Below are 60,948 nucleotides of genomic sequence, written 5' to 3' on the forward strand. Positions count from 1 at the left end.
GTTCTTCCAAAGGTCCTGAGTTCAATTCCCAGCAACCACATAGTGGCTCACAATCATCTACAATGAGATCTTGTGCCCTCTTCTGGCATGCAAGCACACAAACACACAGAATACTGTATAAATAATAAATATAAAAATAAGTGAATAACTCTGTAGAGTTGTGCTCAGGTTAGAAAACACAAATCACTCTAGGTGCTTCGAGAAGAGGCACTTTAGCATCAATATGCTTTTATAAGGAATGGAATTGCTCAGGAGATAGAGAGGAGCCCACATGTGACCCCAGATGAAAACCAGCAGGGAGCCACTATGGAGCTGTGGGACTTGGAAGTTCAAAGAGAGAGGTCAAGCACTGGAGCCAACAGCACCAGGGCAAGATTTGCCCTGTAGAGTTGGGAGCCACGCTGGGATGTTGGGTGCATGTGGCTTCAGGCTATGGGTTGGGTCAATGCACATGTCTCCCCATCCAGGTCTTACAGCTATCCAAGGCAACCTCTCCTCCTGGCAGATGGTGAGCGTGCACAGCAGCAAGCAGAGGCACGCAGGTTTCCAGAGGCCTCAGCTCTGAGCTGGCATATTGTCACTGCCACCCACGGTCCATAGCCCAAAGCTAGCGGCACAGCGAAGGGACGCTAGACCACTGGAGTATGTGGCTCTGGAAGCCTTCTTCCCATATTCCCTCTTCCTTGAAAATTAATTAACTAATTAATTAATTAATTTAGATTACATGTCCTCCTCCTGAAGCTGACTCCCACCACGGTCCAGCTATCAAAGCGCTGAATTCCAGCAATCAAAAGCCCACTTCACTCTTTCCGCCATCTTGGCGCCTGTGGAGGCCTGCTGGGAACAGGACTTCTAAAACGCGACTATGTCTGGAAGGCTGTGGTGCAAAGCCACTTTTGCTGGCTACAAACGAGGTCTCCGGAACCAAAGAGAGCACACAGCTCTTCTTAAAATTGAAGGCGTTTATGCCCGAGATGAAACTGAATTCTACTTAGGCAAGAGATGTGCTTACGTGTATAAAGCAAAAAACAACACAGTGACTCCTGGAGGCAAACCAAACAAAACCAGAGTGATCTGGGGAAAAGTAACTCGGGCCCATGGGAACAGTGGCATGGTTCGTGCCAAATTCCGAAGCAACCTTCCTGCGAAGGCCATTGGACACAGAATCCGTGTGATGCTGTACCCATCTCGGATTTAAACTAATGAAAAGTAAATAATAAAAGTGGGGAAAAAAAGCCCACTTCGGCTCACCCAATTAACGTGACTAATTATGAGCCCCCATTTTCCTATGGCCCACACCTGTCTCCTCCCTATCCAGAGGCAGTCCTCAGAACAAATACCCCTTGCTCCTTTTCCTTGTTCCCTTCTCCCTCTTCCTCTTCCTCTTGTCTTTGTCCCTTATTTCCTGCCCCTCTGTCCCTCTGGGGCAATTAGTGGTCTTGGGGTGTCTTGGTCTGACTTCAAGGTTCCCCTCCCACAAACACACAGACAAGCCCGATTTCAGTGGGAGGCAATAAACAACATCCTTCCTAGTCTTGTATAAGGTTGTTAGTCCTTCCTAGTGTTGTATAAGGTTGTTACTTATTCAGATTCATAGACTCATAGATGAAAGAGTTCACAAACAGGCCAAGACGGAAACCCAAGACTAATTTTATTGGAGTTTAAAACCAGGGCAGGCAGTTGTTTGGAGAGAGATGGCTAAGAGGAAGAAAGTCAGGCTTTGCTTTCTGAGTTCGAGGCCACGAAAGCAGACAGGTGTAGCAATGGAAATCTGCTGGCAGCTGCAGAAGGGGGGGGGGGCGGGGGCTACCCAGAGATAGAGTGAGAATGCTCACGGTCTCAGTAGGCAATTTTTGGACCAGTCTCAGGAAAAAAGTGATAGAAGGGTTAACAAGCAGGGGTAAAACCCGGTGTAGCTCACATCTCTGAGCTAGAACTCAGAAATCGGGTTGGCTTAGCAGTGAGGATCTGCAGCCGCTGCGGTGAAGGAAGGGCTCCCGAGTCACCCACGTACCCATCTCATTAAAGCCCCCAGCATCCCTCTCATCTTTTCAGCATGCCTTCAGATGTGCCTGGGTTCTTGATGTCTCTGCAATGGGTAGTTTTCTAGTCCATATGACTGATAGCTCATTGGGATCTTTTTTAAAGGGAAGATTTGTTTGAGAGAGAGACAGAGACAGAGAGAGAGACACATACACACAGAGAAACAAAGAGAGAGAAAGAGAGAGAGAGAGACAGACAGACAGACAGACACAGAGAGACAGAGAGGGAGAAACATGAATGTATAGGTACAGACAGAGGCAGGAGGAGCACGGCCTTTGATGATAAAATTGCATCCCCATTTCCTACCCCCAGGAAGCCGACAGTTGGAACAGATTTCAACCGTACGGTTGGTCCATCCTGAAGCTATCAAGGGACACAGCAAGAGTCATCTTCATAACATAGCTTAGATGTGGTTAGAGGAAGCTTGCTATGAATATCAAAGGATGTCCCTCTTCCCCCACCACTGAAGGATGCAGAGTTGGTTCAACATACGAAATCAGTGAAAAGACATCATATAAACAGAACGACAAAAATGGCAGGAAAAAGCCTTTGAGAAAATTCTTTCACGGTAAAAATCCGAGGGGGGGGCGGGGAGAGAGAGAGAGAGAGAGAGAGAGAGAGAGAGAGAGAGAGAGAGAGAGAGAAGGAGAGAGAAGAGAGAGAGAGAGAGAAGGACTGGAGGGAGCATACCTCAATATAATAGATGACAAACCCACAGCTAACAGTCTAAATGGAGAAAAAACAAAAAAATTCAAAACAATCCCATTGAAATCAGGACCAGAACAAGGCAGGGCTGCCCACTGCCCCTGAGTTCTGGAGCTCTGCACCTCTCACGGTGTCACGGTTGCTTTTCCACATGGTAAGCATAGCGTTTGCTACTGTGGGCTATGGCCACTTCAGTACATCCAGACCAACAGGATGAAGTTCTGTCTGCAGTGCCCACGAGTTCCCGCTTCCCACCACTTCCCCTGTGTGTTGCCTGCGATCCTGAGACACCAAACCACACTGGGTTCCCCCCAACAGAATCTTCCCTTTCAGTTAACTCAGACATTTATTCAGTCTTATTTCCGTCTCTCTCCTGGTGGCCCTGAACATTTCCACTTACTCTGGTCAATGAAATCCTTCTAATCAATGTTTGTATTTTACATTGGCGTTCTCTACCTCCTTCCTCAAGTTCTGGTCTTTTAGAGAATGTGTTTAGTTCCCACTCTCCTTTGTCTCTGCCTCTTCTGTTGCCGCCTTGAGCTCCCCTGGCCCATAGACTAGGGAGCTAGTCTTTGACTCCCAGGGGAAATTTCCCCTCCACCCTGGGATTTCTCTGGTTTCTGTGTTAGGCCGCCCCACTTCCCACTGTACCCCTTTGCAACCCCCTCCCAGCTGGCTCCTAACCATCTCTATATGCTGCATGGAACTTAGCAGAAGAACTTTACATTAAGGAGGACTTTCCTTGTTGTAGCAAATAGAGTCCAAGCGGCAAGGTTTGGATTCTAGCATTGCTTTGTATTTCTCTATAGAAACTCTGCCTACTAAGCAAGTTCCATTTGGGCTGACTTCAGGAGAAAGGGAGCTATCCAGCCCCTTTCTTACAGAAGGTGTTTGATTGTATTAGGCAAAGGAGAATGGGGAGAAGGCTGCCTCAGTTGAAAAATGGAGGAAGGAAATGAACCAGTTCCTGCTTTGGGGAAGTATATAACAGCTGTGCACCCAGCTGCAGGAGTAAAAACAATGGAGGAAAAAAAAAACAAAACCCCAACCAATGAGCTGTGTGTGCTGAAGCCACAGTGTACATTTCCAAACAGCTAGGAGACTATCACTATAGTTCTTTGCATGCGACTTCAAGACCCAGACTGCTCTGGAGCTGGGGTTGCCTCGGGGAATATCTTTAACTTCCTGAGTGATCAGAAAGCTATCCAAAAGAATACCAACCATGGCTTCTCCAGGAACGGAACCATTTCTTTTCTATTGTAAGAGTTTACTTTCTGGACATTACCCGCCCTCCAACTCAGTAAGATTTCCATCATCACTTAAAGAAATACTTGCCATTTTTTTTCCCAAATGAGAAGTCTGTTGCTATCATGTTCAGTTTATTGTTTCAGTTGAAAACAGCTCTTTAATAAAATATACGGAATATTGTCGGATGAGGCTGTCCTTAGCTCCGCAGACAGAATTGAAGTAACAACTGATTTAACGAGGCCAACAGGGGGCATCGGTGTCCTGAAGCCTTGTAAAATATGGTGTAGAGAAAGCAATTCTACCTAGCCTGTATTTACAAATGTGGGGACTATACAATTGCCGCATAAATATTCGTTGAGATTCTTGTGACAAACCAGGTACAAGTGAAACAAGGAAAAGTCAGATATCAGATGTACGTCCCAAGGAGGACCAGGAACGAGCCCCTCCCTGTGTGCCTCACTGCACATCCCAGATCTCGCAGAGGAGTGGGGTAAACTTGTGGTCATTCACCCTCCAGGACATCAGCATCTCGGCGTGGTGGTGGTTGAATGTCCGCAGCTCCGTCAGGCGGCCCAGGAGACAGGCGAAGTGCTGAGGGTTCTGGGGCTGATGAATCTTGCACAGTTTTTGCAGCACCTCAAGCAGCGGCTCCTGAAGCTTCTCCACTGCCTCTCTATCCTTTATGTATTGCCTGTCTGTTTGAGGGTTTGAGATAACATAGCAAGAGGGAAGAGTGAAGAGCACTGATTTTGAATAATCGCAGTAATGGCTGAGCTTTTTTAAGAAATGTATGTTTATACGGGTTTTTATATTTAAATGTACAAAATTTTCAATGTAATAAAATTACATGTACATACACACACACATATATACCTACATACACACACATATATACACATGTATATATGTATATGTGTGTGTGTGTGTGTGTGTGTGTATATATATATATATATATATATATATATATATATATATATATATATAATGGACTTACATAGAGACCAAGATATGGAACATCAAATGCTCCCAGAAGTTCCCCTAAACTCCCTTCCCAATCAAAGGCCTTGAAAGGAGCCCACTTAGCAAATGTAAGCGTGCTGTCTCAGGGGGACAGTTCCGCCCTTCCTAGGCCGCAGGGGATCTACATTTGTAAGTCTAGGAGGCCCTGCCCAATAGGCTTTTTCCACTCTATCACAATTATTAATACCCTAAGAATAGCAAGTAGCTTCTGCCTGTCTACCACACATAAAAATCATTTAAGACTAGCACAGTACGTTCTACAAACTGTGAACACAAAATTAATTGCAACCAAACTATCAAGGTTACATTTGAAAATGCATTTTATGCAGAGAGATAGTCACTTCTATAATTTTTTTTAAACAGCAAGATAGTTGGAAACATACAACTGGGCAAACATGATGAAGATTCAGTCTTGTCTCTGTATAGTCATATAGTTGAACATAACGCAGCCCTCTTAACAAAAGCCTTCTAAAGGGTAGAATGATCTTTGCTATATGATAACAAATAAACTTTCTTTGATAGCCCTGATCAAGTGTCAGTCTCCCAGAAGGGCCCTCACTAACAACTAATGACATGCCATGTCACCCCAACTCCTTTCCACACATCGATAAATAAATAAATAATATATATATATATATATATATATATATATATATATATATATATATAATTTTAGATGAATTCTCACTGTATAGCCCAGGCTGAGCTCAAATCTGTACTCCTCCTCCATCAGCCACCCAGGTGCAGAGATTACAGGCGAGGTCACTGTGTCTATCTGTCATTATTACATATTTTGTAGGAAGCGTGTTACCTTCCTCACTTTTCTAAAACAACAGCCTCATAGAAGCACTATCCAATTCCCCCTAAGGTCTGGAACCGTATTCACTATGTAGAAGGTGTTCAATGGGCAGGTACTGAAACCAAAGGGTAATATCGTTTTAAATACTAATTGAAAATTGTATTAAAATATTAATAATGCTCTATTTAAATGGTAGAATTATGGGCCATCTTACTCCCTTTTTATGTCTCTCTGTGTTTTCTATATTTTCTTTAATACACACCTGTATGACCATACTGAGAGAGAAGTAAACAGTATGAAGAAAACCCAGGTGTGGTAGTAAAATTACCTGGAGAAAGGATGACGATTGCCGTGAGTAGCGCATACTCTTCCTGGGTCATTTTCAATTCCCCAACACTTTTGTAAAAACTAAACATCGGGGTTATATATTCATCAGAGATGCCTGTGCAAGAAAGTTGAAGAGGCACAGTTACAATTAAGATTCCTCACTTCAGTTACTGTGGTGAACACATGGGCACACACATGTCTTTGTGTGTGTGTGCATATATGTGGGAATATGTGAATGCATGTTGAGGTCAGGGTACAGCGTTGCAGAGGTGTGCCTCTCCCTCACACGGATCACAGTGATCAAGCGCACTCATGTCATCAGACTGTGTAGCAAGCAACCTTTGCCCGCTGAGCCACCTCACAAGTCCAACATAAGTTTTGGCTGACTGAAAAGTGTAAAGCCAGAAACACTCCCACTCACATTTGCTCCCATGCATACACATTCATTTAATTATACTATATTACACATCTCAGCCAAAGGCAGCGTGTTGTAAAGAAGACCAGTAAGCAAGTCTCCAAAGGACAGCCCTGTGTCTGACGCATTCGATACTGCCTTTGGTTGGCCAGCAGTGTGTAACAGCAAATGACAGCGCTCTTGCATTAGAAAAATTCCCATAATTGCACCATGTTCTGGGTGGGACCTGTTATTTTAAGCAATGTCAATAGAAAAACTCAAGATAGAGAGCAACTTAAACAACGAGCAAGGCATAGTTGTGCAATTTCACTGGATACGTTGGCCAGAGTTCCTGTGAGCAGGTTTGGATCCACCTGCAGCACCCATCGCCTGCCCTGCATTTATCAGGATGCAGTCACTTTTTTCAAACTTAGCACATCCAATATGAAAGATGCCAGGCAAAGACCAAACCTCCCAACTTTCTCCAAACCCACATCCGGATCTCTGCATTTTCAGTGATGGATGGACATCCTTGCCATCCGTCCAGTTGCCTGGCCGGACAACTGCCATTCTGGTATGTGGTCCCTACGGGTCCTCACTGCTTCTCCTTGCTCCATGTTGCCTTGCCTCACTATAGCTCTTCGCACTGAGTTTCAACCACCATCTGTCACTATCCGGAGTACAGTGATTGCTTCCTCACTCATCCTTCTGTCTTGTTTGTACCTCTTTAACCTGGGCTCTCCGTCCAGACAACAGAATAGCCTCCGTGAACTTTGCAGGTCGCACTCTTTCTCCTCACTTGTTACACACCCTCAAGGCATTTCTACAGCTTTTGCTGTCCTTTTCTTTTAAAAGTGGACCTCTGCTTCTCTCCCCATCCAGCACTGTAACACACTGCGTATTGACTGGGTCCTCAGTATGCATTACCCTCTGTGATGGGCACTTCTTGGTCTCTCCTTTCAACCTCAGTATGTCAAATACGTCATGTAAAAACCAAACCCTCCCACATTCCTCCAAATCCACTCATCTCCTGCCATTTTTTCTTTTCATTAAGTTTTCTAGAATCCCTAGCTCAGTGGTTCTGAACCTTCCTGATGCTGCTACCCTTGAGTACAGCTCCTTGTGCTGTGCTGTGGTGGAACCCAACAGTACAATTATTTTGTTGCTACTTCATCACTGTAACTTTGCTACTGTTACAGCTGTAAGTGGAGGAACATGCCTCTACTCCTAGTGTTTGGAGACTGAGGTAGGGGGATGTTGAGGTCAATGGGCAGCCCAAGGCACATAGCAAGACCCTGTACAAAGTCAAGAAAGGCTGTCTTCACACACCTTCCATTTTCAGGGTCTGCACCCACTGGGAAGGATTACTTGAAGTCCATGGCTAGGCCACAACTTTACTATTTTGTTTTTAATCTTCTAAAAAAGGAACCTTCGTACATTCTTGAAAGGTTTTAAATTGTCTAACAAATTTATGTGGAACAATTATTTTCTTTTTGAAATGTATTCAAAATACATTTGGATTAATTGGTTTTTGTAAGGGAGGAGGCGGAGTTTCAAGACAGGGTTTCTCTGAGTTACTCTGTAGACCAGGCTGGCCTTGAATTCACAGGGATCCACCTGCCTCTGTCTCTCAAATGCTGGGATTACAAGTGTGCACTGCTATGCCTGGCTCATTTGAATTAATTGATATGACTACCAAAACAATCTGTTTCTAGCCAGAGTATATTCATGTCTTTACCAGTATGCGTGGACAGGAATACACTTTCTACTTCCTACACCTGTGTTTCTAGCATCACCATCTCTATAGATCATTAAATAGACTAAGGACCAAGCAAAGAAATGCCATAGAAGGACACATCATACATTTTTATATTTGTTAAAGAATAACTCATTATGTTTGCCAGTAATCGCACACACTTTTGTTCATTTTGAATAATTCAACTGTGTGGATGAGCGGTTTCGTTTTTTTATTATTTCGAATCGCTGACGTGTTTATGAATGACTGACTCGTTCCAAGAAGTCGCTTTTGAGAGTGCTGATCTGTGAACAGATGTCTCCTGACGCCTGAGCAACTTGTCTCCTTGGGGCATGTAACCAGAAGGCAAACAGCTAGAGTGGGGAGCAGAGTGAATCCTTAGCTGTGAAGTCATAGAAATATTTTTCACACATGTCTGTTTATGTGTGTGTACACACACATGCTACATTACACAGGTAGAGATCAGAGCACAGCTTCTTGGAGTGGGTACCTTCCCTCAACCTTGCAGGTCCCTGGGATCGAACTCAGATGATCGGTCGTTTTGGCAAGCTCCTTCAACTACTGCACCCTCTCACTGGCCCCGGGCCATAACTTTAAATGCCATGGCATTTACAGATACTATCCAAGTCAGCTTATCTAAAAGTGTTCAGTGTTTAGAATCCACCTTTGATCGCCAAATTGCCTGGTCCATCCTTCTAAATCCTCACCTTCTAATGATGTTGCACCAACTAATTATAGTTGATGAGGTTTTGGGGGGGAAAATAAGTTAAAATTCTTTACTACAATTCTTTTATTTTGTAACATGTTGTAGAAGCCGGGGGTGTAGAAAAATGTAAAAAAAAAAGTGATATGTGGGCTTCAAAAGTTAGTTTTCCTACAAGACAAATCAAGCGTAAGTCGTCTCTAGGAATCGCAGTCAGCACCATTACAGAGGACAGTAGCATAAACACCAAGAGTGTTCCAAATAGTTGAAAACCAACACGCTCCTGTATAAAAGCGTAATAACAATATCATCCTGAAGGGGGCAGTCCTTCCCTATTTTCCGGCTTCCCTCTTACTTCTAATAACCTACTTTTGTTTCTTTTTTTCTTTTTCTTTTTCTCCCCCCCCCCCCCACCCCGTGCTTAGGACCAGTTGTCTCAATGTAGGCCACAAGAAGGTGCTATTTTCTTTTTCCTCTGTTTATTTATTCTCTGTATATCCAGATCGCAGCTCCCTCCCTCCTCTTCCTCCCTTAACCCCTGCCAGCCCCCCCACCCCCCCAGCCCCAACTGGGAGGGGGGGGTTTTCCCCCTAACTCAACCGCAGTCTCTGTCTGAAAAAGTTGGAGTTGTAAAAAGAAAAATAGTTTATTTCTGCACCTCCTCTGTTTCTTGTTTTTCCTTTGGCGGGGGGTGGGTGGGGGGGTGGAGGGGTGGGGGGGTGGAGGGGTGGGTGGGGGGGGTGGGGTGGGGTGGGGGCTCTGTGATTGATTAATTGGTTATTCAAGGATCAGGAACACTGATCAGAATACCCATGACAAAATACCACTGTGCCACTGTGCTTTGCTTGTCTTTGTTTTGTGTTCTGGGGGATCAAACCTGGAGGCCTTCCCAGGTGTCAGGCAAGGTCTCTACCACTGTGCTTTTTAAAATAAATCATTTGCTTCCTGATTACCTTCCTAGTATTAATCAGGAATAAAAACACAAGCAGCTTCTTTAGGTATGGGAATATGTATTATATGCAACGGTGCGTATCATGTTAGCCCCATTTTCCGGTACATTAGATGCCTCTGTATGATTTATTATTGGTGATCTCAAGATAGAGTGGACATCTTGTTTAAAGCGATGCTATTTGCTCAAAATCATGTAATTTGGAGTTTTCCTAGAAATGAAGCCATCTTAATAGCATAGAGGTTAAATATAGACCTGAACATAGCATCCAAGCCTACGAATGTTTTCAGGGGTTTTTTTCCCCTCAAACTAAGTTTTCCCCACCCTCGCGGTTCCTGACAAATGCATGACAACTCCTCCAGAATCCTAAAGTTTAGCTTGCTCCAGCCCAAGTTCCAGCCACAGTCGCTCCTGTTCCCATAACTCGGCAGCATCTTTAGATTCTGCAGTTCTGGCCACCAATGTGAAAGGGCGACTCTCCTGACATTCCCCGCAGAGATTTCCTCTCTCCCCACTTCCTTCACCGCAGAGATTTCCTCTCCCCTCACTTCCTTCCCTACAGAGATTTCCTCTCTCCCCACTTTCTTCCCTGAAGAGATTTCCTCTCTCCCCACTTCCATCCCCACAGAGATTTTCTCTCTCCCCACTTCCATCCCTGGTCATTGCCTTGCTTGGACGTGACACTTCAGGCGCTGGCCTGAAGAAGAGCTTGTTTGAGGGCAGGACCAACACACACACACACACACAGAGTGAGAGAGAGAGAGAGAGAGACAGAGACAGAGACAGAGACAGAGAGACAGAGACAGAGAGAGACAGAGACACAGAAACAGAGAGAGATAGACAGAAAGAGACAGAGACAGAAAAACAGAGAGACAGAGACAGAACCAAAAAGAAGAGTTCCTCAGAGTGCGCTGAGCCCCCAAGTTAACGGCTTCTGCTGCTGCCTCTTCCCATTTTTTCCTTTGAGCTAACTCTTTTTCCTAGGGATCCACCTGAGGGGTTCAGCACATGCCTGACAAGAATTCTACCACCGAGCTACATCACCAGTCCTTATTTCCTTGCTTTGAAAAGCAAGTATGAGCCAAGTATGGTGGCCCACGCCTGTAATCCCAGCATTTGGGACGTAGAGGCAGGAGGATCTCTGTAAGTTCAAGGCCAGCCTGGTCTACACAGTGAGTTTCATGGCAGCTAAGGCTGCTATAGAGAGAAACCCTGTCTCAGAAAACATGAACCAAACCAAACAACAACAATGACAAAAGTGAGAGAGAGAGAGAGAGAGAGAGAGAGAGAGAGAGAGAGAGAGAGAAAGTGCACATGTGGGTGCTGCATGAGTGCATGTGCATAGGCCAGAGGGCAACACTGGTTACCTTCCTGCACCACTGAAGCTGCAGCCCACTGATCTGGCAAGATGAGCCTGGCCAACAGGCTCCAGGAAGCCTGTATCTGCCTCCCCAGTACTGGGATCCCAGGCACGTGCACCCAGCTTTGCACATGGATGCTCAGCTCAGGCCTTGATGCTTGCCTGGCAGGCACTTCACTGACAGCCATGTCCACAGCCCCAGCTCCTCATCTCCTCTCCTTTTAGGGCCACTTTCAGATGGATTTTCTGTTACCGTCACCCAAGCTCTTACTGATAATGTGCCTAACAAATGACGCATACAGTTTGTCTTCAGGGTTTCTCCCCCTGACCTATAATGCAAGGCCCCTGCTAAAGTGGGGTGCTGTATCCAAGTTCAAATGTTGCTTTCTTCTCCCTATTCAGTTCTCTCACACTATCCAAACCACAGCTCTGCTTCTCCCCGAAGTATGAACACTATGCACAAATGTGTGAAGGTAGAAGTGTTCAGCCTTGTCCGGGAAGGCTGCTCCGTCCCTGAGTCCCTTAGCCATCTCTGAAATGTAGCTCTAATAACGGAGGCGCAGGCATTCATACATCTTTTGTCCAGTTAGACAGTATTGTGTTTTTCTGGTTCCTTGTGACAAAGACAACAAAGCTAGAAAATGTCATAAAGTAAAGGAGAAAAAAAAATTATGATGCAAAAAAAAAAAAAAGAAAAGAAAAGAAAAGAAAATGTCATAAAGGTGAGAGGTGTCTTTAGGCAACGGAAGGGCCAGAGGGATGGCTCAACAGGTAAAGGCACTTGTGCGGCAGGCCAGACTTCCCGAGTTCGATTCCTAGGACCCACATAAAGGTGGGAGAAGAAAACCAACTCCACAAAACTGTCTTGGACCTCGACGCGTGCACTGTGGCACACATGCAGCCACAAGCACAGCATGCATGTACAATACCAATGACTAAACTTGTGAAAAGACTGTGAAAGCATTCTTATCATACTAAAATACATTTCAACTGCTAAACTCTCACCAAGTGAGTCATATGTGCCTTGATTACTGATCTTAATTTTTTTTTTCTGGCCTTAATTTAAAAAAAAAAAAGCTTTAATCAGTCTAACAATTTTTAAATGGTTAATTCGAAATATTAATAAATAATATGTTTTGCACTAGTCCTTGCAGCAAGCATTTATTTGGCCACATTAGATCTTCCTGGTGGTTAGGACTTGCCATGGTTTGGACGGGCAGGTTTCTGATTAAATTAAAAACAAAAATCCATCCATATTGGTATATCTAGTGGGCACTGGGCATCACAGTAGCGCCAGGATGACAAGGTCTCCAGCAATTAACAGAAGCAGATATGTAAATGAAGACATATCGTCTAAGTCTGAGCAAGTGCAAGGTCTCAGAGAGGAACAACAGGTCTGCCCAGAGATGCTGAAAATATCTTTCCTCATGGAAAGAAAATCTTTTTCTGTAAGTCAGCCTCAAATTGTCTGTGCCAAAATTTACACATGATCACTGTGAAAAGTAGAATTTGAACAGGTAAGAATATAAGCTGAGTTAATTAAGCATCAGCCTTTCTTTTTCTTTTTTCTTTCTTTTTTTTTTTTTTTTTTTTTTTTTTTTTTTTTTTTTTTTTTGGTTTTTCGAGACAGGGTTTCTCTGTGTAGCCTTCGCTGTCCTGGACTCCCTTTGTAGACCAGGCTGGCCTCGAACTCACAGCAATCCACCAGCCTTTGCCTCCCGAGTGCTGGGATTAAAGGCATGCGCCACCACCACCTATTGCACCTGCCTTTCTTATAAACACTTAGAGCTTTGCGGCCTTTGAAAGGCAGTGCTTGAACTCAGCATCAGGTTACCTGTTTCTCTGGGAAGCGTAGCTGTATCTGTTTCAGAGGACAGAACCGAGGCTGTGTGCGTGTGCTTTCCCACACAAAGTATCCTCTAGCAGGGCCCTAGGCCTGGCTACTGCTTCACCACGCTACCAGGAAGACCTTGTTTCTCTGCCCTTGACAGCTGTAATCACTCACAGAGAAGCGACTTGAGATCACTAGCTACTGCTTAGATTTTTATTTCCTTGCTGGAGGGCAACCACGTGATTTACTGGGGTTTATCCCAACTGGCTAAAACCCGTATAGAGGTTAGACCTTGGCAAATGACAGGAGCAATACAGAAGGAGCACTTCCGGAACACCCCTCTGCTGATTAGCTGTGCAGCCTGGCACACAGGGACATGACTTCCGCCTCTGGAGGCCACTGAGAGTACTTACAGGATGATACAGCAGGGGGGGGAAAAAGACATTCAAAATCTTGGGATAGACTGTCATCCTGAAAAATACTTTTGAGTTGGATATTTAACTTATATCTATTGTGGGAATTAGAAAGAAAAAAATGACACACACACACACACACATACACACCCGAAAGTCCTGTACATTTTAGGATTTACTTAAAGTTGAAACAAACAAAACAACTTGTTTCGTTTTATGAGGTTATTGCCCAGTGCCTTATTATTTGAAATGAACATTCATTAGCATTAGCAAGCCCACCTCAGTCCTGCCATGTTTTATAGTATTATATGACTATGCTTGTTTTTTATTAAAATGTTCAGCTTAGAAGCCTAGTTTGCATTACAATAGCACATTAGGAATAAAACCATTGACGCGCAGTCAAATTGTATAGACACAACTGCACAACAGGCCGTGTCAGATGCAAGTCCTGTAGCTTCGATGAGCAGAAATAAACACAGTAGCTCCCTTTAACCAACAACACCTCAAGAGATGCTTTCTTTGTGTATATAATTTGGGTATAATAATAGAAAAGAGTGTGAATTTGCACAACAAGAAAGTTAATTTTTACATTGTATTCTTTAACGACTTCCGTAGGCATCAACCGGGCAACTTTGAAAGGCTGTGTTATTCTAGAAATAATATATAATAGAAGTAAGAATTGCTACATTAGCATGGGGCTGAAAGTTATTCTTAAAGGTCATCTCGCAAGATCAGGTTTTGATGTGGCATGTGGACAGGGACAATGTTCTGAGAATCCACTGGGAGCAGCGAACTCATACATATTAATAAGTGGAAGAAACACCATTATAGATAATAAAGTAGGAGGCAGCGTGTGAGTTGAGGTGGTTTTCACTGCCGTAATAATGCGGTTGGTATTTGGAGACAGTTTCTTATTGTAAACTAAAGGCATGCATATTTATTGACATAGATTATGTTCTAGAAAACTTTATCCCTGAACTTTCATAGAAACTTGAAAAATCACAGTTCTGGAACTTGCAACATTGTAAGTAAAGGATCTGTTTGTTTGTTTGTTTGTTTAGACTCTGACATGTTTCCATTCCTCACTTCGAGATTCCATCTGTGTCTGTATTATTATGTCTCCTCGCTCCTACTCAGCCCCTTCAACTCTGCATTTCTGTTACAGCCAGAAGGACCTTTCTGTGGTAGAACTAAGATCATGATGTATCGGTTCGGAATATCATTAAGGTTTTCCATTGTACAGGAATTAAAGCTACTTTTGTGGCATCCAGTGTCCTTAATAGTCTAATGCATTTTCAGCTTCATAAATAATACTTTCTACAACATCAGGGCACTTGTGAGGGCTGGACACGGACGGGCTCTTGTTTTGCCACGTCCTTGAATTTGCTGGGCCGGTGTTACTGTAGCCATAGATGTTCCTTGCTTGACGCATTCCTAACCATCCTTCATGAGTCATTCCTTAACTTCTGAGCCTCTCCTGTGCTCCAATTTGCATAGCGCCCCTCACTTAAGCTCCTCCACTTTCTCTAGCAGACCACAGTTCCCGAAAGGACAAAGCCCAGACTGTCTGCTGTCCGTGCCCTCAACAACTGTACATGTGCAGGGCGACCCCAGTATTCACCATGTGTCTGTTCAGAGCCAACTGAGCAGCTGCATAGAAAGACCTCTGCATGATGCCGCCGCACTACTCAACATTTCCCCAGCCTTCGCTGCCGGCAGCATCACACATGCAGCTCTGTTAGATGGCACCAGAGCTCAGGATCCCTCTACAGTAGAGTTTCTCAATCTCGGCACGACGAACGTAGGTCTAGCTCCTACTCATCAGATGCTTGTAGAGTCTCTTCCCCGCCATGTGGCAATCAGAAATACCTCCCAGATGCTGCCGATGTCCAAAGCAGAAAGTGGACCAGGTGAGGTTGGGACCACCACCATGCTTTAATGTAAAATCAGCACTTTCAGCTGAGAACATGGTATGTTTTTAAAATCTGCCTTTCCCAACAAAGTCATTAGTTAAGAATAAAGAAGGAGAGGTGTTGGAAGTTTGAAGAAGCACAAGGTGATTGGTTTCACATAAGCTTATGAGTGACTAAGGGAAGAATGACAGGTTGAGCGTTCTTGTTCTCGACTATGCTTGAAATGCGCAGTCGGCACCATAAGGGGAGCCTACCAAGCCGTCTTAGTTTTCAGGCTAAAGCAAGTGGTGAGTTGTACTCGGTCAGGTGAGTAAAAAGCAAAGAGAGGTAGCTTGATGCTCGCTTAGCGCACACAAAGAAAAGCCCTGGGTTGAACTCTTCCCCACAGCATAAAGCAAGCGTGGTGGCTCATGGTTGAAATCCTAGGACTCAGAAGTAAAGGCAGGGGCATGAAAAGTTCAAGCCCCTCCTTTGCCTCACAGTGAGTTCAAGGCAAGCCCGGGCTACATTAGAACCTGTCTCAAAACCACTTTCCTGGGCTGGAGAGATGGCTCAGAGGTTAAGAGCACTGGCTGTTCATCCAAAGGTCCTGAGTTCAATTCCCAGCAACCCCATGGTGGCTCACGACCATCTACAATGAGATCTGGTACCCTCTTCTGGTGTGCAGGTGCACATTTGGGGAGAATACTGTATAAATTATAAATAAATAAATCTTTAAAAAAAACACTTTCCCAAAATAAACAAGGAGTTGAGTACAAAGTCCAGCAAACGATCCAAGAAAAGTCATAACTGATGGAGCAGAAACCTGGAGCTAAGTGCTGAGGGAAACGAGGTCGGGAAACAAGCAGTACAGTTGTGTTAGGATAGCAGATGGCATGGTGGGTGAAGTGTTTGCTGCGCAAGCCAGAACACTTGAGTTCAGAACCCTAAACCCACCAGACACAGTTGAACAAGCAACTTTAATCTCACCACACCCTCACTAAGGGACAGGAGTCAGAGGCGGGAGAGTTGCTGAAAGCTTGCAGAGTGGCTAGCCGGGTGCGGCTGTGAATAAGAGAGACCCTGTCTCAAACAAGCTAAAAGGGGAGGACTGTATTTGAGACCATCCCCTAACCTCCAACAGGTCCACCATGACACATGCTCCCACGCTCACACATGAACACAGACATATGCACACCGAGGAAAGAGGAAGCTGAGCCAGTGGGTGGAGGACTGGGGGGAATGACAGCTTAATGGAGGAAGCTCTGTAAAAGAAAGAGTCACTGAGGTCAGAGTTGAAGAAGTGAGTGAGCAGGAGGGTTAGATTGCGCCTTGTCAAAAACCTGGGCACCACGGCTTTTAGAGATGTATTGGTATTGACAGGGTCTGTGTCTGGTACAGGGTTAATAAAATCTATCTCTGTGTGTCGCAAAGACCAACATGGTGGAAGAAAGGCTTTCTTTCATGAAACCGCACCCCACTCCCCACTGCCTTTTATTTTTTCAGAGAAATTTCCATCAATTAATCCCTTGAATATTTAATCTCATCCTGGCATTTTCTTAATCTAAGACACAAAGCTTACACTTTGCATACCACAATTAATAACGCCACTAATAGATCATGCCAAAACAACTTTTATAACATTGATAATTTTCCTCTTAGAAATCCAGTAAGAGGGGAAGGAGAGAGGGACAGAGACAGAGAGACAAGAGACCACTAATTCCTCTTCAGATCTCTGCTCAGAAGCATTTTAACTTCTGTGGCAGAAAGCCCACCATCTTTGCTCTGAGGCATCTGGATGAACTTTCAACAACTTGAGGAGGAGATTGCGGGGCACAGCAGAGCTCCTGACCCACACCACCTGCGCCCTCAGCATACACTCTGCTGATCCCTCAGAACAACCACTTCTGCAAGGTCTGGAAAAAACGACTCCCTGCTGCTTCGTTTTTCAGAGAGGGAAAAACCAGGCTCTCTGACACCTGGGAAGACCCATCAGGAAAGCAAGTGGCAGACAACACAGCTGAAGACAAACCTCACTTCACGTGTCCGTTCTGCCTCTCGTTAGTCCTCTAGACATTTCTTAAGCAGTTAAGCATCTACCCCAAGAAGTACATGCTGGGTTGCCCCCGCTCCACACACACACCTCCACACTCGCCACCAACACACACATAATAAGTTAAACTGAATTGCCTACAGGATGATTCCACTTTGTCTCGTAAGGGGTAGTGTGGTGTACTGATTTAAATGGACAGCTTCTGGAGATAGGGGACATAGCTTGGTAGGAGGCCAAATGCCCATTGCGTGCAGTGCCCTGTTCCGTTCCAGTCATTGCACAAGAAAGAAATTTTAAAAATTTAAAAAATTTTAAACTTTTTAAAAAGACATATAGCTTCTGAGATCAGACTTCAATTTCCATTTGTCTCTGGAGACCTGAGCTGCTCTTTCACCTGTAAAGTTGGGGGGTGATAATAGAACCCACCTCATAGGATGGTTTTAGGCTTTGCCTAAGCAACATGTAAATTACTCAGAACAGTGGCTGGCATCTGGTACATGGTACATGCTTATTATAATTGTTTCTTATTTTCTTTTGAATAGAGTGGATAATAGCTTGATACTAGTCTTTCATACCTATAGGTTAGGAATAAATGAATCTTTTTTTTTTTCTGAACTGGATATATCTAGTTCTGTTGTACTTTTTTTTTTCTTTTCTCTTTCTTTCTCCCCCCCCCCCTTTGAGACAGGGTTTCTCTGTGTAGCTCTGGCTGTCCTGGGCTCACTTTTTAGACCAGGCTGGCCTAGAATTCACAGAGATCCACCCGCTTCTGCCTTCTGAGTGCTGCGATTAAAGGTGTGTGCCATCATCACCCGGCTGTTGTACTATTTTTAATCAGATGAAAATTTTAATATTTCAAAAGTCTTCATCTTAGTTTAAGGAAATATTTTGCTGTTGCAGAAAGGAGTTTTGAGCCAAGGTTCTGAAACTCCCCGCTTTTTAACCTGTATCTTTTATAGTGGTTCTTCATGCTAGGCACGTGGCCGGGTAACATTGCCTGGTAGATTAGCGCCTATCTTCACGGTACGTGTGCCAATTTTACTCGGATTAATAAACTCTTCGATTATATCACTTACCACACTTTCGGATTCTTTCTTCCAACAGGTCTGCATGTCCAGCGGGAAGTTTCTTATTGAAAATCTCTGCTGAACGGAGGAACATGGCTTCGACTGCGGACCCTTTGAGCAAAGCAATCTGATCTTCGTGGTCCAGCGTCTGAAACCCTAAGGTGATAATCAAACAAGATCAAGGGCTTGTGCCTGCCCAACAATACTTAGCACTGCTTATATACGGTGATAATGCGCGCATGCTATAAGATTTCGTCGTCGCGTCGCCCACACTGACAAGAGCGTCTCCATCAGCTGATCCTGTTCTTGCTTCACAGTGGCTTCAAGTGGTGTCGACGAGAAGCTGGCTTTGTATCTGAGTCAGGTTTACTGAAGAAACGCTGTGAAAGCCAAGATGCCAGGCGCATGTATCATGATAAAAATAGGCTGACTCAGACCAAAGCAACCCTCAGAAACTGGCTGTAGGCAGATTCGCTTTGAGCCTTTATTCTGGTAGCACCCTGGCGTGCAGGGTCAACTCAGAAAATAAAAGCACCCCGAGGCAGAATAGTGGGCTGACTCGCGAGGCTTAGGCAGAGTGAAGTGAACCGGTAACACAGCCCCATGTCCGTTAGTGTCATCTTGGGGTATGATGTCTGCACCACGCAACGTGGGCAAACAGACAACGCTGGGGAAGAGCCATTAGCTTCAAGGAACGGAACACCATCTGCAAGACGCAAAGTCCTCGCGCAGGCCTTTCAGAACGCAGCCACCCCAGAACCCGCTCTGACTTCCGGTCCATCTCCCCTTCCCCACCTCTCTCCCCCTGCTACTCTAAGGCCCTGGCTCTACTGAGACCTGAAAGTCTGCTGTTGTCTCACACATGAATGTTCTTCCCTGTTATCCGTAGCTGCCCAGTCGTAACCCCCAACCTCGGCCCCACCCCCGGGCCCCGCCGCCACAGACATCAGTTACCAGCTGCAAGGTTATCCAGTGTAAAACCCCAAGCTCTCACTAGATTCCTCCTGCTTCCTGACTATCCACAGGATGCACCACTGCCCGTCGTGATACAGTGGATTCGTGTTTATGGGGTTGGCTGCTACCTAAGTTGGAACGTAAGCTTTTTAGAACTGAGAATGCCCGTTTTACTTATGTTTGTAACCTCAATGCCGGGCACATAATAGGTGCCTGACATTATTTGTTGGGCAGCAGAACGATGAATAAATGAATGATTTTTTAAAAATGTCTATGGCTTACCAGAGTGTTAAACAGCAAAGGAGATTGAAAGAGAGTAATACGGGGGATTAACAGTCACCATCTGGGCTGGAGACTTAACTCAGCTGGTAGAGTGATTGACTAAACCTGCATGATGCCTTGGGTCCCAACGCCTCCCCCAGCACTACATAAAACTGGATATGGTGGCTCATATCTATAACTCATTATTTGTTAGGGAGACACAAAGGGACCAGAAGTTCAAGGTCTTCTTCTTCTATCACTTGTTTGAGGTCAGTCTGGTGTCCACAAGACCTTGCCTAAAAGAAAATTTACTATCCTGAGAACCCAGGGGCTCCTCAGCAGGCAGGAGCTTGCCTTCTCCTTACTGGTCTGCAGCATCCTGGACAGTGTCCGGCAAAAGATGCACTCAGTGGGAAGTCTAATTTTCCGCAGATACCCTTTCAATATTGGCATTATATTACCAGGGCTGATATTTGTAGTGTTGCTTCCATAATTGGCATTAGGGGGAAATAATTGATAAACGCCTTTTGTCTTTTGCTTCCTCCTGCTTTGTTCACTGAGGGCACATTAATTGTACTCACCCTTGGGAACTGGGGGCTGGAAATAAAGAGAAGTTAAGATGCTTCTATTGCTTTATCTTGTCACCTATTATTTCACAGATCAAAAGAAACTGACCATTTGACTTGGAGAATATCTTCTCAGAGATGACTTTTTAAATGTCATAACCCTCTATCATCTTCATTTATTCTCCCCACAGTTTTTATTTTTGTATCATTTTGGTTTTTAATCAAGATTGGTGTCACCTTAATTAGCATATAACAAATTAAGCTTCTCTTTCATAGTAAAGAACAAGAGAATATTAAAGTTTCAATGACAGAGCGTTCCACTTTTTATGAGTTTTATTAGGCTAATGTCTATCTGTGACATGTTTAATAAAAGAAGAGCAAGATGGCAGCCAAAAAGAAGGCAAATTAGCACATCTAATTAAAAACCCATGTCAGAAACTGTCTGTAATTTCATAAGTCTTATGCCATTACTGAAGGTGTTTATTACACTCTACACTAGTGAAATTTTAAAACCACTAATATTTTAAAATTCTTTTGAGACAAATTTTATTTAGGTAGCCCCACGCTAACTTTATTAATTTTGTTTTTCACTGAAACTATCTAAATGACTTCTTAGATGGCACTGATGACACAGATACACTGATGATGCAGGCTGGGAAATGTGGCTTGGCACTCTGGTCTGTTTATTGGAGAAGTTCATCGACTTAGCACATCAGGCCACACCTCTTTCCTTTACTTTACACAAACCACCATTCACCAATCTCTGTAGATTTTTAAACCTATCATCTATTTTTCCTCCTTCTCTCTTTTACTCTTATTCCTTTCTTTCAAGCATCCTTGCCTAGATTTGAGCAGTCGCCTAGTAACTGATCTCCCACCTCCTGTCTTTTTCCATTCAAGTCTGCCTCACATAAACCTGATAAGGCTCTCTATCTGGAATGGAAATTTCATTATTTCCTAAAACCTCTTTCCCACCCAGGGGGCAATGGCTACATTCCTTAGTTTGGCCCTAATCAACTCATGCTAATTTGCCTCTCTACCTAGTCAAAGAGCATGACAAAGACATCACTCTATTGCCTCGTGTCTGTCTGTCTGTCTGTCTGTCTGTCTGTCTCTCTCTCTCTGTGTGTGTGTGTGTGTGTGTGTGTGCCTATATACGTGTGGGTGTGGCTTTGTGAAGGGCAGAAGTCAACACTGAGTATCTTCTCCAAACACTCTCCATCTTATTTTTTCAGACAGGCTCACTGACTCTGGACCTCAGTGAATCAGCTAGCCTGGCTGGCCAGCAAATCCTGAGGACCGTCCTGCTGTCTTTAGCTCCCCAGGGCTGGGATTAAAGGAGTGTTGATATCACCATTCCTGGCTGCCTGCATGGGTACAGGAGATCCAACATCAGGTCTTTGGCCTCTGCTGCACACACACACACACACACACACACACACACACACACACACACACACACACGCAGAGAGAGAGAGAGAGAGAGAGAGAGAGAGAGAGAGAGAGAGAGAGAGAATATCTTTAAGATATCTAATCTGGATACAATCTTTCAGAAGGCTCTTTACTTTTGTCAAACTCCGTTCCTCTCTGTTCAAGTAGTGCAGGTGTGTGTATGTGTGTGTGTGTGTGTGTGTGTGTGTGTGTGTGTGTGTGTGTGTGCGTGTGTAATACATTTTAACTACCCTTCTTGAAGGGAATATCCATGCACTTGTGCGGTATCGACCACTGCTTATGAATAAATAGATAGGTGACAACTGTGCAGAGTCTCAATTGTGACCTACTGATTTGGAAGATTTTATTTTCTTAAGACCGGATCTAACGTGTACCAGGCTGGCCTCAAACTTGATATGCAGCCAAGGATGAGCATGCGCTTCCACGTCTCCTGCCTCCACCTTCTGGGTGCTAGAATTTATAAGCACATAGCATCAGGCTCAGTTTACACAGTGCTGTGGGTCAGGCTCAGAGCTGCATGAACACTAGGCACGTGGTCTATGAACTGAACTTCAGCCCAAGGAAGAGCTATTGTGATTCCAAGGATGCTTTCTGCCTCTGGCTCTCCGTGTCTATAGGAATGAGAAACATTAAGTCGGTTATGCTTTTGATTTTATAGTGGGTTGAATCTCTCAATGTCACAGGAAAACTGTACAGTATAGTAGAGTAACTACAAATGGAAAAACACCCAGCAAAAGAAAATGATGACAACAGGTCTGATCACATAGGAATGCTTTAAGAACGGAAAGAAAAGTGATTAATATTATCATGGCACATTTTATACATTTCAAGAACATTAATTTTTATTATTTAAAATAATACCTGGAAGTTTCTTTGTGAATTCTACAAGAATCTGCACATGACTGGTAGCCATTTCTGTTAATATGAGAAAATTTTCTTCTGCGCTAAATTCTTCTTTTAACTAAATTTTAAAGAAAAAAAAGTAAATGATTAATAAAAAGACAGGAAAAGGATAACTCAACATAAAATCATTAAAGGAAAAGAATCAACAGACTTGAACAATGAAATTTAAAGACCCAGATCACATTTGGAAAGCAATTACTATTTATAAGATAGATGTAAGACTTCTTTTTCTAGTAGCTTAAGGCTGATAAAAGTTTGAATGTATAACTTGAAGTCTCAGAACAATCACTTTGAGTAACACATTTATATAAATCTCACCTTAAAAGATAGTAAAAGCTCTCTCTCTCTCTCTCTCTCTCTCTCTCTCTCTCTCTCTCTCTCTCTCTCTCACACACACACACACACACACACACACACACACACACAAACACACAATGCTAACTTTAAACAAGTGTATTTTCAGATAGTATACATACGATTTTATTTGTTATTTCCTGAGGCATCCTCTGTTTGCTGTATGAGTCCATAATATAATCCAGGAGGGTCTGCTGGTCTGGGGTGAGTTCAGTTTTCTCCTACACTGGCAAGAAAATGGAAGGTGTTAGGGAGGGCTGTTAAAGGCATATGCCAACACGCACACCTATCTGCAACAAACTAGTAAGAGAAGATTTTTTCAAAGCCCTAGGAGCCGCGAGCTTTCACATAGCAGGAAATACATTTCCCTAGGTCCTGGCCCAAGCAGCAACACATTTCCCTGAAGCTGTCTCAACTTGCTCATTTTCCTATTTAGAAAATACGAACAATGAAATATTCTCTCATGCACCTCAGGGGAATAAAGAGTAGTGTGAATGTAAGTGAGCCCAGTAGCCCTTGAAGGACAGTAGAATTTCAAGGTTAAAATCACAGCTTCCTGTGTACTAAGTGGAGACCCCATCTACGCAGGGCCATCTACACTCAAGGGTGGCAAACCGTGGCCTATGGACCAAACCCGCCTGTATAAACATAAACTTTTATTGGAGTGTGGCTGTGTCCCTTTGCTGATGTATTGTCTGTGTTGTTTTTGAATTAAAATGGCAGAACGCGAGGCCAATGCCTGAAAGCCCACCTATCTAGCACATTGTAGAAGGAAAAACAATGTCTGCTGAACCCACAGTCCTCATTCGCCCCAACTGAGACCCCAGACATTCCTTTCCTACCTCGCTGTCGCTTGGGAAGTATAAACTGTCGCGTTAACTTTTTGTCTCCTTACACCAAAGCATTACTGATGAGATACCATAGGATAACAACCCTTTTTTGTAAGTTGACATTTGCCTGACATCGATACAGACAATATGTTTAAAAACCTAACAGCTGAAGTTCTTCCAGCTGAGTAAACGCAGGTAAAGGCGTAGCGCGAGTATCACGGCTTACTGTTTTTCCGGCCAACAGCAGATAAGAATTCTTCCAGATAGGCTGTGACATACATTGTATGGGCGTCTAAGCAGCCCAGATGGCGTTCCCTCACTTTCTCCTTATTCAGTTGTAGTTTCTCTATTGGTTCCCAGATGTGTGGTACCCTGGTCTACTTATTGACGAAGACCAATTCACGGCCTCTCGTGAGTCTAGACTTCCCAAGTTGGAACTGTGATACAGTCCGCAAGTGGGGAGCTAAGATATGGTCCTCAAACACGCAGGTGGAGCTCAAGCATGGTAGTGCAGCTTTTAACCCCAGAATTCTGGAGGAAAGTCCCAGCACTTGGGAGGCAGAGGTAGGTGGATCTCTGTGGGTTTGAGGCTATCCTGGTCTAAATAGTGTGTTCCAAGCCAGCCATGGCTACACAGTCAGATCCCATCTTAAACAAATTAACAAACATCCCTCAAGTGAGCAATTCTATCCTAAAGGCTAAATTAACACACCACACCACCCCTGCCCCCTGGCAACCCCTGGCACCCGACAACCTCCCAGCCAAACTAACTGACGGGTCCCCAGAAGCACAGCCATTGACTGACAGGTCCCCAGAAGCACAGCCACTGACTGACAGGTCCCCAGAGGCACAGCCACTGACTGACAGGTCCCCAGAAGCACAGCCACTGACTGACAGGTCCCCAGAGGCACAGCCACTGACTGACAGGTCCCCAGAAGTGCAGCCACTGACTGACAGGTCCCCAGAGGCACAGCCACTGACTGACAGGTCCCCAGAAGCACAGCCACTGACTGACAGGTCCCCAGAGGCACAGCCACTGACTGACAGGTCCCCAGAAGCACAGCCACTGACTGACAGGTCCCCAGAAGCACAGTCACCGCTAGGTTTCCGGCAGCGCCATCGCGGTCTGTTACCCTGCATGACTTGGTCGTGGAGGTCACTTGTCGCAAGTCGCGTCCTTCGCTGTCCTCGCTCACTGTCTGGTCTGCATGCTGCTTCACGTTTTTCCTCAGCCGTTTAGATTTACACTGAATTTCAGTTAACAAACCTTGACAGAAAAAAAAAAAGGGGGGGGGAAAGGAACAGAAAATCTTTTGGAGGATGTGACCCTGAAGCACGTGCCACGTAACGTGGCCCTGAAGCAACTGTTCCGTGGTCAGTTCGTGTGATGGGTCAGAATTAATTCTAGCTCCCAGCACCCACACCATGTGTGTGGGGTGCCTCACATCCACCTGTGATTTCAGCTCCAGCGGGGGTTCCATGCCCTCTCCTGGCTTCCTCGGGTACCTTACATGCATGACATGCATTCACACAAACACATACACATAAACAAATCTTAAGGAAAAATAAAAGGCTATTGATTTTGAGTGAAGCATTTGACACCTATGTGTCTGCTTCTTCATTTGTAAAATACAGATACATACTTGCCAAATTTTGCATGTATGTGGTTAGACTTTTTTTTTTTAACTGAGCTTTACATATAAAGAATTTGTGATGTTAGAAGGATTCTACAAAGCACAAGGTGTTTAGTCAATGGCACGTAAGTGACATACTCCTTGTTCCTGGTCTAGTAGACCAGGGAAGCTGGCTTCAACACATATAATTACTATTATTTTCAGCTATATTGATACTGTTCAATAGAACATCTATCCAGGTTTATATAAAAATTGTTGAGTGAAACAAACATGAACATGTTTCAGAAAATATGAATCCTATTCACCTACACAAGTTATTTAAAGATATAAGGGCTAAAATACTTAAGGAAGGCCAGCCATTGCTTGGTCCCTCTATAAAAGATGAAGCCCCTAGTGTTGTGCTATTTGTGGGGGTGAGTAGGTGGAACCTTTAGGGGGGCCCCTCGAAGAGCTGTGGGTCATTGGTGGTATGCCCTCAGATGAGACTGTGGGACCCCAGCTTCTCCCCAAGTCCCCTTTTCCTTCCAGGCCAGGAAGTAGGCTTTGCCCTGTAGCACCTCTGCCATGCTTAAACACAGTGGAAACCAGCCATGGAACTTCTGAAAGTGTGAGCCAAAAGGAATGCTTTCTCTTAGTAATTCTCCCAGGCTCTTTTTAAAAATGATAGAAGCCAACTAACACAAAGCATCGCAATTTTTTTTTTAATGATCATATGATCTCATCATTGACTATGCTTTGAGCTTTAACAAGTAATGCAGAATCCCCTTCCATATTTAAAGGATGTCTTTTTTTCTTCTCTCAGTGGCAATGAAACAAAGCTCCCGGAGGGTCACCGTGCAAAGGCTCATGAAACAGCTCCATCCCTGACAGGAAGATTTTCCTGCTTATAAATAAGACTATGGACTTTTATGGGGAGGGTCTCTTACAAAAGGAGCCACTATGGAACAAGTTCATGTTTCAGTAATGAGCAACACGAACCGTCCAGTGTCAATGTATTTCCATTGCAAGATTGGATTACAGCCGCTGCACCCCCCCTCCCCCCCTCTGCTGCCACCTGCCCGGCACGTGCCTCCTTCTCCCCTCCCCTCCTCCCCAGTTCAGGCTCTTATTTCATGTATGCTAAAATGTGATTGTAATCAGCCCATATAAAACTTTCATCCATCCGCGGCTGGATTATTTATTTACACAGACCGATTTTTCTCCCTCCTGCACACATTGTTTCTCTGGGAGCATCCCGGTCGCCCGTACAGTTTGGGAATAATAGGACCCAAGTCACCTTCCATGGGCTTTTATTTCAAGCGGCATTCCCTCCCTGAATGTTGTCATCTCCTTGGTGACATTTGTTTGCCTGTTTGTTTTGAGGAGGAACGAAGCATTATCTCTAAATCTGAGTGGGCTGTAGAATGAAAAATTAATGGTGTTATACTAACATGCATTCCAACTTTCTGATGAAGACAGTGGTTCCTCATAAAGCCAGTGTTTAATACAGTGTCCCTTTATCAGATCGAAGGACAAAATTATATTAAAACTCAGGGTAGTTAATTTCCTGTGTAAACCTATACAAATTGGCCCACAGCTGCACTATAAGGAGACAAAGCCTTAATAAAAATGACTTAGTTTAAAACCCTATTTAGATAATTCGGAGGCAGTTATTGGTCCAGCGCTATGAGTTTTTATGGTAATTAAGCAATAAATAAGAAGTACATTAAAATCGAATTTAGAGGGACCTTTCAGAATGTCATCCCACATAGCCCATTAGACCGAGTTATTTCAATAACATGCCAGTGACACAACACTCCTTGTATAAATTCCTTACAACAAAGGAAACCAAAACCAAAACCAAACCCAGTCATCTCCTTCAGAGAGATAAGATGCTCTTTAGGTGGTGGTTTAAAGAAATCAGCGGCCCATCGCCCTTTCCAAGAACCACACAGCTCAGCAGATTCTGTCTGGAATGTGGGGGCGGTCTGCGTTACCTGGCACCTGCCTCCTTAAGAAGTTTTAGCGGAATTTAAGTGCTTGAAGTGGATACCTGTATACATACATTCAGCCAACATTCCCATTTCTTTGCACTTCCTTAGCCGGCACTCCTGGCACTTCCGTCGCATGTACATGTCCATCACACAGTTGCCCCCATTTTTACACTTGTACACGGCATTTTTGGTAATGCTTCTCCGGAAGAAACCTGTGGGAGAAACACTGGAAAGTGTTAGAAGATCCATAGCAAGTATTCAGAAACTATATGTAGATTCGGATACATCAGGACTTTACCCCTTCCACCCCCATGAACTGCTGGGGACCAACCAGATGAGCCTTCAGAAATGGGCATGTAGCAATGGGGCGTTTTTTCCTTGCACTGTTATTGAAAAGGGAGCTATTTTAAATTTGTGTCTCTAAAACAGGTGAGTATAGGGCCTCTCCTAGGGGAAAAAATTTAGGTGTCTTGTTTTGTTTAAGAATATATTACTAGCTGGGGGTGGGGTGGGGTGGTACATGCCTGTAATCCCAGCACTCAGGTGACAGAGGCAGGCAGATCTCTGTGGGTTTGAGGTCAGCCTGGTCTACAGAGTGAGTTCCGGGCATCCAGTACTACACAAAGAAACCCTGCCTTTAAAAACCAATATATATTATATATATATATTTAATAAGTATATATAAACATATAAAACATATTTTATATAATATTATGAGATATATTAAATATATAATATGTAAAATATGAATATAACATATATCACTTTCGTTTATCTTTATTGGAGGACAATTACATGCCAGTAAGCACCATGTGCTGGCACGGTAAAGGCAAACAACCCACCCTTGCCCTCCCAGAGTTCAAAGGTTGACCAAAAGCAAATGCATGCACATAACTAGACAAGGGAAAAGTAGGGGTTGTATGCCTACTCCTGGACACTGTGCTGGGACAGCACAAATGCAGATAACAGGTAAGGTAGTGAGCGAGAGGTTAGAGACTTGGCTCTGTGTTCAAGAGCATGTGATGCTAGTGCAGAGGACCAGGGCTGGGTTTGCCAAACTCACATGGCACTTTACAACCACCTGTAAAACTCCAGTTCCAGCAACCCAACACCTTCTCTTGACTTCCGTGAACATCAGCCATGTGTGTGGTACGTATACACAGACGGTCAAAACACTCATGCAACACATAAAATGAAATAATAATCCTTTTTTTCCCCCTAAGCTTTGAAAGTAAGCAATAAGCAAAAAGCCGGAAAGTGTATTGTTGTTTACTGGCATTTAGGAAGAAAGTTGTGTTCAAGGTTTTAGTTCTTTGGCCCTTAAAATTAGTAATTAGTAATTAGTAACTAGGCCTTGCCTGATAATTAAAACGCCAAGCTTGATTTAAAAGGCAGTATCAAAAAAAAAAAAAAAAAAGGCAGTATCTCCTTAGAGAAGAGACCCTACAGCTGCATCCGGTTCAAGGAAGATGCCGAAAAGCAGGAAGGGATGTGGCTCCGTCCTCCCTGACGTGCCACATCTGTTTGTTCTCCTCTAACTAATTAGCCATAGGTCCCTGCAGAGTTGCTGTGGTGGTGGTGGTGAGCAGGGACACACACTCGGGTAGCAAGAGAAGTGACAGAGAAGCCCAAATACTCGTTTGGTACAGAAGCTTACACACTTAGCCACAGTGCCACCTTCGGAGGATTTGCTGACATGTGATAAACCATGGTTCAAAGACAATAATGGAAATTTCCAGAACTAAGCCCCTCATAAAATTTGAAATTATACATGTTTCTGAATAGTGTGATGCATGGGAGTGAGATTTTTTTTTTCCCCCTTGCAGTCTTACCCAGGGTAAGAATCATCCTTTTAGCCAGCAAATCCGCGTTGTACCAATTTCCCACCCAGCGGCATTTATGCGTTTATGCTACTATTACAATTACCTATCGTTCTAATTTTTCTATTTTGCCCATGGCTATTACTGAGATAGCTTCCTGCGCCTAATTCTTCACTATATAGCTATGTACATGGTTCACAGTTTGGAGCCTCTACTGGGTATCTTGAGGTATAGCCACTGTGGATGAGGGGGGCACTACTGTGTTGTTATAAGCTGGGTGTATGTGGCAAGTTTTCAAAGTGGATACTTCCTCTCTTGGACTGGGCTCCTAAAGAAGCCTTCCCGTCACTGGGCTACTTCTACTCGGACCTCATTGATGAGAGCAGAGCTGTTTCCATTCTAGCCCATAGCGGTAGCTCTTTCTCTAGCCTCGAGGGATTTGGTGGTTTACTCCTGTCCTACCTGGTGTTAACTGTTAACTTGACGGCATCTGGAATCACCAGGCCCTTTCAAAAGTCTCAGTTGAGTAATTGTGTTTATTGGGTTGCTCTGTGGGCACTTCTATGAAGGGATCTTAAGTGTTAATTGATGTAGGAGGGAATGGTACCACCCGTGGTGGACTGGGACCTCCTACATCTTGGGCTGTCTAAGGAAGTTAGCTAAACATGAGCCTGAGCAAGCCACGGATTGAGCCAGCAGGCAGTGTCCTTCCAGCAAGCTTGGTCTCTGTTGTACTTCATTGGCTGTGAGTGAGTTCTCTATTGCAGGTAATAATACTACAGAAAACAGCCAAGAGACGTATCTTGAACTCCTGCCTTGACTTGGATGGACTGTGGTCTAAGAAGCATAAAGTTGAAATAAACCCTTTCTTACCCTAAGCTGCTTTTGGTCAGAGTTTTATCACAGCAACAGAAAGAAAACAGAACAACTCCACATCGTTTGCTGTGGTCTCCGTGTCTGGGGTTCCTGGCAAGGACTTAAACTAACCTCACAATGACAGGCTCTTGTCCAAGAAATAAGTTGTTACTTTAACAGATGTTGGAATAATAGCAAACACTTATTACTTACATCCTATTGTCCTGACCACTTTACCACCTCTTAGCTACTTAATTACAGTATCAATTTTACAAAGAACATCGTATCCTCACCCCTGTATTTTAAAGGAAAGGAAAAACGATAGAGAGAAATTAAAAGCTTTGGCCATGATTTTATGTACTAGGAGAACTCAGGACCTAGGAAGTCACTCTCTAAAGGCCACACTCTCGATCCCTCTGCCTCAGCTACCTCTCCCGGGGCACAGGAAGAGAGAATAAATAGCTTCACATTAGGCACTGACAGAAAACTGCATTCTCTGACTTCCCAGGTGTCGAGATGGCTAAGACATTCCTGTCTTCAGAGCTCTCAGCTTAGGAATGTGACGAAGTAAATTCAGAGCAGAAGGCAAGATAGGGTGACAGTTCGCTAAGTCAGTAATACGTTACTGAAATGCAGAGGAAAAAAAAAATTGGATTATAGAACAAGATTTTGGGTTGTCCTATGCGCTTCTAGAGGTTGTGTCACGTTGTAGGGGAAGGAGAACAATTGCCCTGTAGACAGGGAGGGTTGCATATTTCTTATGAAAACTATGAAAAGTTATCCAACTCTCACTCCAAAATTATTATCACAAAGTAACTAATGCCTAAGAATTAAATGTTGAACTAGGGCAACCCTAATCCAAAGTAGGGAAGTCAGAGAAGGGTTTATGAAAAACTTGAAGGAGGGCTCACAGATTAATTTTTGAAACATGTCCCATGGCGGAGGGTAGACTTCCTGGGATTGAGCAAGGCAGGGTGTTAGGGAAGAGTCCCTAGGGAAAGCAGACAATCCATTCCGGTGGCAGGGTAGAGCCTGGGAGTGTTAGTGAGGGGTAGCAAAAGGGGATGGAGCGAGAAACTAATATTAAAGGCCCTTTGAATGCCACACAGAGGGATAATTTGCTATGGAGAAAAAGAAAGATTCTTCAAGAACTTGGCAGTAAAAGGTCTGACCTAACCTGCATGTGGAGACAATCCTTGAAGAGAAAACAAGATGAAGAAATGTGGAACCAGAGACTGGAGACCGGAGACAGGAGACCGGGTGCCACAGCGCAGCTGAAAGGTTAGAGGTGCCTAGGCTAAGACTGGGAGAGAACATGGGAGGCTTGGGAAAGCGACTAAACATGCAAACAGAGGCCACAGGAAAAGGCAGCTTATGCCAACAGGAACCGAGTCACGGGCTCGTCCGTTTGTCCACTTGTCAGTTGATGTGAATTTGAGCAGGAAAGATCTTAACGCTTTCCTAAATGTCAAATCCAACCAAACAAAATCTTAAAAACAGCAGCAGCAACAACAACAACAACAAAACCCCAACCACTCTATGCTTCAAATTAGCATTGAATCAAGAGAGACCCAATACCAAAGTGTGCATTTTTAGTGAATAAAGGAAAGGGAACCTTTTTCCCCCCATTGCCAAACCATTGCTCAGTGACCATCTTAGCTCCTGTGAGTCAGTCTTCCCATGAGTCCCCAGCTCTGCCTAGGCAAGGTTCCCTTCAGAGCTGTCATAGATACTGACGGAAGGCTCAGTAGTTAACAGAATGAAGCTCCTTATTCCACGATGAATCAAAGGAAGGGTGCTGGGGACAATTCTGTAGACTTTCTTTATTATTATTATTATTATTATTACCTCTGGTATTAAACTGAAAAGGAAACTATTAGCATATCAATACCGAATTAATTAGCTTTCACTCTGGGAAAGCAGCACAATGTTATCACTACATCGGTCAGATGTGGGCACATAGACCGCATTTATACTTATGCAAATCTAGCACACAGCTATGCCTCTATCTTGCTCCTTTTTGTGCATATTCAACAATGCTCATATCAGAAGAGTCATTTGAAAATGAATGGGAGGAAAAAAATCACAGAGAGTCAGAGCCTTCCTGATGTAAAAGATCAGCGGTGAGGAGGCCTGCCATTGCCGATGTGGCCGGTAGGGAATCCCTGGATTGTTGGAACAACTTGGAGATGATATTTGCACGGATTTTGTAATGCTAATGTATATGCCTGCATGGATGTCACACTGGACATTCGTGGTCAATTGGGTCTCCACTGAGAGAATGAACTCTATACATGATCGTTTGATGTTTTGCATGTTGAAGGACCTCTGTGCTTTTAAGACAGCAATAAGCATAGAACTCAGATCTTTACGTAGAACATGGCCTACCAAGAGATAATTTTACATAGCACTTATTTTGAGTCAGATGCCGTTCTGGAACACTTTGCATAGGGTATCCACCTCACCCTTAATCCAAGGTGGTAGATGTTGTTATTCTTTCTCTCCCACCGAAGAGGAAGTTGGTTTGCACAGAGGCTAACTTGCTTAAGGTCCTACAGGTAATAAACTGTAGAGCCTGGGTTTGAATCCTGGTAGTTTGGACTCTGCTTTCAACCGCACCACCTTCCCAGGGCCTTCAAAGAGAATAAAGAGTTTTCTCAGTTTTCTCAAGACATAAATTTCCCCAAATCTCAACACAGCATGGAAAAACCCAGTCGGTGACAAAGATGAGTTATGGTTCCCACGTTGAACCCATGAGCACCTCACAGTCATCCTAGTAATGGTAAAATGAACCAAAATTCGAGTCATACATGTATGCTTAGTTCTTGCTCCTATTGATTTTTTTTTCATTTTCTTTCCACCCCAGGAAGGTAATCTTCATCTTATGCTCGCTTACTTCAACAAAAGCTAAAGCCATCTTCCTCTACCTAAATGTAAATCTTGCCCAGGGCTTTCATTTTTAACCTTTCATTGAAAGGCTTATTCTGGATCATCCGAAATGTAAAAGACGGGTGTTGTAGTAAATATAAAGTTAAATGCCTAGTATTACTAAATAGCCTGTAATTATTATGGCGGTATTATCTCATCCACTATAATAATCAACAAAAGACACAAGACCGGGGCAGCAGTGGCGAACGCCTGTAATCCCAGCACTGAGGAGGCAGAGGCAGGCAGACCTCTGGGAGTTCGAGGCCAGCCTGGTCTATAAAGAGAATTCCAGGACAGCCAGAGCTACACAGAGAAATCTTGTTTCGAATAACCAAAAAATTAAAAAAATAAAAATAAAAAAAGACACAGACACCTTGTTTTACCTGGAGCTGCCAGATATTAATCCCTAAACTACCTCCCGTTATCTCCCAGGCCCCATCGAATCCCATCTGCTTTAATTATTTCTATCTGGGCCGTTTCCCATCCAGAATCCCAAAGTACTTGCTTATGCTGCCCATCTGGGCTGCTTCTTCCCGCGTAGAACTTCAGAGTTCCTCCTCTGGGCCCGCATGGTTCTTTACCTATCCCATGGTGATTCTATTGACCCCACTCCTAGCCTTGTTCCCACCCCGTCCCTCTTTCCTCCTACCCAAGATCCTTCTGTCTCCAAAGCCTGGGAACTTTAGCTCCGCCCCTCAGCTCCGCCCCTCAGCTCCGCCCCTCAGCTCTGCCCTGCCCAGGTGGAGGCCTTTTATTCAGCCAATCAGGAATCATTTCTTAGGCAAGGTTACAAATGTCATTTTTGGGGTACATTAGTGTCTGCTTGTCAAAGACAGCAAGCAGACAGAGGTGTGCAAAATAATTAACATTAGAATGCATAGCACTAAACCAACCCCCAACAGATGGGTGGATACTTCCAGAGTCGGGGAGGAGACAGAAGCAGCTTAACTGGGAACAGGCTTGCAAGACTTCCTCAGAGCTTTGGAATGGAGCGAATCTCAAAGGGTCTGTGAGCGGTGGCCCAGTACCCATGAAGAGCCCTCCGGGAAAAAGGGACTCCGTGGGGACAGGGTCTATAGCTCAGCAGTAGGCTGCTTGGGCAGCATAAGTTACACATAGTCTAAAATGACGAGGGATATAGCTCAGCTGAAGGCTGCCTGTGCGGCATGCCCAAAGCCTTTCAAACATTACACATAAGGAAAATCTATGCAGAGGTGACTGCCTAGAGCAAAGCGAAAAGAAATTGATTTCAAACGAAATTCATTTCAGAATCTACTCAGGGAAGTATTCTTTGTATATGAGAGTTGAAAACACAACACCAGACAAAAACAAATAGAAAAACATTTCTAACAGACTAAATAAAAGAATTAAAAAAAATTTTTTTTAGTTCACCCATCAAGATTAGCAGTATGCAGCAAAATCAATGCATTTGGGGGGTGACTAACAACACTAAAATGCATTATCTATGCTAATATCTAAAAGTCGGTAGCCTAAGCATTGCTTCAGGAAGCTAGGAAAAATGAGGAAATTAATCGCAATGACGACAAAAAAATCAGACTAGAAATTCATGTAACGTAAAATAGGAAAACAATGCTTTTTAAAAAAATCAATGAGATTAAAAGATAATTCCTAGTAATTAATAAATCCCTAGAGAGGCTAACCAATAAAAAATATACAAATTATGAATATCACAAATGGAGCAGGGCCCATCAGTACAGACCTGTTAAAAGGAAAACAAGGAAATAAAACTCTATAGATTACCAGTCACTCTATGCTCACAAATTTAATGATTTCAATGCAATTTCTTAAAGACTTCTTATCAAAGCTTACTGGTAAGTAACTGTTCAACAAGACAGAATTATTAAATAACCTCCCAAATCAGAAACTACAGGCCCAGACAGTTTCACTGGTTAATCCAATCCACCATCTGACAGAAGGACCACTTCCTAGCCTTTTTACGAGGTCAGCAATACCTTAATATCAGAAAACATACCAACACAGGGAAAAACAGTATAGGTCACTATCTAATTTTTTCCCTTGTTTATGTGGGGTACGAGGGAAGGGTGTGCATGCCTGCTGACACTCACACAAAGGTCAGAGTGGGTTTTCAGGCTGTATTTCTCCATCACGCTGTCTTATTGCCTCAAGACAGGGCATCTCGTGGGAAGTGCATCATTTCATGTAGGCTAGTTGTCCAGCTTGCTCGGGGAATCTACCTGTCTTCTTCTTCTTCTTCTTCTTCTTCTTCTTCTTCTTCTTCTTCTCCTCCTCCTCCTCCTCCTCCTCCTCCTTCTCCTCCTCCTCCTTCTCCTCCTCTTCCTCCTCTTCCTCCTCCTCCTCTTCCTCCTTTTCCTTTTCCTCCTCTTCCTCCTCCTCCTCTTCCTCCTTTTCCTTTTCCTCCTCTTCTTCCTCCTCCTCTTCCTCCTCCTTCCCTTTCTTATTCTTCTTCTTCAAATCTGGAGTTAGGGGTATGAACAGCCATGCCTGGGTTTTAATATAGATGCCTGGGATTCATCTCAGGTCTCCATCCTTATAGAACAAATGTCTTCACATGTTGGACAATCTCCCCAGTGTCACAATTTTCCTACTCTAAGAGTAGGAAATAATAATAATAATAGATAATATAAATAAATAATAAAAATAGAATTAGTATTATTATTAAGTCTGGTTAAAATAGCTTTTTATCTATTTTTGTCTGGCATTGTGTTTCCAACTCTCTTTATATAAAGAATACCTCGCTGGGTAGATTCTGAAGTGAATTGCATTTGCTACTATTTGAACCAAACCTTTTATCATTTTTCCCCAAATTTGAGCTTACATAGGAACACCTTGAGTCTAGTCCAACAGGAAACAAAGCATACCACGGGGCCTCTCAGGTTTCTACGCTTAAGGATAAAGGCCATGTTGGCAGCTGTTAGCTCACCAAGACCACTGGCAACAGTTACTTAGCCAAGATAAAATTGTCTGTCATAACTTCCTAGAAAAAGAGTCTTTCATGAATGTCATTGGCAGGATGATGGAACTCTCTGGACTTCAGAGACCACTCAAGAGCTGCATGCTGTTATACGTGCAGCTACGGCTGTAGGGGACGGAGTGCAACGAAGAGTGGAACCATGCAAACTGCCTTGAAGCCTTCCCAACCAGGTTCAGAGTAAGCAGCTGCTTTCCTCTCTGAGGCCACAAAGCACTGCTTCCCAGGCTTGGGTGCGGCACACGAAGAGAGCATTTTTGTACCGTGTGCATATGGCACACACATGATACAAACACATATGTGTGTGGGAAGCACTGCCTCTCAGATAATAAACAGGCTAAAGGTTTGGAAAGGGTGTCAGAACCTCCTGGGAAACCAGAAGAGAAGTTGGGGGGACGGCACCCCCACACTCCAAAGCCTTTTCACCTCAACCTCCTCCTTCACAGGACAGAAGCTGGGCTAGAACACTCTCCCATCTGGCCCTCCTCTGTCTTTTCTTCCATGTTGAACAGAAGGAAGATAATTCAATTATCTATCCAACTGAAAGCCGAAACAAAACCAACGAGCTAAAACCTAGAAAAGTGTAAGGTCCTTGGTGGTACTCTCTGCAGAGTGGACTTGGAGGAGAAGTGGGCTGGGGCCGAGGCCATTTCCCAACAAGTCTCCCTTTGATTTCAAATGGCCTCGGAATCACCTGGACTCACGTCCGTGGCATGTTTATTAAGTGATGACAGAGTCGAAAAGAGTAGCAAGTATAGTTCCGCTGGCATCCTCATGCCTGCTGGGTGCCTGCTGAGCGCGCAGGCGCGAGGGCAGCGATCACGCTGTGATAAAGCATGGCTCGGTGTGTCTTTAAGAGCCAATTAGATGCCCATGTAGACAAACTCCTGGAAACAACAGCCAAAAGAACCTCAGCACCCCTCAGGTGGTCTATGTTACCACAAGCAAAATTCCATCAGGGCAGGCATCTGGGGCTGCTTGCAGTGGTAGCCTATAGACTAAGTTAAAGGAGTTTAACCCTTTCCCTCTGAACTTCTCCGTACATGCTTCTTTGGCTTATTCACGTATAGGTATCAGTAACTTATGTATCATTTCACAGTGTGTGCTTTGGGAAGCTTCTCTTAGTCACTATTTACGCATTATTTATATTCTTGAGCATTTATCATGGTTAAAGGCATATTGCCTGTATATTTGAGATATGCATTTTCTTTTGTCCACTTAAAACCATCATTTTAGCATTTATATTTTTGTCTGTTTTTTTTCAGATACTATATATTGGTATTTCTAAATCTCGGCCGTCTACCTCTTTGTTGTTGTTTCTGGCCTAGGTCAGTTTCCTCACTATAGCTTCACAATGGTAACTATCAGAATTTTTTTTCTCTTTTGCTCATCACCTACAGGTTAGAAGAACAAATGAACTACAATGTAATACTTAGTAATATTTTATTAATAAACAAATAAATTAGTCAATTAATAACCAGGAAGAGATGGTTTTTGAAGCCAGGTTATGATGCCGAGCAGAAACAATGACAAAATAAGAATTCATGAAGCAAATGTAACAACAGCTAATGCTTACAGACCCTTTGGGCATGCCAGGAGGAGAGCTGAGTCTTTTAAAGGCAGCACCTGTGTTTTTCAGTACACCAAAGTGAAGGAAACGGTAATAGCAACAAGTTAGTACACTGAGTATAGGTATTTGGCAAGGTGTGTGTTAATTGCTATTTGTGCATAATCACTATATGAACATCAGAGCTCCTTCAGGACAATCTGTAAATGCCTAGCTAAGGAACTGTGCCAAAGGTCAAATGATTTAGCTCACAGCAAGGCCCTGGAGCAGGGCCTGCAGATACTAATCACCTGACTGTGTTATCTACCCTACCATCTGTCATCATCAACACCATTATCTCCATCATCGGCCTGCCTTCCTCCTCCTCCGCGTTATCTCCACTCTGTCAGTGAGGAGGCTGGAGTCCAGACACATGCATTAACCCAGGACAACCAGAAAAAGGATTCCCTGGCATTGGAATTTGAGCCGTTTGCCTTCATGTCTTAACCCACCCCGTGATGCTGTGACTCTCCTCCTATCAAAGGTTTCCAATACCGGGAAATCCTCAGGAACCCACACTGCATTACACTCCGTACCAGTTTAATCTCCCAGTTTATTAGAGTCATTACGGAATTTCATAAGCAGGGCTGTGCTTGATCTCAGCCGGAATCTCAATACATGTGGTCTCAATATATGAATATTAAGGCTACTTGTCAGTCAAAAAGTGTCCATAGACAAAGGGTCCATTGAAACTGTCTATATCCACATCATGTGATAATCATTTCAGTGTTTTTGGAAGCTTTCCTAAGACTCTAGAACTAGGCCTCACATGTTAAAATATGTTCTAAAAGACAACAGGGTTACACATTAACTCAAACAGGGCCTTTCAAGACAGCTGCCATCCTCTCTGTGGCTTGTGTAAACTCTGACACTGAGGCCAATGTGACAGATGCTGACCTGTTAGGGGACACTGCCATTCAAAGTTTCCAGTCAGCTGCAGACATTTGAGATTTGGGTCAAAACTCGTTCAGATGTAGTTATAAATGACACTGATAGCTTCTGGAAAAAAAGAAAGGTCCAGATTTGATCTAGGGCCGAGCAAACGCCTGTCACCATGCATCTATATTATACCTGTATTCAGCAGTGATGTTAAAAAAATATTGAAAACTGCAATTTCCCTCACTATGCTATATCTATGGCAAATAAGGCTTTCAGATAAATTATAAAATTACTAATGGAACTAGAGACAAAAGCCAACAAAAGCAGACAATCTCAGTACGATCTCAGTTTTGTTTCTAAGTTCCAAACTTTTTGTCTCCTGGCGGGGGAGAGTGTTTCTTTCTTTCTTTTTTTTTTTTAAATGTATTTATTTATTATGTCTATGAGTACACTGTCCTCATGCACACCAGAAGAGGGCATCGGATCTTTTTTTTTTTTAGAGATGGTCGTGAGCCACCATGTGGTTGCTGGGAATTGAACTCAGGACCCCTGGAAGAACAGCCAGTGCTCTTAACCTCTGAGCCATCTCTCCAGCCCCCGGGGGAGAGTGTTTCAAACGTCATAGACTCTGAAGCCTGTAAGTCAATCCCCAAAACAAGAGAAAAAGCCAAAACTTTATATACAATAATCTAATTTAGCCCTCACAAAGACCCTTACAGACTAGTGGTTCTCAACCTGTGGGTCGTGCCCCCTGTGGGGGTTGTAAAACAGATATTTACGTTATAATTCATAACGGTAGCAAAACTACAGCTATGGAGTAGCAATGAACACAATTTTATGGTTGGCGGTCACCACAACATGAAGAACTATATTAAAGGATTGCAGCGTTAGAAGGTTGAGAACCGCTGCTGTGTACAATAAATTTATTTTTACAGAGGTTGGGGCATATAGAAAACAAAGTGCTGGATAGAATGAGATTTGGGTAGCGTGATGTCTGATCATCCTCCCTCCTTCCAGGCTACTGAGGTCTCTCCCATAAGGAAGGACCGTTGAACACAACTTTTCCCAGCTTCCCTTACAAAGCTCTTCTGTAAAGATACCATTAGGAGCCAGTATAGCGCGGAGGAGAGGCCAGTGCTGGGCTCCTGTTGTTTCTACTGTCGAGAAGGGTCATGAAAGTGTGCCATGGCAACAGCTCAGTTTCCAGGTGAGAGAAAGGATACAGGAGGACATCGCTGTGTGACGTAAGGTATGGACCTGGAGCTATTAACTTCAGCAAAGGCAGCGTCCTAAAGCCTTGATGGTTCCCTGCCCTTCCCTGTTCATTAACCAAGGGCAGGTTTCACTTGTTTTCTTCTAAGAACACATAAGAGCACAAGGCAGACTGATATTGACTTTACAGCCACCAATGCCCAAACTCCCAAATCCCCAACACTATATGACACCTAGTGTACTCCTGTGACCTACAGATCTTATGGTGGCAATTGGAGAGAGAGAGAGAGAGAGAGAGAGAGAGAGAGAGAGAGAGAGAGAGAGAGAGAGACTGATCTCCAGGTCCTCAGTTGCGGTTCGTGCAGCTCAGCCAGGTGAGCTCTCTTGGGTGCCTTTTAGATGCCACCTATACCCAGACTTAACACATTTTAGCACAAAGGGATTGTGAAATCACAGATTATCCAGTTCCGGTTTCAGAAATTCCCAGTCGATAGGCTTGGAGCGGGACCCCCAACTTTGCTGTTTCCTCAAAACTGACGCATAATGCTGTTCCACATCTATTTCACGCTACTCAACTGGATACAAAGCCTCTAACAGGAATGATAAGACTCAATCGAGTTTTTACTTCTTGGTTTACATTTTACTAATTATTTTACCCGTGCTAAATTTGTTTTTATTTCTATATGCTTTTAAGACTCATTTTATTGAGGGGCCACGCTATGGAGGCCAGAGGAGAACTTTGAGCAGGCAGTTGTCTCCTTACGCTATGTGGATCCCAGGCATCGGGCCCTCAGGCTTGTTGGCAAGGATTTTTAGCTCTCAGCCATATCACCAGCCCCATATTAAACCTATTATTGCCTTTTATTTTATAATCTTCTTTAAAATACTAATAATAGCTTCTCTGGATCATCTCTATAGCCATCTTGTCCTGGCATTTAAACAAACTGCCCTCAGAATTTGTTTGTGCCGGTGATCTCTCAGAATTTGTTTGTTGTTTGTGCCGGTGATCTCTCAGAATAACAGCAAGAAATATGACAGTTATTAAGAGCAGTGGGAAAATAGCAAAGATAAACTTAATATTCATGATATGTCCCCAGCTCTGGCTAAATGGAGCTCTGAACGAACCAGGATGTGGTTCCAAGAACAGCAGTGGAGAACGGGAGCCTTTTATGGCACATGGAGTCGGCTTGCTAACCTCAAGAGGCTATGCCTCACCGACAGCTCAAACAACAAAACCACGCATCTAACACATTGTATTGTTTCATTTGGGATGTTTTTGTAGGCTCTTTTGTTTTGTTTTTGTTTTTGTGTACTCAATTTATAAATTTGGTTATTTTCTTACATATGAACCTGGTTCAAGAAATCACAGCAGCCAACACAGCAGAATTTTACTAACATGAAAGCAACCAGAAGACTCTCACCTTTGCAGCCCTCGCAGGTGAGTGCGTTGTAATGGTACCCAGAGGCTCTGTCTCCACAGACAACACACAGCTCATCCCCTTTTATTCTTCCCGCTGCTGATGTGGCCATTCGGGGCTTCTTGGTCGCAGGCATCTCTGAGACCTCAGGCTCTCCCTGGTACACAGTCTCAGCAGGCAATCGCCTAAGTTCGTAGATTCCAGAAGAGTACCAGTCTTCCGGTTGCTGGGGGTAGAAACCCAGGTTGGAATAATAGGATGATGAAGAAATCTGTGGCTGAGCTTGCGGAAACTGGACATTGCTGTACGGAGAATAGGGTTCCAAATCCAGATTCTGCCCCAGGTGGCCTGCCGCGTGTTCTGTTAGCACACCTGAACAGAAAGATCAACAAAACTGGAATTAATGTCATCATTTTAGAAGCTAGAGAGGTATGTCAGATCTAATATTGAAATGGAAATTTAGTTACACATGCGCTATGAACACATACAAAAGTACAAAAATATATTTAACTATATATAAAGTTGACTTTTAAAATACGTTCGTCTATAAATATATTTAATATGCATACATGTGTGTATGTAAATATATATAGGAGAGAGATAAAAATGTTTACATGATAAATCATAACCTCAGGGACCAAATGTGGAACCCAGAGGACACATGAACGACAATGCTGCTGATATGTAATAAGCTCTTGAAAGCTAGTAAGGGAACACTCTAACAGCCTAAGGAGAAATAATAAAAGTCATAAATAGTTTTTTAAAACTGCTGCATAAATCCACAAAAATATTTCCCTTTGCCAATAAGCTCAAATTAAATCTATAGCACATTTGTTTTTAAGTTTAATGACAAATACTCCTAGAGGGCAATTTGCTAGGATCTTCCATCATTTAAAACTCTAATATTAGCATTATTTTTTTTCAGTGCCAGGAAAATTTATTTAATATATAACTAAATATTTATATAAATATATACAAATATATGCAAATAATATATAAATAAATATAATATAAACTATATTAATTGCTGCATGAGAGGAATTTCCATACAAATGAGGTCATTCATTGTTAGCACCTTGTAAGAACCAGAAGTTGAAAACATACCCCAGCAGAATGATTGGAAAAACTGCAGTCTTTATGCACTAACATTCAAATGTGCAAAAATAATAATAGTGATTATTTGGGAGGGTTTCTACAATGGGCAGGTATTATTTTCAAAAGGTGAACTGTAGAAAAATATATAAATTTATGAATAAAAAGTCTGTGTGTCTTTGGTGTGTGTGTGTATGTGTGTATGTTGTAGGCAACTTTCTTCACAGTGTTTCACAAACTCAATGGTGGTGAATGTGAGAGGTGATAATTACATTTTCTGGGGTAAGAAACTATACAATCTCTTTACTGTTTGAGATTTTTGTCATGTACATATTATTTTAATTATTATTACATAGTAAAAACCTTTGAACAAAAGATTCCACCACTTAGCAGCATTAGTCCTCCTGAACTCAAAGTCATGTCCCCTTACTCAAGCTCTTTGTGCAGATGGGAATTTTTCTTAACATTCACAATTTTCTCTTCATATAAAAGGATGTAAAATAATAATTCCCAGCAATAACAATTGAGTTAAAATGAGATAAGGCATGCCAAGAACTTTGTTAAATTTGACACAGAAGAAGTGCCTGAAAACTATAGATGACATTAAAAATAGAGATAATTATTCCTAAAAGCATTATTGTTAAATAAAAGGCTTAGATATAAAACCTCTAGGAAATAAAAATGAGCAGGTTATGAAAATTCTTCTATTTTTGGAAACATAAGCTATGCTCTTTAGGAAACAAAATGGCTAAATTATGCAAAAAAGAAACACACACACAAAAAAAACCCACCCCAACATAAGTAAAAGATTAGTGTGTAAATGCATCTGATTCTTGAACACACTGTCAGACAGCCCTCAAGCATAATTCCAGCTGCATTTCTCCTAAGTAGCGGGACTTTAAGCAAACAAACTTGATACTCCATGTTCACACCTCAAATGGAGAAGGAAACTTCTAGATAAAGGCTCTGTTAATGCCTGACTGAAATAGAGCAGATCCCCAGTTCCTCATTGGAAGCCCTTGGAATCGAATGTGCTTTGGAATTCAAAGCTTTTCTGAACCTTAGGGGTGTTGGAGAGAGGGCTCAGTGGGTAGAGTGTGTGCTGGGCCGGCATTGGGCTATGAGTTCAGAGGCTCAGCATGCTATAGACCCATGTTCCCCAACCTTCCTAACTCCGCGACCCTTGTTGTGGTGACCGACCCCCCCCAACCGTACAACTATTTCATTGCGACTTCATAGCTGTAATTTTGCTGCCGCTATGAACTGTAATGTAATGTAAGTATCTGATGTTCACCCCTGTGAGGGTGTCACATCCCATAGTGAGAAGCGCTGCTCTATACAGCCCTAATGGCCAGCACTGGGGCCCTGGAAGCCAGAGGATGTCACAAGCTCAAGGACCAGCCAGTCTCGACAAAATGGTACAAGTCCAGCTCAATGAGAGAACACAAAACTAAGGTGAGGAGAAAAAGGTGTCTTCCTCTGAGGACGCCTAAGTCCAGTCTCTGGCTATCTATATGCACACGTGGGTGAGTGTCCCCCACATACACACACACACACACACACACACACACACACACACACACACTATAATTGATAAATTGATCAAACAAACAAATAAACAAGTAAATAAAATTTAGAACCCCTTGATTGGGCACGGGCCTGGGCTTGATCCCCAGAACTTCAAAAAAGAAAAAAAAAATTAGTTTTTGTTGTTGTTGATGATTTGAGATTTCAGAACAGAACGCAGTGATATTTCACTGTATAGAACTCAGTGTCTGAAGCAAACACAGCACTGCCTCCCGAGTGCTGGGATTACAGGTGTGCACCACCACTGTCTGGCCTTGTGTCTCTTATTGATTCACATAAAATAGAATACTTTATTTATGTGTTTATTTGTTCATTTATATAACTAGAGTTTTACATCCGTTGCCCAGGAATGACCACCAAAAAAAAAAAAAAAATCGGTTGTTTTTGGGTTTTTTGTTTGTTTGTTTGTTTGTTTGTTTTTTCAAAACAGGGTTTCTCTGTGTAGCCTTGGCTGTCCTACACTCTCTTTGTAGACCAGGTTGGCCTCGAACTCACAGAGATCCACCTGCCTCTGCCTCCCGAGTACTGGGATTAAAGGCATGCGCCACCACACCCGGCTCAAAAAGAAATCTTACTGAACTTAAAAAAAAAACAAAAAACAATGGTTTCAAGTGGTTTGGGAGTTTGGAGCTGGACTTCGGGATTCTGGACCTAGCACCGTGTCTCCTAAATGTCCTTCGAGGTGCTCAAATCGCTGCTGTTACAGCCATTATGACCAGTAGCAGAAATCTTTATGAATCTCTTCCTAAGATTAAGCATCCAGCATCCTCCGTATTCCTTGAAACAGTAGGATGAGGTACCATCACCCCTCCTGCGTCCCCAGGCGTCCCCTGGGCCCTCTGTTCACACTTCAAACAGGTCAGTGCTGTCTCCACTGCGGATCTGAGTGCGGTTGCTGAAGCTGCTTCTTGCTCCTACCTCGCTAAGAAGCTGAGACTTTGGAGTTTGCCCTCAAAGCCCAATCTCTGGAAGACGTCAAATGTGAAGTATTTCAAAAACCAAAAAGCGGTGGGGGTCGGGGGCAGGACTGTCTCCTCCTCTGCTCTCTGTACTTGAGCTTGGAACTTCCGCTGTGCACAAAAAAACCACAAACAGGCCTGCAAGGTTCGGCGCGCGCAATTCTTTCTCTGTTCTAGCCATTCTTTTTTGTTTGTTTGTTTGTTTTGAGACAGGGTTTCTCTGTGTAGCCTTGACTGTCCTGGACTCACTTTGTAGACCAGGCTGGCCTCGAACTCTCAGCGATCCGCCTGCCTCTGCCTCCCGAGTGCTGGGATTAAAGGCGTGCGCCACCACTACCCGGCTCTTCCAACCATTCTTACCTCGCGCCAGCTTTTCTGTTTTCTTGGATCTCTCGGGACTTGTCCCATGTGCTTCCTGAGCGAGGGCCCTCTGGGCATACCCACTCTCTCCTAGAGCTCACTGTCACTGTCACGCTCGTCGTTTTCTCTCTGACTAGATCTTCATAGCCAGGGTTCTGCGTTTATTTAAATGGTGCCCACAAACCATTACTTACTACCCCGCCTGGGCCTCTTGTTGCTCGTCTGTAAAGAAAGGGATATACGATCTTCTAGTCTTTTCTATCTAAAATCTCACAAGCGGGAGACGTCTCTATGAATATTAGAATTCAAAAATTTTCTACAATGGCAAAGCCAAATATTCTTATATTAAATATTGAGGACACGTTCTACACTGACCCCGGGAAACGGCTGTGGCTGAGGACACAATATACAGTATCTGTGCAAACATCAATTTCCTCCCTCCCATGCCCAACTTGTCTGTATCAGCCGGGGGTTGGGGTGGGGGGAGGGGACAAGGGGCGAGGGGGCGGGGAGGATCAGTGCATCTGACAAACAAGATTTTGGTAAAGCCACTTTTGTCTTATGAGTACACAATAGAAGAATGAAGTATGAAAATTTTGTAGATAAAATGTAAGCAAAATCCCAATCCATGTCTTTAATCAAATATGGCTAAAATTTCTGAGGCAAATAAAATATAAAAGAACAGAAAAGGTATACGAATAGTTTCACTCTGGCCCGGATTGCATCCTCTAACATGCTCTCTCAATTCCCCCCACCCCCACCCCGAGCACTGTTTCCCATCAACACAGTTTAGTGAAGCCAAAGTCAACGAACCAATTAAGCCACAGAATCTGGATTCTGACGAATCCAGGGAAGTGGTTAATGTTTTCTCCTCACATGACAGCTTGAGGCCACCGAGCATCATTTCAGTAAAGCAAAGATCTCCATAACCAAAAAATAAATAAGTAAATAAACAAGAGTCCCAACTCAGGTCAGTTAATGCTATAAAGATCCTATCTACCTCTTGGGACCATCTAGTGAGGCCTGGGACACAAAGTGAGGCCTGGGAGATGACCCAGGCAGCCACGAGCCTGTCAGTCACACATGCGTGAGGGCCCTACATCCCTCAAAACCACGTCAGAAAGCCAGATGAGCTCCTGGGATCTTCTTGGCTTTGCTCTGGAGTAAGCCCACCTAAGGACCCAGAGTCAAAAAGGAGCCTGAAGCTCACTGGCCGGGCAGCCTACTGGACAAGCACCAGGCCAGTGAGAGCCCCTGTCACTAGAAAACCCCGCACAACCAAACAAAACAAATGACAATACCTAAAGAACAACACCTGAGGTTGACCTCCCTGCCTCCACATGCATTCGTGCACACACATGCACACACACACAAATACACGCACGTATGAAGTTTTTCCAAGGTTATAAACGTTATGCTAAAAAACTAAAACGCAGCAAAATAGAATAGTATGCAATGATACAAGTTAATGCTTCTTTTCTTAAAGCATATCCGCTTCCAGCATTGCATAGTCCGCTGCCTAGCCACAGAGCAGAGTGGTGAACATACCAACAGTGTGAAAATGAAGAGTCAGCACAGGTGACATTTTTTTTTTTTACTTTTTTTTTTTAAAGGGAGACTTTATTTCTTTTCTTTTTAAAAAATATTTTATTTATTTATTTAATGTATATGAGTGCTCTATCTGCATGTACATCTGCATGCCAGAAGAGGATATCAGACCACATTTATAGATGGTTGTGAGCCACCATGTGGTTGCCGGGAATTGAACTCAGGACCTCTGGAAGAGCAGCCAGTGCTCTGAACCACTGAGCCATCTCTCCCCCATAGGTGACATCTTAAATGGCTGGACCAGAGCAACTTATACTACATAAACTGACTAAGAGATTTTAATTCTATGCGTTTTATGTATTACAATTTCTCTGGACCATAAACCCCTGCTCTGACCTTGCTATCTCATTAGGTAACCCTTAGTTTAAAGTGCAGTGCTGAGAAAAAGGATTGATTCTGAGGATCCCAGAAAAAAAATCTTGACTTTAGTGATAAGTAACTGGTAATCATTTACACACACAGTCTGCTCTGATGACACAAGCACCAGGACATTTATTTCATCATATATACCGGACACTTGCTATTTGCACACATTGTCATAGGCTTCAAGGACACAACCATGAACAAGACAGGTAGAAAATGCCCAGCCTTCCGTTTCTCTGTTGGAGAAATAGCGATGTCAAGGGCAGGACACAGGCAACTAAATCATTAAGTATTGATTGATGTGACTGCAGATGTAGAGGAGGTTGAAGTGGATCAACTTGTAACTCAGAGTATCGGGATTTGGAGCCTTTGGATAACTCCATGAGAGTTTAGGGAAAGGGTCTTAAATAGGCACATATGAATAAGCTCCAGCGTAGTCTGAGAAGTCCCAGAAAGCCAGCTTCTGGACAGGGGCCTCTGGCTTTCCACAGACTCTCACTCACAGGAACTTTCTGAGATGAAAAGTTCAGTACTTACAATATGATAGCCATTAACCACTTAAGGATACTGACCAGTTGAGATGCAGTGTGTAATCCCAAGGGGAGGAGGAGTCCTAAATTTATTTAATTCTCAGTAATGAAAATTTTTAATTAAATAATCAGATGTGGCCAGGGATTGGCATATTCATCAGTAAGGCTTTTGGCAGTTTGTGAACAGAGACGAGGTTCACATGTTAGTGTCGATACTGTCCCACGACCTCAGTTAGAGTTGGTGTCTGGTGCAAATGATCCCAATGTTTGTTTGTTTGGTTTGGTTTGGTTGTTTGTTTGTTTGACCTCTGACCCAATGCTAAGCACAGCAAATGTTCAATGCATGTTTGTGGGACTGAATAGAGTGGAAACTCTCTTTAACGTATTCCTCACTTCCTAAGCCATGGCTTACTTAGCCAAACGACACAGCGTCGTTTGTGAAGTTGTTTGCCGTTCCCGCCACCAGGCCCTAGGTGTAGGGGTTCCTCCCCGGGGTTCCGTCAGCTGATGACCTCCTTCCATGAGGCCTGCCTCACTTCTCTCAGGTAGAATAAATCTCTCCTAACCTCTGTACACACTTCCCATAGAGCACTTATCAGAAATGTGTATAATCATCCATATTTGTCCACAGCCTGGTCTTCCATGCTAACCCTGAGGCGGGAGTTTGAAGCGCACAGGTGAGGAGACTGATCTGGACAGTAAGTGTGTGACGACACTAAACTTGTTTTAGCTTCTGCCTCTGCCTCCACTGAGCTGGTGTGATGTGCTCCCACGTCAGAGGCTGCAATAAGGCAGCCCCAGCACCAGGAATGTAAATTGCATTCCCCACACAGAGCAAACATTCAGGACATTCTGTTTTTGTTCTCTTGCGGTTATTCGGTGACCTTCCCGAGAGAGATATTAGATTGCATTTCCCGTTCTATTCTTTCTGGCACAGGGCACAGTGCCTGGTACATAATAAATGTTAAATAAATGTGCGTTAAATAGAAAGGGGGTCGAAGATTTGCTTTCCAAGCCCCGTAAGTCATTTCTGTTTCTAAATACAGTGTCAGCCACTTTGAAACACCACTCTTAGGCAAAATAGGATGCTGCCAAGTCTATGATCAAAAGTTCAAAAGTTTGAATGTCGTTGTAATTATGGGGGAAATGATTAGCATTTAATTTTTGGTGGAAGTTTCGAAAGATGAGTTTCTGTTTTGAGAGAAATATTAAGATAATATTTATATTATACTGTCTTTTCTTAATAAAGCATATTTTAACTAAGAGAAAATAAATATCCTAAGCCTAAATCTCAATTTCATTCATCTTATTTGCCAGAAAACACTGGAAGAAATATGCTACAAAACTAGTTCATTACATTTCTTTTTTAAAAAAGCTTTCTTTTTCTGGTTATTACTTTTTACCACATGCCATAGTCTGCAATGCATCTTTTTCCTCATGACCCTTGTACATACTTAGACATACGTGACCAAACCAAACTTCCATAAAACAAATTTATCTTTACCTCTGGGCAGGTGCGCTGATGTTTTCTCTATTCTGCTTTAGTTTTTAACGCTGGTCCCAAGGCACTGAGCAGGTGTTAGAATTCAGTGAGATGGAGGCTCAGCATTTCGAAAGACAGAGGGCCTTACATTAGCACACTGTAACTTTCTTCAAGTGTCCACAGACGTTAAAGTTACTTGACTGACTTGAAATGCTAACACCAGGTTGGCCTATAGTGCCAACAAGACACTCATATGCTTAGAACTACAAACATCAACCCACCACAACTCCCCATTCCCCGTCTTCTCAGGTTGTCTGGGCCTCTCTCTGACAGAGACCTGTGGCCTTAATCACTAACACAAGGCCCCCGAATTTCCTCCGTGCGGTAGGAGAGTCTGCGTTAGGACAGCTGTGAACAGGGTCCTACCTTTAGCAGGCTTCATGCTCATCACATCCGGCCCAAACCCTGGTAGCCGGTGGCTGTGGTGAAGACTAATCTGAATTGGATTTTCCAAGTTCTGAAACTGCATCACCATTCTTAGCTTCCTCACAGCAACTGAGGAGGAGGACTAGGTAAGAAGTGACAGGGGCCAGAGGTTGGTGCGGTTTACTGATTAACTCCATCACCGAGCGGAATATTTGTAAATGTTTATGAGACAAGTCCTCCATGCCAAATTGCACAGTAAGCTGGAAACTGGTGTTTTAGATAAACATTTTGGGGAGCCCTTTCCCCGCTTAAGAACTTTTAGAGGGCAAATTTCCATCCACTGCCTCTGTGGGGCCTGGAGGTCCAATGTCACACTACGGATCTTTACGTTTATAGCCAGTATGTGTTTGGAATATCAGAAGCATTTATGAATAGTGCCTCCCGGTTAACCCTCGAAGTCTGTGGACCAGGCCAGATGGATTTGTGTCTAACAATAGGGGAAGAATGATGTCCCGCCCACACTCCAGTTCATATGTTGAAATCCTAGGCCCAAGGATCTTACAGTGTGACCTTATTTAGATATAAGGTCTATGTGGGTTACATTTATATAGAGAGACAATCAGAATGGCAGTTAATCCACTATTGTTCAAGTCCTTACTAGAGAGAGACAGAGACAGAGACAAACCCCTGTGGATGGACAATGAAGTGAAGAGACAAAAGGTGACATTAATAAGCCAAACAGGAAGACCCACAACAGACTCCTCCTCAGGAGGAGACAACCCAACTGACACCCTGATTTTAGACTTCTGGCTGTCAGAACTCTAAGCTAATATATTTTGTTGCTCCAGTCATGCAGTTTGTGATGTTTAGGCACAGTAGTTTTTTTTTTTTTTAATCTAATAAATCCAGTCTTTCTTGACATTTATAAGCTCTGTAGACCATGAACACATTCCTGAGCCATTTTCTGCTTTTATTTCCTCATTTAAAAAAAAAAAAAAAAGGAAAAGCTGAATAGCCAGGGTGGTGGTGTCGCACACCTTTAATCCCAGCACTCAGGGGAGGCAGAGGCAGGCAGATCTCTGCGAGTTCAAGGCCAGCCTGGTCTACAGAGTGAGTTCCAGGACAGCTAAGCTTACACATAGAAATCCTGTCTCAAAAAGCCAAAAAAAAAAAAATTTATTTTTATGTTACGTATATGGGTGTTCTGCCAGCATGTATGTATGTGTGACATATGTGTGTACCTGGTGCCTTCAGAGGCCGCCATGTGTTTGTTGGATTCCTTGGAACTGGAATTATAGAAGATTGCGAACCATCGTGTGGGTGCTGGGAACCTATGTCGAGTCCCCTGCAAGAGCAACAGGCATTCTTAAATGCTGAGCCATCTCTCCAGCCCCAATTCCCTAATTTTTAAAGGGAGGAGGTGATAATAACACAACTTGTAGTCATATCTGATTTAAATAAAATAATATTTTTAAAATGCCATAAGCACATTGGTGGCTTTTGTCATTGCCCTGATATGGCATTTTCGGTTTCCTTATTGAATAGAAACAGTTCCCCCTTTTAAGAAACCCTGTACATAATTTCTGAATATAAACTTCAAGGCTTTGCTGTTTTGTTTTGTTACTGTTGTCTCTGAAAAAGCTTTAGCAAGGGACTCTGTAGGCTCCAAGTTGATTCGGGCATAATGCGACTATGCAGGCTACACAACTTTAGGTAAGTGTCTGGGATGCTGTGGGTCCCATTTGTCTGCATTGACAGATGGTAAAAATATAGATAATATCCCTGCCTACGCCCTTCACAGGCCTGCTGTGAAGATAAAATGAGATAATCAACATGAAAGCAAATTCAAGAGACAAAGGTGATGCATGTCATAATTGCTGATGTCCCTACAGCCTTTACAAGTGTACAAAGTATATTTACATATTATCTCAGTGGGCCGCCGCCTCTGCCATATGTGGCAGGGTTTTGTCTATGAGGCCCGCTGTCTTCAACCCTATCCCACAGAGGATGAAAAGCAACTCAGGAGGGCTAAGTGACTCAGTGTATAGATTAGAGGGAAGGAAGCAGATTAAGGCATACCTGCGTCTGCATCGCTCCCTGTAGGACTTAGGAAAGCTCAGAGGATGGGGTAGAAAGAATACGTAAGAGCAGGAGAAAGAAATGACTGTGGTAGGACACGGTCTCGGGAATGCGACTCCACGGCCACCCTATTCTCAATCTTACAACAGATGAATGAGCTCACCAGCACAAGACCTGCACAAGATTGGACCAGCCTCATCTTATCATGGGGGAGGAGGCTCCTTGTGCCCTGCCAGGACCTATAGGAAGATAATGGTAGCTGACAGAGTGTGCTCTCAGGTCCAAGTACACCCCCCCTCCAACGTCTTTAGGCATTTAATGATTGATGCAGGAGGAAGAGAGATTTTTCTTCAGTGGTGTAGATAACTTCTGGAGAAACTTATACTCCTGCAAATAAACTCTTACCCAGGACTCCATAAACAACTCTAATGAAATGTATTGTGTCATCAATGAATACATAAACACATGAAAATGAAAGAGAGACTGAGTGTCTCACTAGGGTTTTGTTGCTGTGAAGGAACACCATGACCACAACAACTCTTATAAAGGAAAACATTTAATTGGGGCTACATATAGTTTCAGAGGTTTAGTCCATTATCAGCATGGCAGGAAGCCTGGCAGCATTCAGGCAGACATGGCGCGAGAGAAGGAGCCGAGAGCTCTATGTATCCGCAGGCAGCAGGAAGAGACCGTGACACAGTGGCCAGACTTGAGCATCTGAGACCTCAAAGACCACCCCCCTTCCGATAAAACCACGCCTACTCCAACAAGGCCACGCCTACTAATAGTGTCACTCCCTATAACCTGTGGAGGCCATTTTAACTCAAACCATCACCATGCTGGGTTTTCAGCAGGAATGTTGGGGTAAGGGGTAAGGGGACAGCGATAAGCAATGAAAATGATAAAAATTCATTATATGTACATATGTACATGAAGATTTCACAATGCAATCCGTGATTATATATAACCCATATTATATATAATGACTTATGCTAGTAAAAATATTGAATGAAAGAAAGAAGCTCCATGAAACCCTCCTCTCCGAATAAGACTCACATAGAATGCTTTTATCAGAAGATGGATTGAGTCTCTCCCTTCGCCCTAAGAGGATAAGCTGCCCCCCTGTTAACTACTCCTTTTCTCTTTCCTGCAAAGGTGTGCTATCTGGGGCAGTAGGCACTGGCTACATCCACCTGCACTTAAGTAAGCGGAGCCAGCTCTTGAGTCACACTGCTCACATTTCGGTGTTTCACGCGCAGGCGGGCAGTCCTTGCTGCGTCGGACAAAGTAGATTCAGGACATGGCCACCATCACAAGAAGTTCTCTTGGATGGCGTAGCTACAGAGTGTATAGATCAGTGCAAATGGCGGGCCAACCAAGGTACACTGGGCATAGGCTGTGCCGGTGTAGAAAATGGGAATTCCCAGAGCAAGTGCTTGGCAGTGCTTGTCTGACTGAGTGCTCTCCTACAGAACAGCTGTGACCGGCATCCTGGGATACAGTCTTGTTGAAAATAATTTCACCTCTAAGAAGGCGACTAGACGTGTTCTCTTAAGCATCCAGTTCTGGTTCTTTGTCCTAATCATATTTGGGTGGTCTACTTCTTAGTTAAAAGAATGTGAGTTGGGTTGTTTGGCATCTTTAAATACCCACTTTCTTTCCATTAAATGGAAATAGTAATGTCACAGGTCCTAGAGGAGTCTCTTTAAGAGTTAATGTTAACAGCAAGTACAGTTCAGGCACTTAACAATGCCCCTGGCTTTTGGGGAGTACTTAATGAAATAAGGCCAGTCACGTGCACGGAATGAAGGAATGTGTCTAGACCACAGACCAGGAGATGGCAGAGATAGAAGAAAACAAGGAAGTCTGCTTTTAAAAAAACACATAAAATAAGCCAGGCAGAGGCAGGTGGATCGCTGTGAGTTCGAGGTCAGCCTGGTCTACAAAGTGAGTCCAGGACAGCCAAGGCTACACAGAGAAACCCCGTCTTGAAAAACCAAAAGAGAAAGGGAAAAAAACCCCATAACATATCTGGTTATGTAATTTCACTATTTAGGAAATGGAGACATAAAGATTAGAGACTCAAGGCCATATTTAGCTACATAGGCCAATCTGAGCTACACGAGACCGTGTCTTGAAAGAAAAAAAAAAAAGGTTAAATGTAAAACGTACTTAGTCAATACAGTGTTCAACATACGGAAAGTGTTGGGAAAATGGCTATTATTTCAATTCTCCTTACCCCTGCAAATTTGCTTGTAAATCTGATTTTAGAGTTACTCTTTCTGAGCTTGTTACCCTCAAGAATCTTTTTCTTATTCTACATGATTGAAAGCTAAATCCTAACACTTAGAAGAATCGCCCAGGAGCTGGCCAGCTTGTCTACGACTCTCCACCTTACCGCATGTCTTTTCCAAACTATACATGCCCTAGCCGGATGCAGCAGCGATCCGTGCTGCAGTAAGGAAAGGCTCACTTGGGATCTTGCCTTGCCCCATTTCTGTAGCCCATAAATAAAAGATAGGATATGAGATTTCCTGGGACACGGGAATTAGCAAAAAACGTTAGAGATTGTTTAGAGCCATGGAAGAGTTAAGGATGAGGAAGAGTAGTGGGGTTGGGGATAGCTCAGTGGCTGGGAACTTGCCCAGAGTGTGTAAGGTCCTGGGTTCAATCCCTAACACTGGAAAAGAAAAGAAAAGAAAAGGAAAGGAAAGAGAAAACAAAATCTCCAGGTATGCTAAGTAAGACTTATTTTGTCTGAGCCCTGGGATAGTTTTCCATCTCTTATAGATGTTTCGTTTTAGGTCACCCAACAAGTTAGAACTACATTCACTTGAGCTGAGCTCAATGAGATGGAAAAACACTTGAAGTCAAACGTCAGAAATGCCCTGTAAATCCTCATCTCAAGAATTTTAATTACATTTCGAGACATCTGGGTGGCTCTGTAACATCTGGAAGAGTCTCCTAATTGAAATACACAGCTTTGGCAAGAACCAGGTTCCAAAGTGCGTGTGCTAATTAAAAATAAAGCTTACCCGGAGAAAGCAGACATAAATAGTTCAGTAGCGTATAAAGCAAGGAGGGCTAAGCAAAGGCAATGGAATGTGAGAACAGGAGTGTGTGGGGTCTACCTCCTGCTTCCGGGATTCACTGTGCTGTGGAGATTTGGGGAACCGGTTAAGTAAAATAATGGAAAACATGAATTTCAAAGTCGTTGCTACAGCAACAGTGTAATGCTAAGGCGAAGCAGAGCCTGAGTCTCCTCCCTGAAGACACACGGGAGGATATTTACAGATGGTAGACTCTTGTTGGCTCCTCTAAAATTCTTCGCTCTTAATAATGCTGAGAGGAAGAGCACTTCCTTCTTTGAACGCGTGGACTAGTGTTCATCATTTCAACAATTTTTCGGTGTGGCCCGTGGCAGGCAGTCACACTCCAGAGTGAGCATGTTTTGTGATGCTTTAGAGTTTATGGAACATCCTCTCACACGGTCCGTTCTCCCTTTCCAGTGAGTTCGCACAGCAGAAAACTGAAGGTCGGAGAGTACTGCTTGCTTGCCTCGGATTTCACTCCTCTCAATCGCATCGCCCCTTCCCCGCTTGCATTCGCTGCATCTTCCCCAATAAGTGGTTTGAGCCCTGCGGCTCTGTGAACTTGGGTCCTGGAAACACTAGGCTGTTCTTGCCTTTGTTTGTTCAGCCCCGTTGTTACAGCTCTTTGTCTAAGTACTTGATCTTTCAAGTTCTGCGGGGGTTTTAGTTCCTAAAATTTACTAAAATAAAACACGGGTTTTAATTAATGTCCTACCCTGTGCTGTGCAGAGCGGCAGGAAGCCGTGGACTTTACCACCATTGCTTTTTATTGTGCACTAATTACATAAAACCTTGCCTTCTTTCATCAGAGATGCCCCCCTTTAAGCCATAAATTAATCTTTGACCAAGTTTCCGGCTTGCAGGCTCTCCCAGGGGAAAAGAGACTTATCTCTATGAGGTCACCTTGTCTTTCCATCCCTTGCCCTCCACGGGGATCTGTTTACCGATAATGGGCTAGATTTCCATGTGGGTCTGACAGGGCCCTAGGGAGGTGGTTCCTGCAACTCTATACCACGTTCGTCCAAGCTCTTTCTTTTTTCTGATGCTAGTGTCAGAGCCCTTTGTCCCACCTCAACTCTGAGCTCTGTTTTCTAGTACTGCAGGGGACAGACGACAGTTTGGCTTGAGAATAAAAACAGTCTAGAAGGGTAAGGGAATTGGTGTCTCAGGACCTTTGGCTAATAAAACCAGCTATGAAACTGCCCAGCTGTTTTGCTTGCTGGTTTGATTTTTTTATTTTGTTTTTGTTTTGTTTTGTGAGGGTTATTTGGTTTTTTGTTGCTTTATTCCAATGCCCAGGGCATCACCAGTGCTCAACATTTGAGCTACGTCATATGCTTGTCATAAATTTTACTTGCTCTTTATAACAACACAAGCTGCGGGGTTTTGAATAGGAAACCATTAGAAAGAGTGTCCCTCCCTGGTCAGTTGAACCCATAGGTTTCTAGGTCTCTCTCTGTCATAGCTTCAGATGCACAAGTAGGGAGTTAGGGTTTGGCAGACTCCCCATCCATGGCTAGCAGTCTTTGTGCTCATGGACCATGGCCTAAACTTGGGGAGGGGGCATTGTACCCATCAGTGTCTTCCAGACAGGAAACCAGAGAAGTAGAATGCAGCACTCTGTTTTCTCTGTTCTCTCCTGTAGCCCAAGTGTGTTGAGTAGGATGTGACTGAGGCCCTAGAAGAAACAGATTGGGAAAGAATGCTTCGGCACAGCTCTGGGACAGAGGTTCTCAACCATCCTAATGCTGTAACCCTTTAATAGAGCTCCTCCTGTTGTGGCGACTCCCCCAACTCACCCATCCATAAAAATCATTCCATTGCTACTTCAAAACTGTAATCTCGCTACCGTTATGAACTGTAATGTAAGTATCTGATACGTGACACCTCCCCTCCAAGGGACGGTGTCCCACAGGTTGAGAACCGCTGCTCTAAGAACTTAGGGAGGAAAAAAATAAGAGAAATGTAGCATTGTTCCAGTTAGCTTACCAGCGGAGGGGACAGATAGAGATTTGATTCTGGACAAAAACAATAGCTGTCATTGCAGCTCATGCACATTGTGATACGTATTCCCAGAAGCCAGGAAATGATAATATGATCTCATATTATATATGTGTGTGTATAGTATATATGTATGTGCATATATCACATATACATATGAGAGCCACAACATAACAAGCAAGAGTTGCAGCGCATGCTTCGCTGCCATTTTCAGGTGCATCTAACCCGACAGCACCTGCTAGCTTTTACTCTATAAAGTTAACCTGGCTGGGACCTGGGCTGTGAAGCTGGGACTGGAATGTAAGAAAAAAAAATCTACATTTTCCTCCCCACATGCAAACTTGATCCCAACATGATTTGTTTTAATATTATTAAGCCTAGGGAATTTCAAAAGGCCGTTGTAAAATTTTAGGGCGGGAAGTAGTAGTTTTTCTTTGAAAAAAAAAAGTCGTAAGTGAAAATTTGTTTATCTATGATATATAGTAATAATACTAATTATTCTGTGAGTTCTGGTTGGTAGAGCAAAAAAAAAAAAATCCAGATATCTCTGTGTTGGTTTTTTTCCTAAGGCACTACAGAAGGGGAGGCTGGAACAGATGTTCAAGTGATCAGAAATAGAAGCACGACCTTTCGTCGCTCACAACTGACCCGCTAGATGGAGGCCTACTGGAAGAAATAAGATGCGGTGACAATGTGGGAAAACCGTCATTTAGCAAATAATTGCTGCTGGGTGTCCTCTCTCTGAGAATTACCGATCATCATCTCCTTCCCCCCCCGCCCCCCCCCCCACCGCTTCCTTTCTATTATTTATTGCTGGGTTATTCTTGATCCGGTATTCAAGGGTTAATGAAGGATGATTTCTGCCACTAAATGTTCTGACACTGTATATGGGTAAGTAGACGCATAAGTGTGCAATGCAAGTACTGGCCTCCTCCCCTTCGGAAATGCACTAATTATCACCACCACACAGGAAAAGGTAATGGCTGGGTAGGTAACAGAGCAACTGTGGTTAGAATCTCCTGGGGATATCTGATGCCAAACAAGGGATCGTGCCTTACCATGTTGATCCTGGTGGGGTTTCAAGTGTTTCCATTTTTATTACCATTGTCTATCATGGTCTACATAATGCTGGATGGGAACAATCCAGCCTCCAGGAAAGGTGAGTTATAGAGAAGAAAAAACAGTCATTCAGAAAGTGGCAGAAGGCTTCCTACCCCGCCCCAAAACCTGCCCTCATTTGGACTCTGCTAATGTTCTCAGCTGAACTCTTTATACTTAGATGTTTTTCATAAATGAATAAAGTGGGGCAATGTATCATTTTATGGCGTCATCTAGTTACAGATCTACTTAAAAATCACTTAGTACAATTTGTCCTTAACCTCGTTTAAATGACTAATCCTGACACTGTGCCATAGATCCCCCTCAGTACCGGAGGAATGCTGGGAGGGACCTAGTGCTGAGCACTAGGTAACTTCAGCCTTTAATGGGTATCATATTAAGCCATAAGCACTTATGATTTCATTCCTTAACACCCGCTATAATAATACCAGAATTCATTCTAGATCGGGAAGTAGCCTCTACCTAACTCAGTTAATAATCTAGTCTCATGGCCTTGGCAGTTGGCAAAGCCCTGGAGACCGACAGTCCTCTCCTATAAAAGGAGAGAAAGACCATTGAGTTCAATGAATCCAAAGTGCAACCTGGCAGAAAGGTTCACATTTATTGAGTCCTTAGAAGAAGTGAGATCATTTCCTCAAGCTCGCTGACTGAGGCTTCCTTCTGACACAGATTTGTTGCACTCCCACGTAAATCAGTTTGACAACTTACCAAATAAGTTTTCAGAAAGGGAAAAGTCGTCGGTGGCCTGTAAGTGGGAATGCTCAATCAGATTCATTCTGGATGCCGCTCAAGCTTTTCAATTTGAGAGAATGTGTCTGTGTCAGTGGTCTTCAAATAAGAACGCTGAAAGGCAAACACACGCACACACACACGTTCGTGGTTGCAATATGGTATAAGGCGTTGCTTAAGAGAAACAGGTGGAAAGCAAGTAAATATACAGATATCCAAATGGTTCCTCTATAGAGTTTCTGACAGCCTTTCTGCATACATTTTCTCAATATTATGATTATAGCTCACTTGAACTTAAAAAAGTTTTCAAGTTACATGCTTTCTGAGGAGACGTTTTGTAATTTAATATACCATATACTTTTTTCACTTAAATTCCAGTATTAATGAATTTAGGCAAGATGTGAGAACATCTGGATTACATTTTTACTTCTTTTATGTATAGAAAGAAAAACAGAAACAAATATAAAGACTTCAATTTACAATGGGGTCATCTTTGATTTATTTTTTTTCCATTAGTTAATTTATTTAGTCACTTCACATCCTGAATGCAGCCTTCCCTCCTCTCCTCCCAGTCCCACCCTCACAACCCCTCACACACACACCCCGTGTCACCTGTCCCTTCTCCTCCTCAGAAGGGTACCCATCGGTACCAACCCACCCTGGCACCTCAAGTTGCAGCAGGACTAGGCACTTCCTCTCCCACTGAAGCCAGACAAGGCAGCCCAGCTAGCGGAAAAGGATCCAGAGGCAGGCAACAGAGTCAGAGACAGCCCCTACTCCCATTGTTAAGGGACCCACATTGATTTATTTCATAAGCTTTATTTAAAAGTTGAACAGGGGCATAGTAAACACAAAATAGTAGTTTCATGGTATTTCTTATTGTAATTTCCTTGGTTATTTATGCAGTGTACCAACAGGTCAAAATTCAGAGACTGTTCCCCTAGGATACACTTGACTTCTTCCTACAAGGGAAATTTTTAGGAACTTGCATTTTTCACTCTAATGTCTACGTTAGCTCCACATTGGACTAGGGTAGAACTAAAATGAAAAGGATGAGAGATAATGGAGGCTAAAGAGATGCTTCAGCCTTTAAAAGCACCTACTGCTCTTGTAGAGGACCTGGGTTCAGTTCCCAGCACCCACATGGTGGTTAAGAATTGCCTGTATGTCTAGGTGCAGGGACCTGACCCCACTGTCCGCCCTCTGGAGGCTCCAGGCACATACATGTGCCCGGACATACACGCACACAAACGAAGTTTTATTTTTAATATTTAAAAAGAGAATTATACTGGTAAATCTTACTCGAATGGTTGAAGTTGCATTCTGAAGGAATTGCTGAAGTTTATTCAAGAGAAGCAGGGTCCACACTGAGCTGTTTGTGTAGGTCTGCTTGTCTTCCTTCCTTCCTTCCTTCCTTCCTTCCTTCCTTCCTTCCGTTTCTCACCTCCCTAAAGAGTGAAAGGAGTGGTCAGACAGTGAAAAGGTGAGAGTCTTTAGAGCTTGTTCCCTCGGGCTGAACATGATTTTTTTTAACCTTTCTATGCTGTGTCTACTTAGAAATATTTTTTCTAAATATTTATATTTCCTGCCCTGGAAGAGAATATTAGTGTTTTGCTGGACAAATATTTATCTCAGTAGACTCTCCCACTTTTCCTTCACTGGGCCTTTCCCAGCCCAAGCAGAAGGGAGCTTCAGATCTCTCTGGCACGGTGGTCCTCGGGAACATCTTTGCTACACTCATTCATTTGTTCGTGCTTTCAATAAATATTTATTGAGCGCTTATCCCAAGGTAAAACCTGGCCTGGACCTTCTGGGATAAAGTGACGAGGGCACAAAAGCACCCATATTCTGTGACGTCAAGCTTAAGGGGAAACAGCTATCTATAAAGTGACCCCACAACACTTCGGATTACACAGTGTAATGAACATGGTTTATAAAGGCCCAGGATAACATGCTTTAATGCAGTTGGTGTCAAGAGGCAGGGAAGCAGGTGAAGAAAGACATTGTTTTTGATTTGTTTGTTTAATTGGTTGGCTGGCCAGTTGGCTGGTTGACAGGCTTGTCAAGGGTTTCACTGTGCATGCCAAGCTGACTGGCCTTGAACTCACTAGGGAACACAGGCTGGCCTTGAACTCATAGCCTCCTGACTACTGAGATTGTAGGCACAAATCCCACGAAAAGTCAAGACAGACCCTTCAACAGACTCCAACAAGGAAAGAAAGCCAATCACACCTCCATTTTGGGTTGATTGAATGAGAAATGCCCATTCATTTGAATAATTGCTCCTCAGTTGCTAGAGTGATTTGTGGTTTGGGGGGTTGCAGAGCCCTTAAGAGGTTGATCT

At 43.4% G+C, this 60,948-nt stretch overlaps 2 protein-coding genes across 5 annotated transcripts; one reads left to right on the forward strand and one right to left on the reverse strand.

Moving 5' to 3' along the window:
• Positions 1–800: 800 nt before the first annotated feature.
• On the forward strand, positions 801–1,235 carry LOC311604619 (large ribosomal subunit protein eL33). Its single transcript, XM_084794653.1, has one exon. The coding sequence runs from the start codon at positions 866–868 to the stop codon at positions 1,196–1,198; it is 333 nt and encodes a 110-aa protein (XP_084650779.1). The 5' UTR covers positions 801–865; the 3' UTR covers positions 1,199–1,235.
• Positions 1,236–4,114: 2,879 nt separating this feature from the next.
• NR1H4 (nuclear receptor subfamily 1 group H member 4) lies at positions 4,115–60,043 on the reverse strand. 4 transcript variants are annotated; one of them, XM_084795966.1, is made up of 10 exons: positions 59,907–60,043; positions 58,584–58,718; positions 41,180–41,548; positions 27,559–27,699; positions 25,014–25,147; positions 23,173–23,271; positions 22,655–22,754; positions 18,570–18,716; positions 6,144–6,257; positions 4,115–4,691 (listed from the first exon to the last, which is right to left on the reverse strand). In XM_084795966.1, exons 2-10 carry the CDS (start codon positions 58,648–58,650, stop codon positions 4,453–4,455), a joined length of 1,410 nt encoding a protein of 469 aa, XP_084652092.1. In that variant the 5' UTR covers positions 58,651–58,718; positions 59,907–60,043; the 3' UTR covers positions 4,115–4,452. The 4 variants fall into 4 exon arrangements, with proteins under 4 accessions (XP_084652092.1, XP_084652091.1, XP_084652090.1 ...); XM_084795965.1 differs by having other exon boundaries at positions 27,547–27,699; XM_084795964.1 differs by lacking the exon at positions 59,907–60,043 and adding an exon at positions 49,585–49,726 and having other exon boundaries at positions 58,584–58,684.
• Positions 60,044–60,948: the final 905 nt, after the last annotated feature.

The sequence above is a fragment of the Acomys minous genome, assembly GCF_964271855.1.
Source record: "Acomys minous genome assembly, chromosome: 9".
In the NCBI taxonomy this organism is placed as follows: Eukaryota; Metazoa; Chordata; class Mammalia; order Rodentia; family Muridae; genus Acomys; species Acomys minous.

Excerpts from the sequence above, each read along its gene's own strand:
- LOC311604619 (XM_084794653.1), top strand. The coding sequence starts at position 866 with ATGTCTGGAAGGCTGTGGTGCAAAGCCACTTTTGCTGGCTACAAACGA.
- NR1H4 (XM_084795963.1), bottom strand. The coding sequence starts at position 49,693 with ATGGTGATGCAGTTTCAGAACTTGGAAAATCCAATTCAGATTAGTCTT. Across the intron at positions 41,549-49,584 it reads GAGCATGAAGCCTGCTAAAG|GTGTGCTAACAGAACACGCG; the intron begins GTAGGACCCTGT and ends CTTTCTGTTCAG. Across the intron at positions 6,258-18,569 it reads AGAAAGAATCCGAAAGTGTG|GCATCTCTGATGAATATATA; the intron begins GTAAGTGATATA and ends TTTCTTGCACAG.